The 72,089-nt window shown below is 36.6% G+C and overlaps 2 protein-coding genes across 2 annotated transcripts; both read left to right on the top strand.

Moving 5' to 3' along the window:
- The first annotated feature begins 38,678 nt into the window (after positions 1 to 38,678).
- LOC113313163 lies at positions 38,679 to 41,255 on the top strand. Its single transcript, XM_026561898.1, has 2 exons — positions 38,679 to 39,410; positions 40,247 to 41,255. The coding sequence occupies exons 1-2, from the start codon at positions 39,111 to 39,113 to the stop codon at positions 40,343 to 40,345; spliced, it is 399 nt and encodes a 132-aa protein (XP_026417683.1). The 5' UTR covers positions 38,679 to 39,110; the 3' UTR covers positions 40,346 to 41,255.
- Positions 41,256 to 61,549: 20,294 nt separating this feature from the next.
- LOC113311739 lies at positions 61,550 to 63,936 on the top strand. Its single transcript, XM_026560540.1, has 6 exons — positions 61,550 to 62,069; positions 62,203 to 62,351; positions 62,499 to 62,874; positions 63,169 to 63,190; positions 63,284 to 63,646; positions 63,738 to 63,936. Exons 1-6 carry the CDS (start codon positions 61,550 to 61,552, stop codon positions 63,934 to 63,936), a joined length of 1,629 nt encoding a protein of 542 aa, XP_026416325.1.
- The last annotated feature ends 8,153 nt before the right edge of the window (positions 63,937 to 72,089 follow it).

The raw sequence follows: 72,089 nt of genomic DNA, 5'->3' as shown, positions 1-72,089 counted from the left end.
GTTGTTTCGCAGCCTCTTATCCCTTTTACCTATAGGGCTTATGGTTACGAGACCGCACCCTAAGTGGGGTTTTCTTCTGGCCGAGTGCAGTATAAGCCAAGACTTGTCAAGAATGGTAAGCTGGGCTCCAGACGCCCCTGGCACTCTTGACTCAACCATGTACCTCGGCGCCTTGTCAGATTCTGCATTCCTTGGGAGAGTCCTTATTACCTTAGTCGCCTAACCTAAGTCATATGCTTAAGATGAGAATCCAAGGTGCCTCTCCCAGATGGGATTTATTGACCCCACATCTCCATGACTCAGGTTCCGGTGGCGGTGTAGACTTTCCCTGAGCCATGCAACATGTACCCCCTTATATGACGTACTTTAGGTCTTACATTTGCCTCTTGCGAAATTGTATTCGCGACCTAGGGTGTACACCATAAAGGTTCGCCCCTTTCTCTTTTGTCATTGTTCTCTGATTGTCTTTTGTAGAATTCATTATTTCTGCGAAATTCTCGCACATCATCATATCGTATTTGCATTTCGCAATCTCAGTTTTGTCATTCAATAAAATGTATTTTTGAGAATTTTATTTTTTGTGAGAGTGTCACAACAAATCAATCATTCATACATTTCTTATTTTTATTACCTTTGCCATTCTCTGCTTCTTTGTTATTTTCTGCGATTGCTTCCTTGGTAGTGGTATGTTCACCATTTTTTATTCTGAGCTAGCATTAGTTTTGCAACATTTCTTTTTCTTTTCGTTCGATTGCATCCACCATCAATCTCTCACTTCTTTGTGTCTCTTTGATTTTGAGTCGCCAACTTTCCTTCTTATTTGCTCTTCCTTCGCAGGATTCTACCTCAGTTTTGTAACACTTCTTTCCTTCAACCCAATCTCCTTTTATGATTCTTATACCGCTGGGGTGAGGGAATTTTATGCACTGGTGGAAAGTTGAAGCTACACCTAGAATCCCATGTAGCCAAGGTCGACCAATTAATGCATTGTAGGGTGATTCTACGTCAACGACACAGAACAGGATTTCATAAGATATTCCCTTCAATGGAATTCGCATAGTAACCTCCCCTTTAGGCTTGTTGGCAGCACCATTAAAACCATATATCTTATATATTGATGGTAATAATATCATCATCTCTTCCTCCCATAGTTTTATAAGTATGATAACATAAGATGTTCACAGAGCTTCCAGTATCGATTAGAATCCTATTAATTGCCCATGAATCTTCATATTCATCATCCTCATCTTCTTTAGGTTTTGGATTAATTTCTAATTTTACCACCAATGGTTGTCATGTACCTCTCCACCTTCGGGGACTTCTTCTGCGGTAAAAGAAATAGTCTGTTTCTGCCATTCCTCTAGTGGCGAGATTTTCACAATGTTCATAATTTCTCTTCCATCATTGTCTCTTGCGAACACTCTACTCAAAACATTGTCATGAAAATCTTCAATTGTCTTGTATGAATGTACGATAGAGTGACAGAATAGATTCTTTACTTTTGCACCAACTTCTATGAAGAATGTTTCCTTCTTTTTCACCGTGTTTACTCTGTGATGCTCTGGTGGTGGCAGTGGCAATGGTTGATATTGTGGGTGCCCTACCAAAAAGTGGTTTAGTTTTCCTTGATCTATCATTCTCAGAATAATTCTTTTTACATTTCTGCAATCATTTGTAGTATGTCCATGAAAATGATGATAAGAACAGAATTCATGACTTCTGTGGTTTGGACGTGGTTCCGTTCCCATGTTCCATGGTGTTGGTATATTCTCCATCAAAATTATAGCTTCCCATATTTTCTCCATACTTGCATTTAGAGGTGGCATCTTGATTTCTTCCCATACTACCTTGTGACCTCCTTGTCATCTATTATAGTTTTGTCTTTGACCTCCATAAGTTTCTTGCGGCCGATCGAGTCTTTGAATCTTTTTATTTCCACCACGATTGTAGAAATTTCTTTCTCTTTCATACTCCTCTTGATCTCGGCTTCCCATAGCCACCAGTTTCTGTTGATTGTTCCCCGTCACATTTTCTTGTTGTACTTGCGAAGTGCTCGCCACTGTGTTTATTAGTTTGGGTAATGAGCTTGCATTCGCTGTTTGTGAACTGGTGTTCGCAACCGGGTATGATTCCATTTCATTTTGCCTTTCCTTTAGAGCAATATATTCTTCCTGAAGTTCTCGTAATTCAGTCATTGTGATCGTATTCTTGACTCTGAAAATTTGGATATATAATAGATTGGTTGCAAACATAGCATTGATAAATGATAAGATATCTCTCATCCACACGGCCAGCCATTTCGCTACACATAGTCCTCCATCTTTTAGTTAGGTACTTCAAACTTTGGCCAATCCTTTGTTTTAATCCAAACACGTCTTCAATACCAGGTCGCGAAGAATTGTTACTTATATATGCTCCCAGGAATGTAGTCTGCAAATGATTGAAGGATGTTATTGTATTCTTTGGTAGACCTTCGAACCATTTTAAAGCCTCCCTTGTTAAGCTGGATGCAAAATACTTGCATAATAAGGCATCATGATTTTCCTATTGCAACATGCACCTCACGTAGGCTTTAATGTGTTGAATTGCAGAAGTTGTTCCATCAAAAATGCTGGTTAATGCGGGCAAATTGCATTTCGGAGGTATTCCTCCTAGTTGTACTTCCCTTGTAAATGGAGTTTGTGCATCTTCTTCTATAGCTTCATCTAATTGTCTTCTGCCTACTTCTCCTCTATTATTTAGCATTCCTGTCATTTCTTCTAATTCTTTTAAGATTTGTTTATTTACACCTGAATTTTGATCCATTGGTCTTTTTAATTTCGCCTCTCTTCTTCTGCGTTCATGTCTTTCTTCTCTCGCGAAATTTTGCATTTCTTCTTCATCATCCTCATCTCGTCCTCTTCTGCGATTCTCTTCCTCATATCTATCTTGAATTCGCATATGATGATTTCTCTCATTTTCCCCTCCATGATTTTGTTCATTTCTTATCAATTCCATTCGCTGTCTTTCATCCATCCTCTGTACTCTATCATACTCTTCATTGATATTACCGTTATTTCGGTTTTGTGTTCGTCTTCTTTCTCGATTGTCGTGATTGTTCTGGCGAATTGTTTTCTGAAGTTCTTGTTCTTCCATTTCGGCTCTCAATCTTTCACGTTAGCAAATTAAACGTGCTTGTTCAGCATAATGTCTTTCAATTTCTTCTTCAATCGTATGTGATTTCTTTGAGCTTCTCTCTCATGTAAAATTCTCTTTCCTTCCTCTCGATTCCCTTCGCCATCTTGATTACTTCGTCCCTGACGTTGTCCATTCTCTTGATTTCTTTCATTTTGCCTATCATCAAAAGTTTCATTTTGTGGAACGTAACGATCATCAGTCGTTTCTATATCTTCGCGATGTTCTTCATTAGGATTTGATATTTCTTCTCGAATATTATTTCCAACATTAATTGTAAGTGAGTTTCGCCTCATCTCTCTTCTAGTCGATCTTGAATATGATTTTGTAGCACTTCTCGATCTTCTACTCTGTAGTCTCATATTTTCCATCCTCAATTCGTGATTTTGCCTTGTTATATTTGCACGTTCTTCTGCTTCAGCTCTTCTTTCTTCATGTATTCTTCGTCTCAACGTTTCTAACGCTCCAATTTCCTCATCTCCATGAATTATTCCTTCATCTACTTCTTGATTTCTCTCTACCTGTCTATGGTTTCTGGTTTGTTGCTCTTCTCCTACTTCTTCTGTTGAATTTGATTGCCAAGTGTGTATACTCACCCTATCATAATATGTATTCTTTCCTTGTACTAGTGTTTGTTGAACTGGTGATTGAATTTGATTTTCTCCATTATTTCTCATTCTAGTAGATTCTCCCATTTCACTTCTTTCCCTTCCAACAAGTCTCTTGCTTCTTCTAACAGTAGTTGGCTATTCTGATGTATTTCTTCTTCTAGACATTTCTTCAATATTAATGAATTGCAAGAGATTATGTAAAATTCTTAACCAATTACTCCAAATCTTCACAAATCTTAATATTAATCTTCAATTTTTTCTAGAATAATCTTCAATCTTCAATCCCCCCCTGTTTCTAGCGCCATTATGTAGTTTCAGGAAATCCTACACTACATCCCTCATAAGATTTAATTAACATTCAACTCATTTTTGGATTAACAATCTTAATTTTATTGATGAATCTTTGAACAATCTTACAAGAAAAGATAAAGGACTCAAGAATAATCACTGCTCTAGATTTTCTCTCTCCTATTTACTTGCTTCTCACTCAGAAAAGATCTCTCTCCTTTCCTTTACAATTGAACGGCTATTTATAGGGAATTACATAGTGGATGACATCTAATCTGTCCTTTATTTTTGGATATGGCTTGCGACATTCTCGCAACTTTACAAATGTTAATCTCGCAAACTCCCTAATTTTCGCAGGACCATCACATTTTTCTCATGATTTAGCTGACGTCGTTTATTATTTCGTTTCTGAAGTTTTTCTGTAACACTGCTGTGTTGTGTTGTTAATAATTTCGCTGAGGCATTATTGTTGCAAGATTCTGATCCTACAATTCCAACAAACCCATAACTTGTTTTTATTCGTATTTGATTTATGCAATGAGATGCATTGGAAAATCTTCTTCATTTTGGTAGTTACAGAGTAGTGTTCGGCTTAAATGTATCATCCGGACTTAATTTTTTTTCTTGAAGAAGAACAGTTCGGCTGAAAAAATTGTTTTACTTTGAATTTCGAATTAGCCGAACCTACATGTTCGGCTGATATTTTTTTTTGCCTTTATTAGCCGAACCTAAATACAGAAAGTTGTTAATCCATTTTGCTATGTTCGGGTCATTCTGATAAATATAGTGTTCACCGAACTTTATTCTGTGTATGGTGTGACATTTTGAAAACTTGTTCATCTATGGGTTACTTATCACCTTATTTAATCGAATAATTTTTTTTTTAAAGGTGTTTCATTTGTTTTAGCACCCATCCTGGAAAATTCAAAAAGAAACTTAAAAGGAGAACAATGGAAGTAACTCCTTCTAATTCTAAAACTCCCAAACCTCGAGGTGGTGGCACCAAGAACTTGCATGCAGGGAAAAGGGGAACTGACACGAGTGGCTCTTTGCTCGTAGAACAGGAGGATGAAAATGGAGAAGATAAGGGTGTAGTAGGAAGTGATGATGAAGATGGTGGTGGAGGGGGAAGATGGGATGATGAAGACGGTGGTGATCGCGAGCCTCTAACTTAATTGTTCATCTCAAAATTGATGCATGTGTTTTAGGTCTTTGGATGTCTTTTTTATGTTGTGGAAGATAACATGAATGATAGAATGTGGTGTAAGATATGATAAAGATTGAAATATCTCTTCTTAGGGATTTTCTTTTATAAATCTCTCAAAGTTGGGCTTTAGAATCCTACCGAAATCGTCTTTCCTTGATATAAAAGTCAATTTTGCATCCAAACATGTCCCGGAACAGTGTCAGGTTCGGCTAATACCTTTCCAACCTTTCTCGGCCGAACCTGACATGTGAATTTTACCCTAGGTGGTTGTCAGGTTCGGCTGGCTCGATTAGATTACTTTCAAGACGAACTTATCTCTGTAAACACTTTGAAAATATTGATTTGTAGGCTCCAGGTTCGGCGAACTCGTGATGATCAGTTATCAGCCGAACTTATCTCTGTACACTCAAGTTTTTAGATTTTGTTTTGGCCATAACTTCTTCGTCTGATGTCGGAATGGCCTCATTGTTTTTGCGTTGTTTTCTTCTTTTCATTCTCTTGAAGATGGAGACAATATCTCCTTGATTTGAATGAGTTTAATTTGGACCTTGGTATTCTCCATTAGTTGGCTTCACTTTCTTTTGGTTAATTCATCCAAACAAAGGCTTCATAATAGAAAAAAAAATGTAATAAAAAGTAATATGCAAGAATAATAGCTAAACAAAGGAATGAATTGACACTATAAACATGTAAATTGTGCACCTATCAAAAATACAAAAACATGTTCGGCTGATTAAAAAAGCACATTGATTAGCCGAACTTCTAACTTGTAAGTTGGCGCAAAATATATAAAACAGAAGTTCGGCTAACAAATATTGTGTTTCGAATGAGCCGAACTGTTCATCTACCAGTTAGGTTCGGCGAGTAACTAATAGCCGAATTGTTCATCATAAGTAGGTTCAGCTGGTAATTGTAAGACGAACCTAACACTTGATAACCGAGCTTCTTGTAAAAATTCAATCTTTTGAATAATTTAACCTGCAAATGGATATTAAACATCATCTTCCACATTTATCAACAATCACAAAGATCTCAAAAAGAAAAAATAAGAGTTGTTTTTCTCCACTTTATCTTCTTCTTCTTCTTCATCATCATCTTCTTCTTCTATAATAGCCAAATCATTCTTTCTAAAAATTACTCTCCTAAATTAACACTAACACCAAGTCATCATTAATAACTAATCATTCAAAATAACAATAATTAAACACTAATCAGTTAAGGGTATTTTTATCTTTATGAAAAATGGCTGGATAGGGGCACTCTCGAAACAGTATTTCCAACCCTGTTTTTGTCCTATTCAATATGCCCCAAAATTTTTGAGTATGCCCCAAATTAGGGTTCGTATATTTAGGTCCACTTGTCTTATGCTCAATGTTCACATTAGCTAAATGGGTTTGTCCTTTTGCATGGCTAGGTGAAAAAAATAGGTTTGTCAATTACCGTTGAGAATGCTTAGAGTACGACTAAGGGAGATTTTGGTTTTACTCCATTTTTTTTTTCCTTTGTATCTCCGTCCCTATATATAGCTTCTCAATCTTCCGAACTTGTATTTATATTTAGAGTTCAAGAGATGACTTGAAAATTTTGAAGTTCAAATTTACTACTACTTGGAGGTTAGGTCAACTAAGAGTGTCCAAAATGGACGACTAAACCCAAATATTTGGTCCAAATACATGACGCAGTGGAAGAGAGTAAAGATCAAAAACCAGATCAAAGATCAAATTCCAGACTATATTTGGTCTGGGACCAAGACCAAAACCAAATTTGGTCGAGCGGAGATTAAAAATCCGTCTGGAATGGGGCGTTGGTATAATAACCGTTTGGAGCGGGACGTAAGTATAAAGTGCGTCTGATGGTTTCAAAAATGGGGACGAACTTTATATTTGAGCCTGATGGTGGGGCGGATATTATATGTGATCCTGAATAAAATGGGGCGGACATTATATATGAGCCTGATGGTGGGTCGGATATTATATGTGCGTCTGGATCAGGCGGGGGTATAATGTACGCTCGACTAAATTTTACTCGTACACCGTAGCGTAGCAATACGGACTAAACTGAAAATTTGATCCTTTTTTTGATATTTGGTCTTTGGTTTTGATCGTACCACTGCAGTTGCTCTTAAAGGAACGAATCCACAGTTCATGTAATATATAATTTGCGGCCGTACTAATATATACGCTCTCTTGAGTCTTGAGATGTTAAAGAGAAAATTGAAAACTGAGCGGAGCACTCATTGTTATGAATTTCTATTCTTATTTTATAATGATTTTTTTTATCAAACATGGATGTTGAAATGTGGACGGATGGAAAACATATAGAACGGTTTTTGGGACCATGGTTTTTTTTGGGACCATGATCTTATTAGGCCACTTTCCCTATAGTTATAAGGGGTTTCCTAAAATGTGGAAATGACTAACCTATCCTTGACCTAACTTAATTTAAAACTAACCTAATAATCACACATATATATATATATATATATGTATATATATATACATATATAAATAACCACCACCTCCTCTCACCGCCGCCGCTACCACTACCGACCATCACCTACCATTTCCGACCACCACCATCAACAACCACCACCACCTCTCTCTCTATATATATATATACATATATATCATCAAAATATATATATATATATCGTTTTTGGTTGAAAAAAATGAGAAGTAATCACCAAAATGAGTTGAAAATGGAAGTTGTAGAGAGAAGTTCGGTTAGGAATTATGTGAAAAACTTTGTCGAACTAACCGAACTCAACTTTAATGGAGGTTTTTCTTTTTCCAGAGAAAAGTTCGGTTTCGTCGCAAAAAGTTCGATTTCGTCGCAAAAAATGTCCCAACCGAACTTCGAGTTCGGTTACGTCGCAAAAATGTCCCAACCGAACTTTGAGTTCGGTTACGTCGCAAAAAAGTCAATTACGTCGCAAAAAAAAAGTTCGGTTTCATCGCAAAAATGTCCCGACCGAACTTTGAGTTCGGTTAAGTCGCAAAAAGTTCGGTTACGTCGCAAAAAAGTTCGGTTTTGTCGCGAAAAAATGTCTCAACCGAACTTTGGTTTCGGTTACGTCGCAAAAAATGTCCCAACTGAACTGCATTTGCAGAAACAAAAACTCCATTAAAGCGTTGGTTCGGTTTCCTGTGATTTTGGATTTATTAACCGAACTACATTTGCAGAAAGTTCGGTTACATGTTCTTCATATAATATAACCGAACTTTATTGACTTGGTTGAAATTTTTTGTTACAATTTTGATTTTGACGATATTTTAGGCCATTTATAACAACATTCACTAAGTTACAAGCATATTTCGGTACCGAGAGAATGTTTTTCTCCATATTTACCCATCTCAAAATAATTTATTTCTCCATCATCTTCTTCTTCTATTTCTTTGGTCACTCAGTAATTCTATTTCTTTTAAATACAATCATCTATTAATTTAACCTTAATCAATGATTAATCACATTAACTAATCATTATACAAAAATAATCATGAGGATAATTTTGGTATTAATATAAATATTTAAATAAGAGGTGACCTAGATTTACTTTTAATGTCTTACCCAGAATAAAACAATGGTCCCCAAAAAAAAGGCTGGTCCCCAAAAAACCGTTCAACATATATAGGTATCAAACAAGCCTAGAACCTAATTGCTAATTTTATCTACATCCCATTAGCAATCCTACCTACATTCTATTTCTGTTACCCTCTGATTTACTGGACATCACTCAAAACCCTCAGACATGAACATTTTGGCCTGGAATTGCCAGGACATCAATAACCCAACCACAATACAACACCTAAAAGATATAACCTCTTTACACAAGCCCAATATATTATTCCTCTCAGAAACTTTAGCTAATGAAAGACACATGTCAAGCCTTGCGCAATCCCTTCAATTCCAAAACCTAACCTCAGACCCCAAAGTTGGTAGAAGAGGAGGACTATGTCTCATGTGGAACAACCTAAACATCAATGTGCTAACTCAATCCCAGAGTTTCATCCACGCCCTTGTCACTCCACCAGCTCCAGCACAACCTTGGCTCTGCACGGGCGTATACGGTTCTCCACATCCAGCGACAAGAACTGATTTTTGGCAAGATTTCCCAACAATTTTCCCCAACATCTCCAACTCAACCTTATGGGTGTTGATATGAGATTTTAATGAAGTAACAAACCAATCAGAGAAGAAAGGGGGAAGACAAGTCAACTATAGCGAGACTCAGCCATTCCTCACTATAATAGATCAAATGGGATTCATCGACCTAGGATTTCGCGGAGATCCATACACTTGGACAAACAATCAGCAGGGACAAGACAATATATTAGAAAGATTAGATAGAGCTCTTGCAACCTCATATTGGCGCATCGCAAATCCTCATGTCGCCGTCACTCATCTTCCGAGGATAACATCCGATCATGCACCCATCATTTTGCGCACCAAAGCAATTGAATGGCAGGGACAAAAAAATTACAAATTTGAACATCTATGGTTAACACACCCTCAACTCAAGCAAATTGTAGATTCCGCCTGGACTCAACAAAGTGACGATGAACCTACTCTGGACCTTCAGCTAAAGCTAATCACCACTGACCAAACCCTTATGGATTGGAACAAGAGTACATTTGGGCATCTTCCAACTCTAATTCGCAAGTCAACGACGCAAATCCAAAGGGCTCAACATCAATGTTCCATTCATAATGGCGATGAATTAGCATATTGGCTAAATCTAGAAAAAGAGCTTCGGAACCAGCACCTAATCTTACTTCAATGTCAGGCCACACATTGGCAACAAAGATCCAGAATACAATGGCTCCAATCGGGAGATAATCATACGACCTTCCTCCACACCAAAACAACCATACATCGAAGTCGCAACAACATTCAACAATTACAAGATCAGCAAAATAACTGGATTTCCGATAAAGATCAAGTAATTCAGATCATCCTGGATCATTTCACAAATAAACACACAACTTCGAACACAATAATATATGAAGAACTATTTGAGGAAATTGCACCAAGATTAACATCCACACAATATGATTCTCTCACGGCAGAAGTCACAGTGCAAGAAATCAAGCAAGCTCTGTTCTCCATCAATTCAGAAAGTGGCCCTGGGTCGGATGGTTACTCAAGTAAGTTTTTCAAAGATTTCTAGGATACCATGATGTAATTTTGTAGTGGTAAGTAAAGTGTTCGTTTCTCGGACTCGTTGAAATTCGATTTTAGACTTAATATAATATGTACAAGGAAAGCTGTCACAGTATCGAGAGGTACTGAGATTCACGATTCCACCAAATTCCATTCATGTGACTCAATTAATAACTCCAATCAATTATAGCTCAAATACTAAAAACATGGACTCTTATTCTTTTCCAAAAATAGATTTTTAAAACTTTAGATGTAAATCACAAGCATGGTGTATCAAAAGCTCTTACGTCTAAGCGTACACCATTAAACGAAATCACAACTAATTAGTGAAAATCATGAATCAATTAAAATAAGTGCAAAAAGTCATAAATAATTATTAAAATTACCACATGCGTGAAATAGGGTTTCCTCCGTCATCCCAGTGTTGGGGTTTAGCTCCTCATATTCATCATGATCTCAAAATACATGTATAAAGCTCAAAAGTTGATTAAAAGGGAGTAAAACAATTGAACAGAAAAATCGGAACAGAAATAATTGTTGCAAAGGCGTTGTTCACTTTTACAAGAAGAACGATATATATGAAGTGTTGTTGAGACTGCAGCTGCGACCCCCAAAACTTTGTCGTAAACACTGTTGAAGAACGACTGTCTTCGGACGTCCGTTCTTCGTGTTCTTCAGCAGCAGCAGCAGCAGCAGAAACAGAGTTTGATCGAACTCTGATTTCTTCTTCTCTGGCCCTCCTCAGGTTCCCAAACTCTCGAAAACTCTTCTATATGACCCAACCAATCTATTTATATCAAAAAGGCCGATTAAATCTCTCCAAAATCTTCCAAAATCTCTTCCTTTCTCTTCACGGCAAAGTTGCGGCAATTTCTTGTTTTAGAATTTATACGCGTTTCTGAGCTTTCCTTTTGATCCTAAACTCTTCCTTAGATAGATACAAATCTTTGGGAAGGTTTATAGCACTTTAATCTCTCTAAAATTCCCCAGAAATGGCCACACACGCGACTTTCCATATTTTGTTGTTGTGATAAAAATCCGTCGATTTATCCCAGTATAATCGATTTCAACACCCGTATTACATTCCTAGACCCACAAGGAGTCTATCCTATGAAATTCAGAGGTTTAATCGGCCTCAAACTCCTCCAAATAACAATTGCCAAAACTGCCAGGAGAGTTTATATTTTCCCGCCCAAATTCAGAATTTGAACGTGAAGGGGAAAGGTTACCCCTTATCCAGTGGTCGCCCCTTATCCGCTTCTGGAGTCCGTATAACACTTGTCCCTTGGGTGCGTTTAGTAGTTTTTCTGGGATGTTTTCAACACTTTTCTCGGGGTTCCTCCGGGGTATTTCTGGGATGTCACTGGTACGTCTGCTACGGAGGTTCAAATGCCATGTTTTGAGCCAATTTCGCTGCAAAAGCTTATTTCTCCAAAAACACCTACAAAGAGATAAAATACCAAAATAAATACAAGAATTAGAACTATCAATATATAGAATCAAGACAAATTAGACACAAAAATGTGTCTATCAAATACCCCCAAACTTATTATTTGCTAGTCCTCGAGCATAACTAAAATAGAAAACAAAATCCTAACTCACTGTCGCAGGCATCGTCGATTGCATTTAGCGTATGCAATAAGCCTTTAAACCCCTAGGTGTCCCTAATGGCCGAGTTATAGTCTCGAGAGGGCTTACAAGAGATATACCCACAAAACATTTACTCCAGACCGTAGCTATATACGCAGAACCTTGGAAGGCACTAAAGAATCTCCTTGGTTGGCATACTTATTGACTACAGGAGGAAGTACCCTGATGCGAAATTCCAATTGTTGTACACGAGTTTGCACTCAAGCATACTAAAATTCATATATAAGTCACATAGCTCTACTCAGATAGTTGCACTATGGACATCATATTCGGAGTCAAACTAATCACATGGATGGATCAAGAAGATGGATATAGAGAAAAACATAGATGGTTTTGATGCTTACTAGGTGAACGGTGTTTCTCATATCTGTCTGAAGGCCTCCGCCAAAATGAACCTATCCTAATGGACTGAGATACTAGTCTGACTAATATCAACACACTGGCATATACAAGGGAACCAATGGTCGATAATCCTAACTCTATGTCAACTCAACTGGCATATACAAGGGTACCAGTGGTCGACTTTATTGAATTTATTCCGGTTGGTCTGGTGGTCTGGTCTCAATTTTTTTTTTTTCTTCTTCAACTTTTTTTTTTCTTTTTCTCTTTTTTTTTTTTTTGTATCTCAATCACTCTAATTCACCCTAGCATTGGTAACAACTTGATTCGTGAGCCCCACCTAATCACTTAGAGAAACATAGTTTAAAAACAAAACAAAATAAAAATAGAAGTGAAAAGGACTCAACGAGATATGGTGAAACTATCATGTTATTTCTAACACCTGAGCTTTGTGCTTTTATGAATAGACTCTTTAGATGTTGCCATCTAATCAGATTGGTTCCTCAACTTCTACAATCAACATGCTTCCATCCACTTAGATTAGTTAGTGCCACCCTTAATAAACATAAATTTCTAGGCTCTGGAGTTTATTTATACTGCAACTAAAAAGTTTCTCCCATACCCCCAAACTTAAATCTAACATTGTCCTCAATGTTATAAAGATAAAATTAAAAGCATGAACAAGGAGAAACTGTTACCATTTGAAGCAAAATACTCCTCTAATCATGAATTTTAAATTAAAATAAGTGCAAAAAGTCATAAAGAATTATTAAAATTACCACATGCGTGAAATAGGGTTTCCTCCGTCATCCCAGTGTTGGGGTTTAGCTCCTCATATTCATCATGATCTCAAAATACATGTATAAAGCTCAAAAGTTGATTAAAAGGGAGTAAAACAATTGAACAGAAAAATCGCAACAGAAATAACTGTTGCAAAGGCGTTGTTCACTGTTACAAGAAGAACGATATATATGAAGTGCTGCTGAGACTGCAGCTGCGACCCCCAAAACTTTGTCATAAACACTGTTGAAGAACGACTGTCTTCGGACGTCCGTTCTTCGTGTTCTTCAGCAGCAGCAGTAGCAGAAACAGAGTTTGATCGAACTCTGATTTCCTCTTCTCTGGCCCTCCTCGGGTTCCCAAACTCTCGACACCCCTTCTATATGACCCAACCAATCTATTTATATAAAAAAGGCCGATTAAATCTCTCCAAAATCTTCCAAAATCTCTTCATTTCTCTTCACGTCAAAGTTGCGGCAATTTCTTGTTTTAGAATTTATACGCGTTTCTGAGCTTTCCTTTTGATCCTAAACTCTTCCTTAGATAGATACAAATCTTTGGGAAGGTTTATAGCACTTTAATCTCTCTAAAATTCCCCAAAAAAGGTCACACACGCGACTTTCCATATTTTGTTGTTGTGATAAAAATCCGTCGATTTATCCCAGTTTAATCGATTTCAACACCTGTATTAGATTCCTAGACCCATAAGGAGTCTATCCTATGAAATTCAGAGGTTTAATCGACCTCAAACTCCTCCAAATAACGATTGCCAAAACTGCCAGGAGAGTTTATATTTTCCCGCCCAAATTCAGAATTTGAACGTGAAGGGGAAAGGTTACCCCTTATCCAGTGGTCACCCCTTATCCGCTTCTGGAGTCCGTATAACACTTGTCCCTTGGGTGAGTTTAGTAGTTTTTCTGGGATGTTTTCAACACTTTTCTCGGGGTTCCTCCGGGGTATTTCTGGGATGTCACTGGTACGTCTACTACGGAGGTTCAAATGCCACGTTTTGAGCCAATTTCGCTGCAAAAGCTTATTTCTCCAAAAACACCTACAAAGAGATAAAATACCAAAATAAATACAAGAATGAGAACTATCAATATATATAATCGAGACAATATAGACACAAAAATGTGTCTATCATACCACTCACACACAAATAATAGCTATCGTTCGAAGTTTTTTTAATTCTTTAAATATCCGCCCTCTCATGAACCATACAAATATTACATTAATTCCAAAAGTGGACCACGCGACAAAACCATCTCAATTCATACCTATCAGCCTCTGCAATTTCTGTTACAAAATCATATCAAAAATCCTGGTCAACCGCATTCGACCCCTTCTCCCATTTCTAATAAGCCCGTATAAAAGCGCCTTCGTCCCTCAACGCTCAATTTATGATAACATCGCAATTGCAGGAGAACTATTCCACTACATCAAAACCTCAGCCATCACCAAAGAACCCAAAACTACTCTTAAACTAGATATCCAAAAGGCTTATGATAGCCTAGATTGGGGTTTCATTAAAAAAGCCTTTACCAAATTAGGATTCCCGGCAATTTTTGTGGACTATATCATGTTATGTATCAACTCAGTCACCTACTCCATCAACATCAATGCACCCCCCATGGTTTCATTACACCAACGAGAGGCATAAGACAAGGTGATCCCATATCTTCATACATTTTCATTGTATGTGCTGAAATTCTATCAACAAATCTTACCAAATTGGAAGCCAAACAGATGATTCGAGGTCTCAGAATATCACAGAAAAAACCGCTCATATTACATCTTATGTATGCAGATGATCTTGTAATCACCTACAGAGCTTCCAAAGAGAGTAACATCCACCTCCAAAAGATACTTCAATCTTACGGATCATCGGCAGGACAAGTAATCAACACATCCAAATCAACAATCATCCACCATCCGAGATTACTTCCAGAAGATATAAATACTCTACACCAATTTTACAACATGCCAACCTCTTCAACCCCTCCTATATATCTCGGAGTCCAATTCAAACACGGGAGAACATCCCGCCATATTTTCAAACCTTTGCTTTAAAGGATGGATCGTAAGGCTAAAGGATGGATGGTAAAATGCCTTACACCTGCCGGAAGGTTAGTTCTCATTAAAACCTCCTTAACCCCAACATCCAACCACCTTATGTAAACACAATTGTTCCCCGCTCATTTCCACAAACAAATCGACCAGATTACTAGGAATTTTTTCTGGGGGCACGATTCCTCTGTTAGAAAACTGCACCCTTTAGGATGGAGCAAACTCCACACACCGATAGCAAAAGGAGGTCTCGACATCAGGAAGAGTAGCCACCACAATAAAGCTTTGCTCATCAAAAGACTATGGAATATTCACGATCAACCACATTCCATCTGTACCGGTATATACAAAGAGAAGTACCTCCAACATCAACAAATTTTTCAAGGTACGCTCACCTTGCCTTCTACTGCCAGCCCACAATGGAAACAAATGGCATCCCTTTTACCTTTTGTAAAACAACAGTTATTTCATCGGATAGGAAATAGTTTAGACACTCCCATCCAAGCTAATTGGATACCTCACTTTCCTAACCTTGATCCATCCCATTGTTATCCTATCCAAACTGTGGCTGATTTAATTGACCATATTAATCACAATTGGACACATGATCAACTACACAACTACCACCTGAGGCAATACAATATATTATCAATATCCACCTTCCCTGGACAACAACCCAGATAAAATAATCTGGCCACATTCGAAATCCGGTAAATACACCACTGCTTATGGATACAACAGTTTAGCCCAACAAGATAACATACAACCATAACCCCCTAACAACTACCAAATTTCTATGGACCTTACCATGTCCTCCAAAAATTCAGCTTTTCTTGTGGAAAGCTATCAACGAAGGATTACCAACCTTCTCTTTATTAAACCACATCAACCTCACTAATTCAAACATGTGCCCCAGATGCAACTCCAACCCGGAAATGGTGACACACATGCTTATTCAATGTCACGTGGCAATTGCAGCATGGACCAACCTCTTAAACCGCATACCAACAAACCATCTTCAACATAACAACCATCCTATCACATTAAATCCTCAAACAACCATGTTGCATCTACTACAAGCTTATACTGATAAAACCACCATCACAAGTTTCTGTTTTCTTTTCTGGGCACTATGGACAACCAGAAATAATCTGGTCTTCAACCAAACCCAATCTCACCATGAAAACATCCTGAGGACAGCTGTAGCACAACAACAAGAATTTGAATGGGCAAGAAAAATCTCCCCACTGGTACTACCTGGAGATCCAACTCCGAGGATTGCAACAACCAGCACAAAAACAACTAAAAATATTCAAGTTGGATGGTGTATTCCAGATTCAGGTTGGATAAAAATAAACACAGATGGGGCTGCTAGAGGCCATCCAGGTATGGATGGAGCGGGATTCATTTGCAGGGGCTCAAATGCACAAACCATTATGGCTCTTGCACAACCTCTAGGTTTAACTACTGCACTAACGGCTGAGACATGGGCAACTGTAATAACAACCACAACAGCAATGGAAAGACAATGGCCAAGAGTGATAATTGAACAGACTAGGAAACTCTCATGCACTTTATCAGAACATCAACAGAAGCTCCTTGGTATATATCACAAATGATTGCAGAAATCAAACAAAGGATGTGCCACATACCTTGTTGCCACATTCAACACAATTATAGAGAAGACAACCAAGCAGCGGATGATATAACAAACTTTGCAGCAGATAGAAGCGAAGAAGGAAACTACTCGACAACGATATGGGATCAAACAAACCCGCCTTTTCTTAATCAAATTCTGTTAAGTGACTCTAAGGGAATTACTTTCCCCTATGTAATCTCTAGTTAGTTCTTTTTAATATATTCATGCTTCAAAAAAAGAAAAGAAATAAAAGCGTTGCTGGTCCTCCCGAAGCATAAATTAACTAAAGGAGGTAGAAGCAAAAATATTTTTTAATTAAAAAATGAGAGTATTGCGAGATGTATAAAATCACCGCTTATCCCTTTAAAAGAATGCACAATCGAGGGATATGCTAATAACACAAAATCTGAATTAAATAGTAATTCGCAGTACCCCATATCCATATATTTAATGTAGTTCCTAATTTACCCCTCACTGATCATATTTAGTAGTTAATTATTTTTATTATAGTTAATAGATTAGTTTGATAATGGTTATTATAAATCATTATAATTGAATTTGTTGATGCAACAACATTAAATCAATATATTTATAATCATGAAGGTTCAGATGAAGAACAAACCCAGCAAAATAAACAAGTTGAACATACAACTGCTCTGAATACTCATTTACTGTATTGAAATTTGATTATTTATTTATTTTTAATTGTTACGCCTGAAAAGCTTAGTGTCGGCATAGTAAAAGTATGAACACCATGTCGGCAGGGACCTGATCGGCATGGTATTCATATATACTTTCACCATGTCGACACACAATATCCTCCAAATTGGAAATTGTAGTGGGTATTTTATATATAAAAGAGTGCTCCTTAAGTACATTGGTGGCACATAATGTTCATTATCGAGCATGACAGTAGTGGTGACGGTAAGGTACATTGCTTAACTTTCTATGCCGGCACATGATGCAAATTTGAGATTTTTCTCTTCGACATTAATAGACTTCTATCGAGCATACCGGAAATTAATTTCGGCATGGTATTCATATTAAAAACAGTACCGACATAGTAAAACGACATGGTGTTCATGCTAAAACTGTGTCGGTACGCAAAACCGGCATTGTATTCATGATACCGGTATTAACTGAAATTGAAAATTTTCGGTTATAATTTTTGATTCTAACCCAAACGAGTTCTTTTAAAAAAATCGATGATTAAGTTTCTTTCAAGGACACATGTTTATATAAGCAATAAATCGTCGAAGAAATTTTTGAAGCAACGATGAAACATTTCGAAATCCATAATGAAGAAAAAAAATTCAAAAAGAGGAGCCGGCAAAGAAGGAGAAGAGAAGTTGAAAGGGAATGGGAATATGAGAAAAATAGATTTAGGTTTTAAGATTTTCTTTTATTTATTTGTTTTTAAAGGGTAGTTTAGTACTTTTGTCCCTAAAAAATACCTCTTAGCATGACTCTAAGGATGGGGATAGTATTTCATATCCCCTAATTGTGTTCTTTTAAAAATCAATCTTTGAAGATTAACGGTTGAAATTAAAATCTATGGACAGAGAGGCTTTTTGTCTTAGAATGCGCTGATTTTTGTATGAATGTAGAGCTTTAGAAGAAGAACATATCATTAAAAAATTATCACCGTAATGCCAACCAAATGTCACTCTAACTATGTCACTATACGAAAAACACCACACTCCTTGGATCCTCTTCACAGTACTATCGGCCTCAACGAATTCGAAAAACTTTGTAAAAGATCAATTTTACACCGAACAAAAACCCCATGACACTCAATATTAAATAGTGTAAGAATCCTATATGTTTGGAAAACGATGTAACGAACTTGAAAATAGTGTAAGAATCCTGAACTGATTTTGACGAACCCGAAGAGTATTGTAAAGATCTATGTATCTAATAAAAGATGTCTTAGTAAAGTATCCATCAATATATTACCTCCCTCAGCTAGAAATTGACTTTACGTGAAAAATTGGTTGATTTAATTGGATAGAGGGAGGATCCCTATACACTTTTATTTACACAACATTTAACATTTTGGGAGACATTTTTGTTATTAGAAATCAAACTGTGGCGCATTTGAAATTAATATTTTGGATATATATATATATATATGTTCTTCTTACAAAACTCTACATACCCATAAAAAAATGAAAGCATTCTGAAACGTATAATTCCACCGTGTGTTTTTTTAAATCCAAGCAAAGCACTTAATGTTAAGGACGTCTTTATAAAATTCGTTTGGAGTCAAGCGTGTTTTATAACAACGTCCACACCTTGGACGGTTTTAATATTAACGTCTCATGGAAACGGGTTTATAATTAACGTTTCTGCTGAAACGGTTTTAATATTATCGTGTCAATTTCAGACGGGGCTATAAATAGTGTACGGATATAACATCTTGTCCAGCACTGCGCCTGGAATGAAAAATTTCAAAAAAATAAAAATAAAAAAATGAACCCACAATTTGGGGATACACTCAAAAATTGGGAGATACTCATGGTTATATGGGATTGGATTTTGGTTAAGGGATATTTTTTTGAGATGGATGTTTATACCCTAATAAAAACTAAAAATAAAATAAAAACTTAAATCATTTGGTATCTTCCATCATTTTTTGAGTAATTCTCATTCATTTTCATAGTGTTTTGATCGAATCTTATAGGTTTTAAGTCAAATTTACTCGGTCACTGTCGGCACTGGTAGAAGTTCGAAGGCAGTACCGATTGTTATAGTCGTACTGATTTGTTAATTAACAATTGCGATTGTTTTTGTAATAGCAATTGTTAGTAATAGCAATTGTTTTTGTAATAGCAATTGCAATTATTTTCATTCCGCTGATGAAAATAATTAGTAATAGCAATAACTAATGTAGAAGTAAAAATTACACGGTCCACTTATCATTTTGCTGGTCTTTGGTGCTACCCATTCTGTCATTTTATACGAAGAGATTGTTTGTATCCCCAACGTAATCAAACTATCTAGAATCCCAAAACCTTTCAGACTAGACCCAGGAGCTAACCCTATATATGGAGCAACTATTAAACCACAATTATTAGAATTTTATTATCAAAACTAGCTACAAAATTCCTAGGTGAACAAACTAGTGATAAGAAAAAACCGGTCATATTATTTTTAACAAATAAAAACCGTTTCAAACAAAACTGGGACAAAAACCCCAATTCAAATAAAATTTTTAAAATTCAGTTTTTATTTGATTTCTAAATTCCAAAATTAACCTTCCGCATATAAAAACACTTTCAAAGGAAAGTTTGGCGGAAACAAGAAAGTAAAAACGATTTTTTTTCTCTCTGAACCCAACAAATCAGATTCAGAAAAAGTGTGATTCTTCTTTCCTAGTTTTCTTCGTTCTTTTCGTTTCAATTCAAAGATTCGTCATCGTCTTCTCCCAATTTCAATTCAAAAATTGAGAGAGCAATTTTAGGTTTGTTTGATTGAAGAATCGGAAGAGAAGCTACAAGTTTTGAGATCTGTTTATTCGTGATACGTATAAGAATTCAATTCAATTGTTCGAAGAAGAGAGAATCCAATTCGTTATTCGAGATCTGGTTGCAATTCAGTTTAGCTGAAATCATATTTCCGCTTTTCAAGTTGAAATTGAATCTCGAATTGAAGAATCCAGCTGAACAATCAATCAACTTCGTGTTGATCATCTTCGTCTTCATATTAATCTTCGTCTTCAAGGAATCAATCAACTTTTCAGGTATTCAATTCTCTTTTTTGTGTTGATTTTTGATTTTGTTTTTGTGAATTTGCTAGTCACTCTTGTCGAATAAACTGAATTGATGTTAGCATATGATTTTTTATGTTTGTGTTGATGTTCTTATGAAGGATTCCATCTCTTTGGAACTGTTTTTCAATTTATTTTTTTTGTTGATATTCACATCTGGTGAAACTGTTTTTGGTTTCATCATTTTGTTCTGTAGATTATGGATTTTGTTCTCGCACTTGTATGTCACAAAGAAGATTGTTTAACTTTTCGTTATTGGTCTCTAAGAGCCTTTTGCTAATTTGAAGACTAGTATATGCTCAAGTTGGTGTGAATTCTCTCCTCCTTTTATGGAAATTTTTCACATGGTTGATGATCAGCAAAAGGTCATTCATTCTGATTTTGATCTTCAATGTTTGGATCTATTTAGTCTGTATAATAAAGAAGGGATTATGGAGTTACACGTAAGTCACAAAGCTGAGAGTTCTGGTTCAATAAGTTCAGGAATTATAGCTTTTGATGACCAACCACAGAGTTCTGGAATTATACCTTTTGAGAAGCCACGGATTGATTATGCTGTTCCAGATAAAATTAAGGAATCGTTGAAGTCTGCTCACTGGTTACATCTTTTTCAAAGAGTTGAACAGTTGTTTCCGGGAGGTGTTGAACAAGTTCGTTGTGATTTACAAAAGTATCACGCAGCAGCTGGTTATGAATACACGGTATATAGGAATGAGAAGTTGAGGATTGGTGCACGTTGTGCTAATAAGAACAAAGAGGAGAAATGTGACTGGAATTTATATGTTGTGTCTGTTGATGGTGTTGTAGGAAGTCCTTTTATTATCAAGGAACTAAATAATCATCATACTTGTGTTGGTGGATTTGTTAACATGGCACGAATATCGAAGAAACTAGTTAGTAGCTTGATTATTGATGAAATTAAACAGGGTCCTAATAAGAAAACTAAGTATATTATGGAATCTTTTACGAGAGACTTCGGCTTTGACATTAGTCGTTATTATGCATACGCAGGGAAGAAGCATGCACTGAATACTTCATGGGGAGAGAACGAGAAATCTTTTATGTTCTTGAACTGGTATAAAAACAAGTTGATTGAAACCAATCCTGGTTCTCACGTGGTTTTGGAAGTTGAAGAAGGGACCCATAAATTTCAGAGGATGTTTATATGTTTTGAAGCTTGTAGTCGTGGATTCAATTTCTGTCGTCCGGTATTATTCGTTGATGCGGATCACTTGAAAAGCAAGTACCTTGGTCATATGATGGCATCAACAGGTCTAACTAGAAATGATGGTAAGGTTTTTATCATTTTTTTATGTTGGTTTCATCATTTTTTTATGTTGGTTTCATCATTTTTTATGTTTGGTTTTCATCGCATCTTATGCTTGTGTTATGCTTTCTGTTCATGTTACAGAAATCTTCCCTCTTGCTTATGGTGTGGTTTCATCGGAGAATGAAGCGAACTGGAAATGGTTTTTGGATAATTTGAAGAAAGTCCTTTCTCCTTTGCGACCAAAGCTTACTTTTGTGAGTGATCGAGGTATTGGATTGGTAACACAAATTCCTATTGTTTTTCCTGAGGCTTTTCATGGTTGGTGCTACTGGCATATGGAATGCAATATCAATACATGCTTACCAAAGAGTTGCAAAGTTTATAACAAATATGTATTGGGACTGTTTAAGAAATGTGCGTATGCTTCTACTCATAAAGAATTTCAGAGAATTGGGATAAGTTGAGGAAGGTTCAAAATCAGAAGTTACAAGACTATCTAAGTAGAGCTCCTCTTGATAAATGGGCAAGTTTTTTCTTCAAGGGTCGACGATATGGTAGGTTGTGTTCAAATATTGCTGAGAGTTTCAATGGGGTCGTTGAAGAGAGAGAGAAGCCTATAGCCATCATGGTTGATGAGATCAGGGTGAAGCTAATGGACCAAATGTGTAAACGTCGCGAGGACTCTGCTAACTTAATGAAATGGCGTCAAACTCTATGTCCAGAATATGAAGCTCTGCTCCACGACAACAAGATGCATGGATGTAACTACCAGTCACCAAGTCGTCGGAATATGTGTTTGAAGTTCATGCTTCATTAACAAGACTGTCGATTTGAAAAGAAGAACATGTTCTTGCAACCGTTGGCGTATTGACGGTTTCCCGTGTGCCCATGCTGTCCGTTGCATCATGGTGAATGGAGAAGATCCTTACAATTATGTTGAGCACTACTTTACAGTAAAGTTCTACCGAGAATCGTATAAACATGCAATCAATCCTGTTCCCACAGTCGAAAAGCCCGTGACAGTGTCGCCGAAATCGATGGTTTTTGGTCCGAATAATGGACCACAACCAGGACGTCCATCGAAGAAGAAGAGGATTCCTAATACAGGTTCAGTTCCCAATAAGAAGATGAGAACCTGTGGTTCCTGCAAGGTTTTAACCACCCATAATAAACGGACATGCCCTTCTCGTCAGATTTCATGAGAACTTGTAGTCATTTCGACTACAAGTCATCGAATTTTACTCTTAGTTTCGTTTGCTAGACTACAATATGTGTTTCATCTACTATTTCAGATTTTTGTTTTAGAAGTTAATGTGCTGCAGGTGTTTTCATTTTATAATTTGTCTAAGAATAATAAGTTTGATTAAGTTTAAGTTTTTCAGAATGTTTACAGGTCTTTATAGTTTGGTGTAACCGAATTAGGTTTCATCATATTTTTGTGGAACCATTGTTTTACTGTCACTTTTTCTTCTATATTTTTTGACAACACAGTAGATGATGTTTTGTCTACTGTTTATTGGTGCCGCAAATATATGACACATCATTTATGGATAGTGTTTTATAAAAATGAGACATCATATTTCTGTACACATAAGCTTTTAAGGAAATACAACTGAAATAGCACGAAATCGTTTTTTATATAAACTCTAACCATTTCACAAGTACTTTAAACTTCAACTAAAACTTGAATCTGCAAGAAGAACTGTATGTCAAGGAGTATCATCATTACAATAACCATTTCAAAAGTAATTTAAATTTCAACTAAAATTGAATTTTCAATAGGACGGGCACGACATGCGAGTATTATTCTATATTGTCAAGGAGTATCTTCAACGCCAACTTTGGTCTCATATTATGCACCTTTTCTCATATATCATCTGTAGACATGTTTCCTTTCAAGAGGCTCTTCATGTAATAGCAAACATGCAATCGTTCCTGAAAAAACCAAAACAATGTCTCAATTGTTACAAAGTGACTAGCTGAGAGTGTTCTGATATTAGTAGCTATATGTAAAGCATTCGGTTACAAGTGATGTAATGATTTCAAGCATATGCATATGTGAACTATAAACTTCCAAACATAACTTACCCCATTTGTTCACAACATGTAGGGTTGTGCAAAGAGTATGTCGTTGGCTGACTTGCCTGCTGATCACAGGGGAGCTTTGCGTCGTGTTGTGAAAATGTTGATACTATACGTTGTTTCATGCTTTCAGCACTTTTTCTGCATTCCTCTCCCGTGGAAGCCAAGGAGTTGTAATGATAAAATTTCCCGGCTTCAAAATCAAAAGAAAGCAATGTCCAATGGTTTACATCTCCAAGTGATGTCAGCAATGGAACGAACAAAAACCGCACGTTATAATCCATTTTGTCGATGAAGCCTTTTATTACAGCACCACATTTCTTTCCTAACGAGTGACATGTCTGAAACAAAATACCAGATAACAGCTCTTTAATTAGTTACAGACATGCAAGTTTGATGAAACCAAACTTGGTTCCATCAAAATTAACCATATAAACAACATCATTTTTTGTTTTCCACAACTATTTTTTATGCCAAAAAATTTACATTAAAGAATTTCAAAGTAAACTTACATAGGCAAATGTGCTTAGAAACACAGCTCTCTGGTACTTTGGAGAACCATCTTGTTTCAACTCATTTTTTTTATGTTGTTTTGCAGCTTCAAAATGTAGAACTCTATGATGTCTCCTGCGACGTCACTATTTCTCATCAAATTATCCATCATCTTCCCCGATATATGTAATTGAAGATTTAAATGCTCCCACGTCGTTGACCTGCTAATTTTATTTTTTAAAAAGCTAGTCAATGATGGATAAAAAAAGGAGAAACAATGCATAACTTGGAACAAAATTTTGATGAAACCAGTCTTGGTTTCATCAGTTATTTCCCATCTAACTTTCATTGTTCTTTCTGAAAAAAGTGGTCACGAGGGGTTTCTCATTTCTGTTGAGTACTTTCAAGATCTTCAAGTTATCAACTGGTTTCAACTTCAACCCCTGTACTTCCTGCACCTCCTTGTTCTCTTTGCACTTACGAGTTGTAACCTTTCTTATTTTTTTCACATTGGTGTTGTAATCCTGCATTATGATAGGTGGAACCAAATTCCTTCTGTCTTCCCTCATTCTTGTAACCATGTTACTCATCCTTTGTGCAGCACTGAGTTCTCCCTATCCTTTTTCTTGACTGTCACACTGCGACAGTCCTAAATCAAATCCAGGTTGTTCATTTTCTAACTCAAGTAAATCCTTCGCCATCTTTACAACTGGGTAGTCGTATACGCTTCCAACATTTGGCTTTGACGACGAACAACCTTTCTTATTGTATTCAGATTCTATTTTCCTGATAACATCTTCATCAATTACAAATTGAGTTTCGTTTTCTTCTTGTTCAATAATTTGCTTCGACGAAGAAGCTTTCTTCATTTCAGACTCCACTCGCTCTGCCACCTTGATATCCTCAACGGTATTTGGAGTCAACTCAGTACCCTCTCCTTCTTGTTCATCATTGGTGACTGGCATCGACGAAGAAGCTTTGCTCATTTCAGATTCCACCCGCTCTGCCACCTTGATATCCTCAACGGTATTTGGAGTCAACTCAGTACCCTCTCTTTCTTGTTCATCATTGGTGACTGGCATCGATGAAGAAGCTTTGCTCATTTCAGATTCAACCTGCTCTGCCACCTTGATGTCCTCGATAGTATTCAGAGTCAACTCAGTACCATCTCCTTCTTGTTCTTCCTCGGTGAATGGCTTAGATGAAGTAGCTTTCTCCATTTCAGATTCAACCCGCTCGGCCACCTTGATATCCTCGATAGTATTTGGAGTCAACTCAGTACCATCTCCTTCTTGTTCATCATCGGTGACTGTCTTCGACGAAGAAGATAAGACCTGCTCTTGGTCAGATTCTTGTTGATCTATCATGTTAACATCCCTTGTTATCACCTGCAATATTAAGATACCTAAGTCATTTTATTTTTCATCTTCCTGTGTCAAAACCTAATGCTGTAAAAATATAAAACTTCTGAAAGAATAAAAAGAACTGGCCAATTCATCAAACAAACATTAACTTGAAATGATGAAACCAAATCTGGTTTCATCAAAAGAATGATGGAGCCAAATCTGGTTTCATCAAAAAAATGATGAAATGTATAATAAAAATTGTAATCATATGCGAGTAATTCAATTGTTACTAAGAAAAATCAAATTTATCTTTGTACCAGTTGTTGTTCCCTGTCTTCGGCATCATATTTTGCCAGCAGTGATTCTTCTTCTTCAGAAAGAACATATGTAGCATTGGTCCTAAGATTTTCAATCAATGCTCGCGCAAATTGGTATTTGGCTTTGAAGGAGTTAGCTTCACTTCTAGCACCAACATTTTCTTCATCTTGCACTTTAACCGGCACTTCATTTTCTTCATATGGCACAACAATTTCCACTTCATCTACGGGGTCAGCCAAGCGCATTTCTGATTCGTCATACTGAAGCAAGAATGATCCCTTTCGGTGACCAATATTCTCCTGCAGTACACAAGAAAAATTGGTTTCAGCTAAAAAATTTGATGAATCCAAAACTAGTTTCATCAAAAAAGTAAATCTGAACAAGAAAATATTTACCAAAATTCGTTTAAAATAAAACAGACGACATACCAAGCATAGCATTTTTAATGGTAACAAGTAATGGTAACAACTCATAGTAATAATCTAATAAAACCCTCGAAGATTTCGAATATTGTCTAACAAAAATATCAAATAAAACCCTCGAAATTATCTAAGAAACAAAAATTCAGCTAGAATTTTCGATGAAACCAAAATTGGTTCCATTAGAAAAGTAAATCTTCTAAGTAAATATTTATCTTAGACCAAAGTTCTGTTTTTTCTTCAAGATTCTCGAAGTTAGACAATACTTGTTGGCAGATGTTGCTAAGGTTCCATCTAGCAAACCTCGGATACTTGTCTAGCCCATGCTTCCGTTGTGCGATATTTGTCATCTCTGCCAACCAATACTGCAAAAAAAAAAAAAAAAACAATATTCAAATTAATCATCAAAAACAAGTCGCTTATTATTCAACAACCAATATTGAAAAAAAATACTTAACTTATGAAAAAAGAAAAAATCTTAACTTACCAGAGGGTATATTACGCAACCAACAACATTTTCTACGTCTGTTCTGTTTGTCATTATCGAATCAAGTCATAGTCATGGAAGACTTCCGGCCAACACACCTTGTTCATATCAAACACCATATACAAGTACTTTGCTGCGAGAGTCTGCCCACATTTGTTAGGGACAAATACTGAAACCAACAGAAACATTACGAAAAACTTGACAAAGTCATCCGCTCTGGTTTCATCATTTGCGGCTTCCAGCATACGCTTTTCAATATCGGTTTTTTTCGTCTTTTTATTTCCACCAAAATAATTAGCCACAAAGACGTTAACCTTTTTAACCAGATCTTCATCAATGTCGTCTGCTTCTATATAATTCACCATTTGGAAACCAAAAGTCACAGCAAAATGTTCGGGAATTGTCCGCAAAGTCATTTTCCTTGATCTTGCTAATTTGAAACAATACGGGAGCTTACCATCAAGTATGTTTTCAATTGTACTTAAGAACATTATTACTTCTTTTGTCTTTTTGATGAGCTCATCTTTGTTCATTACGCCATCATAGAACGGCTCAAAGAAACGCCAGAAAGGACATGATTTAAGAGCTTTCAAATGTAGTTGCTTGTTTTTTATCAACGCCTTAATTTTCACTGCTAGCTCGCACAAATGATGCAATGAGCACCTGTATGGTTCCTTATCTCTTTTTTTACCTATTGTGAAACCAAAATTAAACCATAAGACATACACTTGTAATGATGAAACCATAAGCACGAACAAAGTGATGAAACCATAAGCATAATTGAAACTTGTATGAAACCATAAGATTACGTAACATAGCGCCAATATCCACAGTTTGAATTCAAATCAACAACCAATAACAACTCTAGAAGTAAGCCAATAACTAAAAATGATGAAACCAATTTTGGGTTTCATCAAGAAACAGAAAATGAAATCTGGTTTAATCGCAAATCTGTTACATCATTCTTGCAAACCTAAACCTAACAAATGAAAAGTGATGAAACCAAAAATGGTTTCATCAAAAAGACCACATTATTATGATGTGACAGATTAACAATTGGTTGTAAAATGATGAAACCCAGAATGGTTTCATAAAAAAAAACAGATTATACTTTGGTTTCATCAAATAAACAACAAATGAAATATGGTTTCATCAAATAGAAAAAAAAATATCTGGTTGCATCAAATATACAAACAATTGAAATTTGTTTTCATTTGGTTACATCAAACAAACTGAAACCTAAACCTAAACCAAAGAAACGATGTAACCAAATGAAAATAGAACCTAACCTAAGAAATGAAACCTAAAAGCAAACAGAAAACCAACCCAGAAATCAAATGAAACCTAATAATCTTTTGAATTCAAACTCGGAATCAACTTGAAAGCAAATTCGATTTCTTACCTTTACGAGATGGTTTCGCTATTTTCTTTAGCTTTTCATCTTTATTTTTCGCCTGTTGATTTTGTTTCTTCGCCATTTGGGGTTGAAAAATTAGGTCAGATTTTGTAGCAGTGGTTGAAGTACGCAACCATAGAATAAGAGAAGAAGGTAAAATCGAGAAGATGATGACGAATACAGATTGATTTTGAACAGTTTTGGCTTAGGGATGAGCAGATCTGAGATTTCTGGGTTGGTTTTTGAAGGAGTTACAGAGGAGCGGAGGTTTTAAGAAATTATGTTCGTTACTCAGGTTGTAAAATAATAAATTAGTGGGTCATTTTTTTCTCAGTTTCTTTTGGGTTAAATTAGGAGAGGGTTGTTTAGACAGTTTATGATATTGGGGTTTTTGTATCACTTTTGTTTGGATGGATTTTTTGTGGATGGATTATAACCCCTTTGGGGTTATAACCCGCGGACCGTTTTATTATAGTATACTGTTCCTATTCATCCGGGATTCCAAGAAACTTCCGTTCATGGAGGCTTAGCCTGTAACCATGAAATCGTTACAACTAGTTCACAAATTGGGGATATTTAGGATAATTTAAGAATTACTAAAAAAAAAACATTATAAGGGGTTTTCAAATTACTTCATAATGTTATTATTTTTTTTTTTTTTAGTACCCCAATTGTGGGTTCAAGAAAAAATGGCTTAGCTATTTGGTAATTTAGCGATTCCTGACTGCAGTTGCTCTTAACAAAGTAAAGAGCACCAAAATCGAAAGGCCACAAAAATCTTAAATTTGCTAGTACCTTTTTTAAGAAGAAATAGAAATTTATAGCGTATACCAACTTTTGATTCTCTCCAAACCATTCCCTCACATATAAAGTTTGTCTGATAGGTCTCATGATATGGGATTCATTGCTTTCCCAGAACCAGAAAGATTTATCATTTTTCTTTGTCAAATTTAGGGTTTATGGGGATGTTTTTTGGATGATTTGTCTGGAATGAGCATAATTATTAAACTAAATTTTTTGTCTGTCGTTGTTAAAGCATTCATAATCAGTGACTTCATGCAATTAGTATGCACTGGTTTTTCCATATTTTCAGCAATGCCTTGAAAATTTTGAACAACCTTTAATCGACTATGGCACTAAAACAAATGGTCGAAAAAATTAGTGGTATGCACCATGGTTGAAAGTAAATTACTGGATAGTTTGTGCTATAGAAAATAGTGATACACAAAGTGAATGAACCCAAGAATTGCAGTTAGCATGAAGGGAGCATTATCTAAATGCCCTTCACATCAAACCCTTCCGAATCCAAAAATTTCATCTGATACGAGGGAACCAAAATCCTAATAAGATTAATTATATTAACAAATTAATTCAACTAATCGGAAAAGATGTATATGGCATTTGATTCAGGTCGAGTTCACCTTTTCCGTTCGTTTTCCGTAAATGATTTATGTTATTTTCGTTACAGCATAAAACATCCTTTTTACAAAAATCGGTTATAGACTATATGGGAAAAGTTTTCTTTCTACCTATGGTTACAGTTTCCTTGATGCCTCCTTGTGTATGATTTCACCTTTAAAAAAGAAAATAGTCACAATGGTAAAATCGGATGCAAATTGTTCATGATTCACCTCTTTTCTGTCGTTTTGGTTGCTCAACAAGTTTTACCTGACTATTTCTACTAATATATAAATCGGTCTTCTGGTGCAATACAAGGCGCATAGTTAATTAAGTTCCACGTAAATAAATAAACATCCATAAATTGAGCACCAAATCAATAACTAATACCTATACGTTAACTTGAGATGATGGAGACAACTAAAAATTCAATGAAGCACTTAGTCGGGAGGAATTTTGATATTTATTGTAAAATGTCTTTTTACCAGAAAGGAGGTTATAAATTAGGGACTGATAGAAAAAGTTGGAGTTATACAAAGAATATGTGAAACACGGTGTAAACGCGAGCCAGAGTGATTGGGATATTTCTTGAGACTAACGCTTTCAATGGTGTTCAAATCGCTATGTCTGTGTTTGTAAATTTAATCACAGTAATGTTACACTGATTAATTATGGTTAAGTTGACAAATTATTAAATTTATGGTGGGACCTTCTCTAACTTACCATCATTTTCGCATAGGCTAGAGTAGGGGTGCACATACCCTATCCATATCCGCCAATCCTATCCTACCCGCCAGTTTTTTAACCGTATCCTACCCTATCCACTATTTGGCGGGTAGGATGGCGGGTAAAGATTTTTTTAACCGCCAGTAAACGGGTAGGGTGGCGGGTGTATGCGATATCCTACCCACCCTACCTAGGGGTGCACATACCCTACTCATACCCGCCAATCCTACCCTACCCGCCAGTTTTTTAACCGTATCCTACCCTATCCATTATTTGGCGGGTAAAGATTTTCTTAACCGCCAGTAAACGGATAGGGTGGCGGGTATAGGTCATATCCTACCCATCCTACCCGTTGTGCAGGCCTATGCTAGAGTAACCTACCGGCAGAAATTATATCTCTGCTCATATATCTCTGCTCAGATACCCAAGGCAATGAGAGATGTGCAACTAGGGAAACAAAATTGAAAATTATAAGATACGGGTTTGCTCTGAAAACCTGAATGCAAACACAAGGAGTATTTGGGAAAAGTCCCATTGTATGATAGTTTATGAAAATAAGACAATGGCCGCCATGCAATGAATATCCTTGTGCATGAAGAAATGGGTACTTTTTTCCAGTCGGATTCTAGTCTAATAATGAAAGTAATTCCTATATTTCCCCTTTTAACAATGAGCGAAAAGATATTCTCGATGAATTTTGTGACAAACCATGAAAAATTAGTTCCAAGTGTCTATCGAAATTCTCACTAGTGTCACGGTCACCAAATGAAGTCTGAAGCCTCCACATCTTCAAAAGGTGAGCGAACGCAAGTATCAGCACTCTGCTCAGACATGATTGTGGTTGAACAGTCTAATTTGTCCAAGAAAAAAACAAGATTTAACCAAGCCTGAACGGACCTAACATTGATATATAGTCCTCCATGACCAGATCACCACTAGGGTAAGAGCCTTGCGCTCTACCAACTGAGCTAGACGGGCATGTGCGTCTACGGGTAGTCAATTGTTCGTACATTAATACACTTCTGTTTGTCTTCTGTGTGTATAATTGTATCAATTCGCAGTAACCTTCTTAATTTGGTTTCCATGCAAAAAAAAAAACATGGTAATATTTGTCGAGTGACATTTTGTTCTAATACCTTAAACTTAAGTTGTAATTGACTTTCAATCTCACTTCCCATCTTTCTCTTTCTCCATTTTCCCATCGCAAACCTGGAGGCATGTACGAAATCTTGAGATTCATGGTGTGATTTTTTTTTTTTTTTTGGTCAAAGAAATGCCCACTAGTCTAGGCAGTGAGGAGAGTACAATATGCATGACTCACATGGCAAGTTCGGATGATTGTCACATAAATAAAATTAAAATATGTATCACAGCCACTAAACGAGCAATTGAAATTATCATGATGGCAAAGTCAGTATGCATGCACACCTTCCCGTATACATATACCCGCCGCAGGACTGTTGATGTGTATCTATGACAATGAGTGAAATATTCGGAGGAGAAAATGGAGAAAATGGGTACGACTGAATCAAGATTGATATTAGAAAATTTCAAGAAACTCAAATCCCTGACTAAAAAGAAATTATAAGACATTGAAAGAAACTACAAAAACCTGATTTTCCATATTTTTTATTTCCTATTTGAGACGATGGTCTGGGTTAACCCATTTATTTTTTCGGGATTGTTTACCTCAAAACAGATAGTAAATAGTTGGTAAAACCTATTTTGGGGTTTTCTTAAAAGAAGCACATACCTAATTTTGGTATGTGGAAAAACAAATCCAAGTGGTTACTTTTTTAGATGGGTTTTTTGTTGAATAGGCTATTCTTCTTTCAATTTCAAAAATCACATTCTCTTGATTTTTTGTATTTGAATGAAATTTAGGATTTATAGAATATGTTGTTTTTTGGTTTTCAGCAAGAATCTTTAAGTTTTGTGTATCTAGAGATATGGATGGGATAAAGAATTTGTGATTTTACAGTAAAATTTTGATTGTTACGATGAGTTATTCGGAAAAAAAAAATCATGTTAAAGAATTAATTGCTGGTGGTGTTGTTGGTATTTCTGGAACGCAATAAGACCCTCTTACAAGTATTTAATTAAATTAAGATTTTTGTGTAACTGTTGATTTGAAAAAATTCGATTGTGATCTTTCTATTGATTTTTGAGGGATTTTATTTTATAAATTGTAACATAAGGTTTTCATTCAATCAGTGTGTATCAGTCCATGAAGAATTTATTGAAGCATGAGAGTATTTTCGTATTCTATAAATAAATCATAATGGGATATATTTCTTTATGAATTCTTTTGTGATTTCTTTAGATTTGTTTTTCTGCCTAAAAGTGAAGTTTTTTTATTTATTTATTTCCAATGTTCAATTGCGTATTTTCTTCAACTGTTATGTTTTGGATTCCATATTTACTCTCTCACCAGTCCTTTTTCTCATAGGTCTTAAACATGTTTGCCTGCTATGATATCAATTGAAAAAGCGGGGGTCTAACAACCACACCCAATATTTCGCTTAGCAATCTGTATGGACTAACTCCAATATACTTTCAAGAACTACACAGTCAGACTCAATCTTAAGAAAAGTATATCAAAGAGTTATATCTCAATTTCTCAATTCAATATGCAATCAAACAAATAGGAATTTGCGGGCCCGATTGAATATAAGAAATAACTTGGACGGTATCAAAAACCAATATCCAAGTGTCAATCAATTTAATCAACAACCAAATGTTGGATTCACAATTGATTGAACTTACGCACAACCTGTGATTTTTCAGTTATATAAACAAATATAATGCGGAAAATAAATAACACAGACACCACAAGTTTTGTTAACGAGGAAACTGCAAATGCAGAAAAACCCCGGGACCTAGTCCAGATTTGAACGCCACATTGTATTAAGCCGCTACAGGCACTAGCCTACTCCAAGTTAACTTCGGACTAGAATGTAGTTGAGCCCTAACCAATCTCACAGTGATCAAGGTACAGTTGCGCTCCTTACGTCTCTGAATCTCAGCAGGACTCTACGCACTTGATTCCTTAGATGATCTCACCCACAACTAAGAGTTTCTACGAACCAAAGTCGAAGACTTTATAAATTAATCTGTCTCACACAAAAAAAGTCTATTGAATAGATAAATCTGTCTCCCACAGATAAACCTATGAGTTTTTGTTCCGTCTTTTGATAAATCAAGGTGAACAGGAACCAATTCATATACCGGACTTATATTCCCGAAGAACAACCTAGAAATATCAATCACCTCATAATAATCTTAACCGTATGGTAGCGAAACAAGATATTGTGGAATCACAAACGATGAGACGAAGATGTTTGTAACTAATTTTTATCTTTCCTATCGGAGATTAAATCCCGAGCCAATCTTAGAGAAGATAGTACTCAATCACGATAGGGAACAAAAAGATCAGAACACGCAACTACAAATAAAATAGTTGGGTCTGGCTTCACAATCCCAATGAAGTCTTCAAGTCGTTAACCTACAGGGTTTCGTGAAAAACCTAAGGTTAAAGGAGAATCGACACTAGTCGCAGCTAGTATCACATAGGAGATGCGGGGATTAGGTTTCCTAGTTGCTAGAGTTCTCCTTTATATATTCCTCAAATCAGGGTTTGCAATCAATGTTACCTTGGTAACAAAGCATTCAATATTCACCGTTAGATGAAAACCTGATTACACTCAATCCAATATCTTTCAACGTTAGATAGAACTTAGATTTTTACACACAAATGAAAAATGACTTTATTTAGATATGGGTAACCGTACCTAAACGTGTACACCTTTGTTGGCTCAACAATAGTTAACCGAGGTTACCCATATGAACACTTTCATACTAACCATATTGACCTTAACCATAACTAGTTCAAATGACTTAAATGAAACTAGTTCTAGAGTTGTTCAATTGTTTATATTCTCATAGAAGTATACAAGACACAATTGAAACAAAATTGATTTTAATTCACTCGAATCAAGTCATGAACATTATATCCACGGTTTGCAAAAGATTGCATTCCTTATTATATAAATGTATTAGTTCATGAACAAACCGATTTTAGAACATTATCCACTTAGGTATGCAAATGGGTACGCATAACTTAGTGTCCGGACTAACTTTGGGTTCGCCAGTACGCGAACTGGTACGCCAGTAGTTCTCCGTCTTCAATTTATGAACGCGTGAAGTCTAATGCTCAACTACACTTTCTATCTTAATCTGAGAGTTAGCGATAAGTATACTAGAAATGAAGAATTATAGTTTTGGAAACTAAACTTGAAAAACAAGCTTGAGATAGCAACGCTTGCGAGTTCGACCGAGAAGTTCTCTAACAAGTATTATAATAAGCTTAGGAGTGGATCACAAGATACAAGAAATTGCAACAATTCTTGTAAGAGCATTTCTCGGTCGAACTCACAAATGTTGCTATGTCAATCTTGTTGTCAAATTTAGTTGATCAAAACCGTATCTTGATTTCTAATCTACGTTTAGTCAAGTCTCCGATTAGGATAAAAGTGTGTAGTTGAGTACCATAAATCATTGCGTTCTACCTTGTGAAGGAGAAGATCAATCGAAGCTTTTGGAGAACTTTATCAACAAAAGGTAAGTGAAGACTGAACCACATATTACTCAACTTTTCACCTTTCTATCTATGAGACAATGTCGCATGACTATATAGTACATTACATGCATAACACAAATTTCGAGTCAAGTTTATCTTGTTAATCATTCTCGAAATATGTTGATTAAGCTTAAGAACATTTGTTCATACTTGATGAATTTGGTTAAGAAAAATTTATAAAATTATGACCTAAATTATGATTCAAGAGATAAGTACGCGAATAAACTCGTATATAAAGAGAGATCGGTTAGAGAACAAGAGGAAGGAAAGCTCAAAGTCTTCTTCTCAAGATTTAATCATTTGAAAATAGCCTGGAATAGTGATATGTATCATTGATATTATTCAGGAATTTTTCAAATTATTAGAGCATAGATCGGTGGAACCCACCAAGCATTGGTATGTCAAGTTTGGTTGTCATATTTTAGTGAATCAAAACTCCGCTTGATTATGTACTAGAGTCAACTTTGTATAGTATAGCTTGAAAGTATTAGGATATGAGATTACAAGTATTACCAAGACTTGAAGAAGTGAAGAAGTAAGAAGCTACAACGACAACATCATCCTTCCACTTGAGGTTAGTGATATTTGACTTGAACTGTTTCATTCCTTAACGTATCTTTCAAGTCGTGCATATTGAAAACAAAACTGCGAAGCATGAACACTCTAGATAGACATAGTATTAAGGAATACAATACGAGGTTTATTGCTTAACCATTAAACTTTATAGATAAGACATCGACATAATCGTTTAAATGCTATTGTGATTATGTATGGGTATGAGGTGAGGATTTCATCCTAGGAAACAATGTTTTACATGTGTTTTAAGGAAGTAAATTCATGAACTTGTTTTGTGAATCGAAAAGGAAATCGCCAGGCGTTATTGGTATTGTTATTCCTTGCATATCTTGTGAACAACCAATATGTGTGATTAGTATAACCGCTCATGACTTGTTTGTGTTCTTGGTAAAACTATTCACAAAGGCCTGACTTTTGTATTGGTAGGACTTTTATTAGTGAAACCGATCTTAAGTAATCACCTGAGATGGTATGATCGAGTTTGTGATTTTGTGTATGACCAACTCTAGGTAAAGGGGAACCGATCCTAGTAAGAGGTGCAACACATCACAAAGGGGAATCGATCCTTGTATGAGGTGCAACATGTTTTAGCAGAAAGGGGAACCGATCCTATGGACATGTGCAACACATTCAAGTTAGATACCATATATATGTGGGGAACCGATCCTAGTACCTAGTCAACTGAATTTTGGAGAGCTAGTGTGACTATGCACATTACTAACATGGCGGTAGAACCAAAACTTGTTTTGGTAGAACCGTTAAACCCATGAATGGTGATTGAGTGTTCTTGATCAATCGCATAGTTCTTGAAAGACAGATGAACCAATTCTTAACTTGTTTGGAAGTGTGGCAAATCGGTTTCAAGATTGTAAGTATGAAAGAGGACTTACAGAGTAAGGATGCCGACATACTTTGAACATGTGCAGTAACTCTTATCTTTAATTGTTCAAAGTTATTCCTTAATAGCTAAAGGAAGAGAATCCCAGGATCAAAACATAAATAAGTTAAGAATCTTTTATTTAAGGTTTTTAATTTTATTTTAGGAAAATGAGATTTAGTAATGTGCATTTACTAGTTGAAGATTTTCCAAAGAGATTTTTGGTCGTTATTTTGGACAGAGCGTTTCCAGGAATTATGGAAACCGAATGTGGAATATATTGCATATCTTGAGAATATTTTCAGTTTTGGAAATTCCTTGGTGTCTAAACTTCCTTGTCTATAAATACTTGAAGTTTGCATTTCTAGCAAACTAATCCTTCGTGACAGCAAACTTCTTCGGTTGTGTTGTTACTGGTGAAGCCGCCTATTCGCAGAGGAGAGTAACCTAATTAGGAGAAATCTCTTATGGCCTCTCAGTTTAAGGTCTTCTTTGGGAATGAGAAGCTCTATTAGTACCGTTGGTGGGAAACTAGATAATTGTGATTTATCTTGTGTTTTCGATTGATTTGATTGACTAACGGTGGTTGAACTTTGATTGCACCTAGTTTGTTTATGCTTGAGAATCTTCTCTTTTGATATAAGATTCACTCAAACTAGATCGAAGTTTCGACAGGGATCGTTAGACTGTTTGTAGATCTAAAGACGTCTTGTGATAATCCATTGTTAACAGACTCTATTCTTTGCGTGATTGATCACAAGAGATTCAAGTTGTTGTGTGCAGGCGTTTATTGAAGATCTAAGAAGATTTGAAGACAAAGAAGATATTGAAGATTTCTGATTTGGGGTTCATAATCTTTGGTGTGCACATACTTGTTTCGGTATAGAGGATCTAGCTATAATCGGTTTATCCTTGTGGTAGATTAGATTGATTAGTTGTGTATATCGGCCTCAATACAATTCTTTGTGATTAAAAGTATTGATTGCAAAATCTTAACAATTACCTTTGGTAGTTGATCATAAGATAGATCTAAGAAGATGACGAAGGAGTTTAATGAGATAAACAGAAGAGACTTTATTGAACTCACATCACTTGGTTGAAAAAAGTTTCTACCAAACAGATTTGTTGTTCCTTTACTGTTTGGAATACGAACCAAAGGAATTGTTCCAAGTACATGACTTATTCATAAGTTGGAGGCGTGGGAATACAGACGGAACTAGGTGAACTATAGGTTTAGTTTCTTGGTCTCAACTATACGAAGTTGGTTTGATTTTGTATAGCGGCTTAATCCTGAGAGTATTCAATTCTGGACAAGGTCCAGGGGTTTTTCTGCATTTGCGGTTTTCTCGTTAACAAAATCTTGATGTGTCATTTACTTTTATTTCCGCAATTATAATTGTTGTTTTTATTATAATTTAAAGTAAATTACACAAACGTTAATTTCTATTTTACTTGATAGTAATCCTATTGTGTTTGGTTAAGTCCGAACCTCTTATCAAGTAAATATACTTTGTTGTTGTATTGTCTCGATCTCGTATCCATAGACTATCACACGAAATGTGAACCGATTAGTTGTATTGTCTCGACTCAATCCATAGACAATCACTTTCAGAGAAAGAACTTATAGGTAGGAAAATTTTTAGCTTGAGGTATATTTGGGTACCCTCGCCTTTTCACAAATTGATTATTAGAGTGATATATGACTATTTTAAATCTGGATACATGACAATATGCATACCAGTTCACATACTGGCACAACTTTTATAGGTCCGGAGCCGCAGTACATGTACCCAGTACACGTACCGACATAGGTATAGTGTCATGTCCTATGTCTTATAGGGCACCCTCGTATAAGGGCACCCTGGGTGTAGTTAGTATTTTATTAGTATGTGTCTGGCACATGTGCCATTCTGATGCCCTTATATCTATCGAGTCTGTATTCCTCTTTCAAGCTATCGAATAGAATTTATGTTTTTGTGTTCTTCTTTATCCTTTGGGGTTTACCCTTCAATCTCACAGTGTATATCCCGTAGATTGAGTCTGATCACTCATTTGTAGCGTAGACCACTACAAGTGGTATCAGATCCGGTCTTTCCTTTGATTGATCATGGATAATGGTAATAGATTTAAGGCTTTAGCTGAGCAATTAGATATTATTCTTCAAGTTCAAGAAGTAATTGCAAGGGCTCTAAAAAATACACCATTTCATGTGCTTCTAGCCAGATGGAAGAAAATTTTAGCAGAAGAAGCAAAGAACCTGTTGTTGCTAGAGCGTGAGATATATTTGAGTAGATCTATTAACGAGAATTGGGAATCAAATTCGTCAAAAAAAAATTTACGAGAGCTTTGAATTAATTGGATCTGTGTTGAAGAAAGTGACGCTTATTGAGAAAGAAATTGATGAAAATATTGAAGGAGCTCCAATTGATTCAAATTCAAAAGGAAATGTCGTTCACAATTCTTCAGATAAAGATAATTACAGTTCTCAACCCAAATCTGACTTCTCAATTAATTGTTAATGGAGCTGGTGTTACATATGTTCAAGACTACAAGTCTCATGCGGTCAATCTAGTTTCTCCTTATTCTGATTTACAAGGGAAGGTAGAAACTCAATTTCTGGATTATCATGAAGGTAAACCTTTCCTTCCTGGTACTGATTTTGTGGTGGATTTTCCAAGTAAAAGAGCTGCAACTCATGAGGTAAATAATTTCAATATTATAAATCTGGATACTGAATTTCAGCTTATGTACATGTTGTATTAATTACTTCCTTTTGATTTTACTCGAGCCTTATTTGTTCGTGGTAACCAAATGAAATATGTTGTGAGTTTTACATTTAATATGAACTTTAAGGATGAACATCGGCAGTTTGAAGATTTGAAGTTTATTGTGAATAATAACGTAAATCAAATATTATCCTACTTCATATGTTTTAAGGGGTTGTATGTCTTAGCACTTATAACTCAGGTTACTTCTATCGGTGATGTTTCAACTAGTGCTAATGACACTCGAATGATTTTTGGAAGAGAGTTGGATGGGTCTAATTTAAGGGATAGATACACTAATGACCTTGTTTCAAAGTTAAATTCTGCTCATGAGTATTTTTTGAAACTGTGGAGTGCGAATTCAAGTGAATTTTCGTGTGCTATTTCACCTAGTTCTGATTATGGTAGTATGCTTTTTGATCGTGGAATAGTGTTTAAACTTATTAAAGGATTTACTTATTTCGTCAAGGAATTTTATAAATTTTGTTTCCACGTGAATACTTCTTATATGTTTGTGCTTAAGCTGTGTTTGATTTTATTGTACAAACATACTAAAAAGTTTGTTCAGGAGATAATTATTAAGAATGGGCATCAATTTAGAATGTTATTTTGGAATTCAAATGAGTTGTTGTTGGATAATACGGGTGATAATTGTGACAATAGTAAATGTTTGTTCAAATGTCTGAGAGAATCAGACTGGTGATACTTCTGCTAACATGGGTGGTTGGAATTGGTATATTACATAATTTGTTTGAGAAATTGTTTCTTCAGAAGAGGGTTCCCTGGACTAAATTCATGACTCACTTTGCGAAGTTATCACACAAAGATAGTATCTCCAGTCATGGTGGTGATCGTATGTTGCTGGATTGAGGAGTGAATTATTATGGGAAAGGTAATATGGTTGCAATTAGTGGTGTAGTTGGAAAAGCTAGAGAATTTGTGAAAATACCTCAAAGAGGAAATGGGTATTGTAACATATTCATTACTGGAATGGTTGAACTGTCTATAAGCAAGAAGGAACTTGAACTTTTGGATCAAATGTATCATAATACCAGATGGGTTTTTAGTTGTGATAATTCTCTAGTCTTACAGCTGAAGTGCGGGTTTCTTATTCGATTAGAAATTTTACAGATGGAACCATTGAGGATCTGTGTTGAATCAAACAAACAAAATGATATGTTACTAGTTCTTTCGAAGAGAAGTGAATGTGTAATCTGGTTTCTTTTATTACTATATTGTCCAACTATATTCAAGACATTTTTTTACATCTATTCCTGGATTGTCAAGGCCTGGATTACGGATGTAGGGTGTTTGACCGTGGAAAGGAGTTTCACTATAGGAGATACTCTTGCTTTGCTATGGTTTTTTTTTATCAAGATACACTTGGTTATGTGCTTGCTGAACAGAGTGCACTTATTCTAGCAAGCTGTTTGTTGAATTTTCGCGGCAAAGTGATATATCAAAGATTTTTGTGAGGAGTTTAAGAGGTAAAATTGGATTTCTTTCGCTAAATACTGCAGTGATAGCCTGTCATTGGTTCCATACAGGCGAGGTAAAAGTATTCAGCATTGTGTAAGGCTATTTAGATCATATAATGTACCAGCTGGTAATTTTCTCTTGCAAGAGTAGCTGGAAGTGTTAACTCCGGTAGATGGTTTTGTTAGACCTCATTACTATTCTCTTATGGTGGTTCTGTTTGTTGTTAGGAGTTATATTGTCAGCTCTTGAGGAAGAATTTATTCTCGCTCAGTCCTTGTCATAGTCGAGTGTTGAGTTGGCTTATTCGAGAGAGGCATCGTACAAGAGTGGAAATTTATGAATGGAGAGTGATAATCCAGAGCAGGTTCATAGAAGTTAATGGAGTTGTCTGGGGTGTACAAAAGGGGGTTGAATTAACAGGAATCGTGCTTATCATCGCAGGAGTCTTCTTGGCTATTAGTTGGACAACATCAATTGTTTTATCCCCAGTTATCCTATTCAGCTTGGTAATCGGAATTGATTCTTGGGTTAGAATTGAGAAATTCAGGATGGAGGTAATCATGTTCATTTCAGGTTCATATAGTGTTGGTGATGAAAGTTGGAAAGTGACATACTTTGCTCCATACTTTGCAACTTATGAAAGAGAGTTATATGATACAAGGATTGCTGGTAGTATGATATTCCTTCACAATCAGTTGTGGCAGGTGGTGATCTGTACCTTACAGAAATGCTCGACACACGCTGGCAATTCACCTTCTAATTCAACTAAATGTCACATCATTGAAGTCTGTATGCTCCAGCTTGGAGAGGTAAAGCTAAATTTTGTCACCACTTTACATGGCTTTCCTATATACACACCGGACATCAAAGGCTATATATTTCTTAGATGGATTTGGCAAGAGTTACTCATCATATTAGCTACTTTTTAAAACTCGTCCCAATTCATCACCTTGATTAATTAGCTGATAATTGCAAGAGGTCTCTTCCACGTCAAATGGGTTGCAACCTGGGCACTGTTAGAGTTACTGGTATTGGCTCATTCGATAAGTTCAGCAAGGAAGACTCGATTCCTTGGGTTTTCTCAGCTTACTACAAAAACATCAGTATACTCAAAGGTGCCCATACAGTCATTGGTAACACTAATTTCGGGTTGTTACTCATGGATGCCAGTGGTGTTTTTACTAATACCTACCCAGACGTGAGTTCAACTTATATGGGCCTTGATGTTGAAGATTATATGGGTCACATCTCTTGCAATGTCTATGAACAAGCTGCAACAACTATGTATCTCTTCAGTCCCGTTCATCCCATTTTCATATTTGCCATCCTTGAGGACAAGGATGATTTGAAGGGGTGAGATTTGTCATGTCCCATGTCTTATAGGGCACCCTGGGTGTAGTTAGTATTTTATTAGTATGCGTCTGGCACATGTGCCATTCTGATGCCCTTATATGTATCGAGTTTGTATTCCTCTTTCAAGCTATCGAATAGAATTTGTGTTGTTGTGTTCTTCTTTCTCTTTTTGGGTTTTACCCTTCAATCTCACGGTGTAGATCATGTAGATTGAGCCTGATTACTCATTTCTAGTGTAGATCACTACATATAGTTCGACAACGACTTTTGGTACGCATACCCGGTATGCACACCTTAAAAAGTCTGTTGTAGATCCTTCAATCTCACGGTGTAGATCCTGTAGATTGATCCTGATCACTCATTTGTAGTGTAGATCACTACATATAGTTCGACAACGACTTTTGGTACGCATACCCGTTATGCACATCTTAAAAAGTCTGTTGACTCGTGAACTAGGATGGTATGCATATCCTATATGGAAACCGGAAAAGATCTGTTGACTCCTGAACCAAGATGGTATGCATACCCAGTATGCAAACCGGAAAAGATTTGCTGACTTTTGAACCCGAAAAAAAATCTCACGAACAAGAATATATAGTACACGTACTTACCTTTTCAAATATGTTCAGATTATCATAATTATTTGTATGAGATAATCGGCATTTGAACAACTCTCTAAAAAAACTATCTAGACATATTTGATCACATTATAACCTATATACGGTTGTGAGTCAAGATTAAAATATTAAATTGTTATAGGAAAATGGTTAAGCTTACATTTCGTTGGTAGATTCGGAAACCTACAATAAAATACTGCAAGTACACAATGTCTAACTAGTAGAACAATGGCAAGTACAGGCCGTTCCCACGAGGAGCGTGAAATACTACTTCTAACTAATACCAAGACCAAATAATCAAATAGATAATGTTTAATGAGTTTTCAGAAATTCGAAACAAAATGAAACAATAAATAATTTTAACGAAAAACAGAATGATAGAAGGTTGTTAGGATTTTCGGTTTCCACCAATTAATTATGCAAACTCTACTAATCTTTAAAAATCTATTTCATGCATTTTCAAATATTGTTTCTACGCTCTAGTTTTCTTTGCTTCACGAGTAGTGATTCTAAAGCATTACCTATCTATCCTTGCATACCACGTCTAGGGATTTAACCGAAGCACGAAATATCAACTCAAAAGCATAAATAATCAAGAAAATCACATGAACAATTAAATACCAAGCAATAAGAACAAAAACTATTAATCAATCAAATCATTATTAGCATATAATTGTACAGTTTACGCAATCAAATTGGTTTCCACTTAAACCCTAATAATCAATTTAGCTAGACATGACTTTCTTAAAATAACCACAAATAAATCAAATAAAATTTCTAGCTAATCAGAAACGGAATCGAAAACAAAACTTCAAACCCTAGCCTTCACGGATCTGCAGCCGCAGCCCCCTTTTCGTCTCCCAAAACCGCCTCTCTCTGGTTGCGGCACTGTGGCCGTCTCCTTCCAATCCCAGTCCGGCCTCCTCTTTCAAAAGGAACCTCCCGGAAAAATAACATGAACATCTTGTCTTTATTTTCCTTTTTTAATGCTTAATTCCTATTGGTCTTGTAATGTCATCAGAGGGGGTGCAGATCCCATGTCCCCTTCTTGTATATACCCTCCTGTCCCTCCAATTATATGTTGACATGTGGCACCAATTTATTCTCCTTATTTAGACTTATTCTTTATGGTAAGATGAAATCTCCGAACTACGATCTTTCCTTTTATCTCACAAATTACTTTTTTTTTTCTACTGTCATGTCTGATTATTGTGAGACGTTGATTAATTATATATTTGTTTGATTGAAAAATTAAGTTGATTGATAAGCATTTGCAGTTGATTTAAAAAAAATCCGTATTTAATTTCTAGTCTTCTCATCCCAATTTATCACATAGTACAGGCTATAGGTGTTCATCACTTCTGATGTGATTCTACAGACGATAGTCATAGGTTTGACGAGTATGTGGCTCTTGTTTTGGTTTCAATTTGCAAAACAATAACGGAAAAGTAATTGATCGTAAAATAAATTTGAATAAGCACAATGGATTCCGTGATGCAATTGCTTTGGCCGCATTTGCATCTGTTTTAGCATAAAGTCTTCTAAGTTATTAGATAAAATCATAAAAATGGAGATGTAGTCTTTGTTTCCGAGATAAAAATGGTAACGATATATATGTTTTTATTTTCTTAGTTATAATTAACTGTAGTAAATGAGATAATTAAAAGATGGAAGAAAGGAGAGGCCACATGTCATAATTTAATTGGGGGACATGAGGGTATATACAAGAAAGGGACATGGGATCTGCACCCATCAGAGGACCTATAATTAAGTAAAGGAATAAATTTCTTACTCTTTTCATTCTAATGAAGAGCCACACTAATTGCTCCTTCCAAATCTCGGTCACTGCATAACGTCGAATTCAGTCAACAGAACTAGTCCGTATCCGTCTGTTGCCAGCACACTTTCAACTATTCCTTGACCGGCACCTGATCACTCCCTGTCCGTCTAAGAACCACGACGGTCGTTCACGCTGTAAACATCACCAAACTCGTACCATTATCACTCAAAGCAATCGAACCAAATAATTCAAACTGTTCCAAATCAAACCCAAATCCTTTCCATACTCCGGCCAACCAACAACATCAGTTTCTGCCATCTCCATTTCACGTTAAGCTCTATACACAGCTAGCACAATCGTTCTCCCTATCCAGCAGCACCAACTGCACCAGCTTCTTAGTTCAGACTGGATTTCAGTCGTTTGTTCTCAACTCCAACTCGACTGCTGCCTGCAACTTCAGTTCGATGCCAACAAACCCAATACTCAGCTGCCTTTCTTTACCTAAATTTCATCCACAGCAAACCCCATACAAACTCATGCAAGACAGAATACACCTTCTCCTTCATTCACCGATCATAACAGCTCATACTACCATCACTGGCAGCTGGGTGTTTAACAACACATGATTCAACGGAAGCTTAGTTCCTTCTTTAATCTTCGTTTGCGATCGAATCCATGCCATTAACGCTCCCTAAAAACTTCCATTTCGATCCACAGAAAACAAGTTCAGCCAACACCAGACATACAATCAATATCGAACACATCATTGAGCCACAAACTTCTCATTTTCTGACCCTTAAGACTTCGTCTTTCAGGCATTGTATCGACCAGCTAAAGTGCAGTTTCTGTGCGTAAAGGGGCTGTATCCTTACTGCTTTCTTCGCTCCTCCTCACAGCTTTCTTCGCCTGCCAAAAACCAGAACTCCAGGCTTCTACATCTCGTCATCATTGGTTGCAGGGGCCCAGCTAATTACTCATGCAACTCTTCACCGGCAGCAACCAGTTTCCATTCCTCGATCATCCTTTTCTAAACCATAATCATCTCAGCCAACATACAGACCTTGGTCTTCTCGTTGCTGCTGTAGAAGTTCATTCAATGGAGCACTCGCTGCCACAAACGAAAATAACCCCAGCTGGTTGTCCAATGACTCATCTCCATTCACATCATCGCTGCAGTTTATGTTTCCTGACCATCTATTCTCTGTTCATCGAACTTCACCGAAACCGATGCAACCAACGCCAACATCTCAATCCATTAATCCAGCTGCAACGTTTTGTTTATGCCTGCCACGACTGCACAGCTCAGGCCCTCATACGCGGACAAAATCCTTTAAGCACCTTCTTTTCCTAATTCGATCACAGCAAGAAACCCCAGCTTGTGTTCAATGCTTCACTGAACCAAAATCGCATTTAGAATTCAGCCCCAAGCCCATCAATTCAGTTGTCGCAGTTGCTTCATAAATCTCCAATTTGACCAGCATATACTCCACCAGACCATGTGACATTCAACTGGGTTAGGTGCACAGTACTTGGCACACTAATAGTAATGGTCTACACATCTAGCTCTTGGTGGACTCACGTGCATACATCAAAGAGAACCTTTGTTTCTTGTATTTTTTTTCTGCTCGTGATTTTTATAAGAGGTGCCAACAAACTTTAGTTCGTCTCTGACTCCTTTCTGTTGTCATGGTAATCAGACTGGTTGCTGATACATGGAAATATCAGGCCAACCTCATTTCATCATTGTGGTTGCTGATACATGGAAATATCAGTCCAACCACATTTGGCCATTTTCGTCGCAAAGACCATTAAGTCTCACATTTTGTTTTTTATTCGTCGGATGATCGAATTCACTTGTACTTTCTACACAAGCACTAAAATAGTATTAGTAACTAAAATATCGAGTCCCAGCTAATATAAATATGGGTATAAAATGTAGCACTTACGTGCTTAACTTTCATGAACAAGTCATTGTACACGGTTCGGTTACAATTCATCCTAACCAGAGTGTATATTCTGTTATATATGTTAATCTCAAGTAAATTTTTTCATCTAACGGTGAATATTGATTGCTTGATTCCAAAGCTACCTTGGCTTAAATCTAAAACAACTTTGATCTTGAAAGTCTATATAAGGAGAACCTCAAGCAACTGAGATCGTTGAATCCCTAACACTATTCTTGTGTGTCCTAGTTGTAAACTAGAGTCGTCCTCTCCTTGAAACCTTTTCAGATTTAGCGACTTAACAAAGTCGTAAATACCGGATTTTGAGGTTTTCTAGACTTTGTCTAATGCAATCGATTTCCTATGTCACCTTGATCGTTGATCAGAATGGAAATCACATATAGGCTTATTTGTGGGTGCCAGATTTGTTTAAAGTCTTCAATTGAGTTGAACAAAATATTAGGATGTAAAGGACGTCAGGTAAGGGAATCAATTGCGCAGATCCTTGCGGGATTGAAGAGGCGTAAGGAGCGCGACTTTAACTGAATCAATGTGACAGTAGATTCGATCTCAAATACATTCCAGTCTGAAGTTTCGATAGTAGGATATAATATGTAGCGGCTTAATACAGTTTGGTGTGCAAATCTAGACAAGGTCCCGGGGTTTTTCTCCATTTGCGGTTTTCTCGTTAATAAAATTTCTGGTGTCTGTGTTATTTATTTTTCCGCATTATATTGTTTATCTTTATCATTGAAATATCTGTAAATCAATCAAAGTAGATACGTCCATCGTAATTGTTGGATACGACTGGATTGATCTTTGGAATCGGCCAACAACTCTCACGGTATAACCAAGTTCACAAATTTATTTCCGAGTACATCTTGATTTTGAGAGTAAGGGATATAAACTCTTCATATGATTCGTGATTGAGATTCATTAAGTTGTAACTCTTAGAATTGTAGTTGAGTTTAGTCCATATAGGTTGCCTAAGAAAAAACTGGTGGTGTATTTTGGTACCCCGCATTTTCAATCCTCACCTGCAAGGTTGAACATCTCACTTTTAAGTACTTGGGAAAGCCTCTAGGTGCCACTGTGAAACAGAGTAGCATATGGACTCTAATTATAGAAAAACTACAGAAGAAAGTTGCAAATGGAAGAGAAGGTTCCTGCTTATAAACAGTGCACTAGTAAGTTTACCTATTTACTTCATGTCTCTCATGATAATGCCAGTAGCAGTGGAGAAGCAAATAATAAGAATTATGAGAGATTTTCTCTGGGGAGCAACCACTGAAAGAAAGAAAATTTATTGGGATGCTTGGAAAAATGTAAGCAAACCAAAAAAGATTGGAGATATTGGCATAAGAAGCTTGAAGGAGACAAACAAAGCCCTACCGTCTAAGTGGAGTTGGAGATTCACTGAGGAAACACAAGCACTTTGGAGAAAAATAATTCAACTAAAGACAAAGACTGTTGAGGGAAACATGCATCCATTTGAGTATAAACTGCCACACGGGAGAGACCTTTGGAAACGGAATACAAAAAATAAAAATAGATAACGCAAAACAACTCATAAGTCTTGATTAGTGATGGGCATGCAGTCAAGTTCTGGATGGACACATGGAAAGGTGGTGCACCATTATGCAAAGCATATCCAACTGCTTTTAAAGCTGCAAAAGATAAGAACCTCAAAATTGTGGATGGCATATAAGATGAGAGATGTAAGATATAGTTAAAGACAAATCCAATTCAAGAAGTATTTGATGAATTTACATAGCATATTGGCTTCTTGGTTCCTCCTGCAATCCTTGACGCAAACACAGACTCAATCATATTCCACACATGATATTAGTATACAACAAAAGATGGTTTTAAACTTTTGATACAACATGCTTAGACTCAACAATCCCCAACCTTTAGTTATGTTTGGGAAAAGAATGTGCCTCCAAAGGCACAAGTTTTCATGTGGCTTGCTTTCCAGATTGCAATACCATCGATTGATAACCTAAACATAAGAAGTTGTGATACTGAAGACACAACCTGCACTTTCTGCAACAACTATGCAGAATGTTAGAGATAAGAATGCAGCTGTGTAACTTAGTCAGTTGATTGAGTACACATTGAGAGTCATATGGCAATATTTACGGTCAGCTGAGTCATTGATATTTTGAATTTGTTTTCAGTCTTTGTATTCAGTTAGAGTCTGTGACTTATCTAGTTTTCATTATCAGTATAAATAAGATTTCAAGATCTCCACAATGCTTGTGGAAGATATTCACCAAATATACACTTCTAGCTTGGTATCAGGATCTAAGATCCAAGTTCACCTTCCGCAAATATCCCAAAAACAAAAAAAGAGAGTGAAGAACAGACACAACTGTCACAGAAACAGCTATGGCAGATACAACAAACGCTCTTAGACAAGTTCAAATACATCATCTTGTCACTTTGAAGCACACTGAAACAAACCACATACTATGGAAATCTCAGTTCAAACCCATCTTAAAGGGTCATGGTCTAACTGGATTCATTGATGGATCAAAAGAAATCCCAGAACGCACTCTCCCGGACAGTGATGAAATCAACCCTGCCTTCACTGCATATGAAGCACAAGATGCGTTAATCATTGGTTGGTTAAACTCAACCCTTACACCAGAAGTTCTCAGCGTTGTTGCAAATCTAGATACTTCGAAAGCAATATGGGATACACTGGAAGCTGAGTTTGCGCCTAAGACGTTTGCTCACCAGATGAATCTCAAGAAGAAACTGCATAACTTGTCCAAAGGTAACAAGTATTTGAAAGCTTATTTAAATGAAGCTAAACATTTGTTTGATGAACTTGCAGCAACTGGTTACACAGTTCCTGCTAATGAAATGAAGCAATCCATCTGTAATGGATTAAATCAGTCTTATGATCCAATAGTTACTGTGTTGGGTACTGCTGATAATATGGATATCCAGACTTTTAAGTCTCATCTTCTTACCTATGAGATGCGTCAGGAGAATCAACTTTCTCAGGAATCCCAACCCATGGCAAATCTTGTAACTGCAAGTACAGCATCTTCCAGCAGAAGTCAACCAAGGATGAACAACAATCAGCCAAGACGAAATTCACCTCCAAACAATAACAATCGTCGTCCACCTAACCAGCAACGTGGTTCTCCTCAATGGGATGTATACTGTCAGATATGCAAGAAAAGAAACCACACTGCAGATCGTTGTTGGTTTCGTTATGATAGGAGCAATGACAATCGCCAAAGGCCTGCAGAGGCTTATGTTGCCTTTCCTGACGCAACTAATACTCAGTGGGTCACAGATACGGGTGCGACAAATCATATGACTGCTGATGCTCAGAATTTGTGTATCCCACATGAATATGATGGACCTGATCAAGTGAGAGTTGGTAATGGCAATGCTCTACAAATAGCACACATTGGTAACACTGAGTTCAATTCTAAATATCGAAATTTTGCTTTAAATAATGTTTATCATGTGCCTCAGATCAAAAAGAATCTGCTATCTGTACATCAGTTTTGCAAGGATAACAATGTATATTTTGTGTTTCACACTAATTTGTTTGTTGTGAAGGACAAAATCACGAGGGCAACGCTGCTAACAGGAAGGAATGAGAATGGGCTATATGTGCTGGATAGTAATGGTGGCGTGCAATCACCTTCAACCTTTCTTTCTGCAAGCATTCCAATATGGCACCAGCGGCTCGGGCGCCCAGTGCTGAGCATAGTTTCTAGTATTGTCAAAAAAAATTCCCTTCCAGTTCAAAATAAAAGCTTTGGCTTCTGTCACTCTTGTCATATTAGCAAGAGTAGGCTCCTTCCTTTTACTCCTAGTACTACCACTTATGATACTCCTTTAAGTCTTATTGTGTCTGACATTTGGGTTTCACCAAAAACATATCGTAATGGATTTCATTATTTTCTAATATTCATGGATGCTTATTCTCATTATACATGGATTTATCCTTTGGTTCAAAGATCTGTTGTTTTCAATATCTTCTCTCAGTTTCAGAAACAAATAGAAAACCTTACAGTCCACAAAATAAAAATCTTTCAATCAGATAACGCTTTGGAATACAAGAAACTAACTACATATCTAAGCAACTCAGGCATACAACATCGTTTCTCCTGACCTCATACATCAGCTCAAAATGGATTAGCAGAAAGAAGAATCAAATATATCACAGAGAGTGGTCTAGCTCTATTATATCAAGCACATCTTCCAGAAGATTTTTGGCCAGAGGCTTTTACCACAGCCTGCTATCTCATTAACAGGACACCAAACAAGTCGTCTGATAGCAAAACACCACTTGAGTTGCTCTTTGGAAAACAACCAGACTACCAATTTCTTCGTGTTTTTGGTTGCTTAGCATATCCATGCTTAAGACCATATAATGCCAACAAACTAGAGCCTAGGTCTCTCCCCTGCATATTCCTAGGATATAGTTCAGCTCATAAGGGTTACATTTGTCTTCATCTACCAACCAACCGACAATATATATCACGGCATGTTCGCTTTGAAGAAAACATATTCCCATTATCTTCTTCCCTGGAGCGTACTCCCGAGGTAAGGTCTGACACTCATGCAACCAGTACTGATATTTTTGGGTCTTCTATATTCCCTCACAATCAATCAGTGACAGTGCAACCTCAGCATAATGTACATCCGACTATTGTCCAGCCGATCACAACAGCAGTACTAAGGGATGTGACCCCTCAGCAGACTCCTGCAACATCACCTGTGTTACCTTCACCACAGGTCTCCCAAATCCAGAATGGCAATGCGTCAGCTGAAGTTTTAGATACTCCTGTACATGCAATGATCACGAGAGCCAAAGACGGGATTTCAAAGCCAATACAGAAACTCTGTCTGACTGCGACCAAACACCCACTTCTTGATCAAGACTTCATGGAGCCTACATGTTACTCTAAGGCTTGTCAAATACCAGAATGGCGTGATGCAATGGACGTGCAGATAAATGCTTTAATTCAAATTGGAACATACACCTTAGTTGAGTGCAAAGAAGGGATGAATATTGTTGGATCTAAATGGGTTTTTCGAATTAAAATAAATCCAGATGGCACAATACAACGTTACAAGGCTCGTTTGGTAGCAAAGGGTTTTACCCAGCAACAAGGTATAGATTATGAAGAAACCTTTTCGCCTGTTATTAAGCCATGTACAATAAGGCTGGTTCTGACCCTTGCAGTTATGAGAGGATGGTCTCTTCGTCAGCTAGATGTGGAGAATGCATTTCTCCATGGGGTCTTAGAGGAGGAGGTCTACATGAAGCAACTTGCTGGATATATAGACCCTAACTATCCAAATCATGTTTGCAAGTTACACAAATCGCTATATGGCCTTAAACAAGCTCCTCGAGCTTGGTTCTCCCGCCTCAGCAATCATCTCTTAAGACTAGGATTCAAAGCCTCAATTGCAAATTCATCATTATTTGTTCAACATAGAGGTAACTCAGTAGTTTATGTACTGGTTTATGTAGACGACATCATTGTCACAGGTTCTGACTCAAACATGGTTGCTAACTTAATTCAAGATTTGGGTAATGAGTTTGCAATCAAAGATATGGGGATATTGTCTTACTTCTTGGGTGTTGAGGTTGTACAACAAGGACGGTCTCTAGTGCTCTCTCAAAGAAAATATATCTCAGATTTGTTAAGACGTACTAAACTGGATGGCATCAAGCCAGTTTGCACACCAATGGAGGCTAATGCAAAGCTACACAAGGTGGGTTCTACAAAGTTTGAGGATTCCACTCTGTATAGGAGTGTTGCATATCACTCGGCCAGATATATCTGTGGCAGTAAACAAAGCCTGTCAGTTTATGCATGATCCTTATGTTGAACACTAGGAGCTTGTTAAACGTATTCTGCGATATTTAAAGCATACATTAGACTATGGTGTCTTCATTAAACCTAGTCAAGATTATACTCTGTCTGCTTATTCTGATTCAGACTGGGCAGGTAGTCTAGATGATCGGCGATCCACAAGTGGTTACTGTATATTCTTTGGCGGTAATCTCATCTCGTGGAGTGAAAGAAAACAAAAAACGGTCTCCAAATCAAGCACAGAAGTTGAGTATCGGGGTGTGGCCATTGCAACCTCTGAGCTTATATGGATTCAATCATTACTGCAAGAGCTAGGAATTCAGTGTGCATCTCCAACTCTATGGTGTGACAATCTAGGGGAAACGTATCTCACTGCTAATCCCATATTCCATGCTCGCACAAAGCACATAGAAATAGACTATCACTTTGTGAGGGAAAGAGTTTCACGCAGACAACTGAATGTGAAGTTTATCAGCAGCAAAGATCAGCTGGCGGATATCTTTACCAAAGGCCTATCATCTCCAAGGTTCCAACTTCTCCGAGACAAGTTGAACGTCCGTCAACTCCGGTTCAACTTGAGGGAGGGTGTTAGAGATAAGAATGCAGCTGTGTAACTTAGTCAGTTGATTGAGTACACATTGAGAGTCATATGGCAATATTTACGGTCAGCTGAGTCATTGATATTTTGAATTTGTTTTCAGTCTTTGTATTCAGTTAGAGTCTGTGACTTATCTAGTTTTCATTATCAGTATAAATAAGATTTCAAGATCTCCACAATGCTTGTGGAAGATATTCACCAAATATACACTTCTAGCTCAGGAACTGTAAATCACCTTCTCCTGGAATGTCCATTCTCCAATGATATATGAAACTATTTCACCACCGGAATGAGTTAAGATTGGCTGCATAAATAGACTATGTCATAGCAATTCAAAGAATGAACAACAAAAAGAAGGAATAAATTGAACTCGAAGATTTGGGTATTCTCCATTTTGCTGTAGTATGGGCATTGTGGTCCGAGAGGAATAAGAAAGTGATGGGGAAGAAGAAAGGAAGGGGTAAAAATGAGGTGATCATCGAGACCAAAAGAATCATCTTCCAATGGGGATCTAAACCAAATTGGTTCAAATATGATAGCTTCAGGGATGTGATAACACAATGGGAAGTGGTTATGGATTTTAACTGATTCAGGAATACTCGTTTGGGCTTATGGGATAAAAGAAATTGAAATTAAAACCGATCTCCCTGTTGTAGCTACAATTTTTCTAAATCAATAAATCATATCCTTTCTTGAAAAAAAGAAAAGAATAAAAAACGTTTTAGTGCATGTTAGGTTCTTGATATGTACTAATTAAGTCTGGTACATTTAAGTACATTATAAAATATTGTATCAGTCTACTAGCCCTACTAGAGGTAAAGCAAAGTGTGCACTACCGAAGCCAAAGGGCTACCAAAAAAACTTACGGGATGTTAGTTCTGAGGTGAATTGGGGGAGTTGGGTTTTTTCCCTTTAGTCGTGGAGGAGTTTGAAGAAGTCTCTGAAAATCCCCGTTAGTCGTGGGAGAGTTTAGAAGAGTCAACTAAACTTCATAGAAAATCTCGCTAGTTGTGGCTCCATGTTAGTGGTAAAACTAGAATGCTAGGGAGTTGGATTTTTCTTGAGAGTTCTGGGGAGTTCTAGAGAGTTTACAGTGTATTTTTGACTCCCTCCAAATCTTTCAAAAAAGTAGAGATTTTGGGAGAGTCACTCAAACTCCCTACACTCAAAACACCAAACTCTCTCAAACTTCGTATACTCTCTTACACTCCCTCAAAATTCCGAAGATTCAAAATACATTAAACTCTCCCAATCCACTCGTGGACTAACTCCTGTTAATTTTTCCGGTAAAAAAAAAAAAGTTTAGGGATCTAGTTTCCATAAAACAAATCATTATAAACTGTTGTACTTTGTTCCGATAAAACATTTGTCATGTCTTGATTTAGTAGAAATTAAATAAACGCCTTTCACTTTCAGTATTCCACGAGTATATCTAATTTTATATTAAGTCAATCCGATTTCCAAATGAGTTCGAGTCAGCGCCTTCATGTGTGAAGAACGTACTATTTAAATCTTATTTTCCCAAGAAATGTCAGTTCAGTTTCATTATCCACATATTCGAAGAGACTGATATGACAATTCGTAAGAATGTTGCTGACGCCAGAGTTAAGTTGTGTCAGGCTCAAGATACGTTTGCCAAGTCCCCCACTTTAGATAATAAATCTCATGAATCTCGTTGTCTCCATGAATATTTGGAGTTATTACGGCTTCAAGAAAAATTTTGGGCTCAGAAATCTCGTATTAATTGGCTTTTGTGCGGCAATCAGAACACTAGGTTTTTTCATCTCGCTACTCTTGTCGGTGGCCGTCAGGGGCGGAGTCAGGATTCTAAGAGAGGGGATGCAAAAAAAAAAAATACACAACAAAAAAAAAGGCTAGAAAATTTTCATTGGAGAAGGGTTGCGAGCTGGAAGACTAGATATAATGAGTCAATTTTAGAACTCTCATATTATGTTGTTCTGTATGGTTATGAAATTTGATGAAGATCTTGGAGATAATGCCATTTTTAGGCTTATTGAAGATACCGTCGGTATGGAAGTTATGCCAAAAACATCAGATACACCTCAAGTTGAAAACCAAAGTTGTTCAACAGCATTGTGGAGAAATTCTTGTGCGGGGTGTCTTCTTCTTAACCCAATTCAAGAATCAATACAATTAGCTTAATTAATTACTTCTCATCTCTTAAAATTGAAACGAGAACCAAATTAAGATACAGAGAAAAACGTATCAGACTAATGATTAGTCTCTCCTACTGTGAACGATTATGGGAGAAAGAAAGTCGAAATGGACTTTTCTTTTAGGCTTAGGGGGTGCAAGTGTTGAGATTTTAGGGGTGCAAACTCTTTTTTTGGTTTTTTTTGTCTTGAAAATGCTAGACTTCTTATTGTTTTTGAAAATCAAGGGGGTGCAACTGCACACAGTTGCAACATGTTGCCTCCGCCCCTGGTGGCCATCGTAATAAGATTTATTGCCTTAAAAATGATTCTGGTTAATGGATTGATGATGATGAAGGTCTTGAGTTCCTTATCACAGATTATTTTCAAACTTTATTTACCTCTAGCAATCCACCAGATCTTGTGGATTTGGATCATTTGCTTCCTTGTGTTATTTCTTCTACTGATAATGAGATGCTTACTCGATGTGTGTCGGTAGATGAAATTCTCCAGAGCATTGACCAATTGGGTCCTTGGTATATAATGTAAAGTAATACTTATAATTGAAATTGTATTGTTAAATTATAACAAAACACCATGAAATAAAAGTAACCAACCTTCAAATGATGCTTCTTCTACCCTTGGAACAAGGAAGATACAAAGATTTGAGGTTCTTCTCTAATAATCTTCAAATTTCTACCCAATTCTAAGATTGGAAACTAGAAGATAATAGATGCTTCTCTTACAAATTGAAATTTCTACCCAATTACAAATTGGAAATATCAAAGTGTTGGAGGCTCTTCTCTAGGAAGGATTTTATGGTTCTTACACCACTTTTCTAAACAAAACCAAACTTGAAACTAGTAGAGCTAAGGTTTAAACAATAAGTAGTAAACAAAAAGGACAAAGATGAGAAATAAGGGAAGAAGAGGATAAAATAGTAATTGTGAAATAAAAGGGCATAAATGGTATGTTTGAAATACCATTATGCATCATCCTTTCCTCCTTAAGTGAAATTCACCCTCGAATTGTCCATCTCTTCATCCATAGCATTGTCACTCCAATATGAAACCAAGTGCTTAACATTAAAGACGTCATGAGTACGAATTGAGCTTGGTAAGTTGAGTCGATAAGCATTATCATTTATTTCTCCAATTGGAAATGGTTCAATCTTCCTTGCCTTGATCTTGTTGTACTCACCCACGGGAAAACGTTCCTTAGTAAGAACCGCATAAACAAGATCTCCTACTTCAAACTCAACAACGCGTCGTCTTTGATCAACCTTGTTCTTGTATTTCCTTGATGAAGCTTCTAAATGCTTTCGGGTGCTTTCATGGATAAGGTGAAGTTGAGAAACAAAGTATTCCGCCTTAGCATTTGGCCTTTTCAAATCCGGTATTAAGGACAAGTCAAGTGGTACTCTTGGATTGAACCCGTACACCACCATGAATGGTGAATAACCACTACTCCAGTTCACCGCATGGTTATAATCAAATTCCGCCTTGCATAAAACCTGATCCCATGTCTTCAAATTCTCCTCAACCAAACAACGAAGAAGATTACCTAGGGAACGGTTTACCACTTCGGTTTGCCCATCCGTTTGAGGGTGATAAGCGGTTCTAAAACTTAAATTGGTCTTGACCAGCTTCCATAAAGTACGCCAAAAATGCCCCACAAAACGACTATCTCTATCCGAGACGATGGAAGAAGGAATACCATGTAAACGATAAATCTCTTTAAAAAAGAGTTGAGCTACCATGACCGCATCCGTTGTCTTTTTACAAGCAATGAAATGAGACATTTTGGAAAAACGATCTACCACTACAAATATTGAATCCATACCTCTTTGAGTACGCGCTAATCCCAAGATGAAATACATGCTCAAATCTTCCCATGGACGAGAAGGAATACGAAGTGGCATGTATAATCCCGCATTAGTGGTCGTTCCTTTAGAAACTTGACATATATGACATCTTTTCACATATCGATGAATCTCCTTCCACATTCCCGGCCAAAAGTATGAGCTAGAAACCAAGTTCCAAGTACGAGTAGTCCCCATATGGCCCTCATCGTGAAGCTCCTTAATAATTTTCAATCTCAAGCTTGATTGCGGAATGCAAAGACAATTCTTACGGTAAAGGTACCCATCGAAAAGAACATAATCACCATTTTGGAGTGACCTTTCATCAACCATAATAGGACCAAAATAAGTATCATTCTTAAAGAGCTCCCAAATATCATCGAATCCCAAAATGCAAGGCCTCATTTGTGTAAGAAGAGAAGTACGTCGACTCAAGGCATCCGCTACCTTGTTTTGTACACCCGACTTGTGCTTGATGGAAAAAGTAAATTGTTGCAAATAAGAAGCCCATTTACCATGCCTAGTAGAAAGCTTGTCTTGAGAATCGATGTGCTTTAATGCCATGTGGTCCGAAAATAAAATAAACTCATTGTGAATAAGATAGTGCCTCCAATGCTTGAGTGCTTCAACAATAGCATAAAACTCAACATCGTAAGTGCTATATGCAAGTCTTTCCCCATTCAAATTTTCACTATAAAATGCCACTGGTTTCCCTTCTTTACTAAGAACCGCCCCAATGCATAGTTTAGAAGCATCACAATGAAGTTCAAATAGCTTATCAAAATTTGGTAATATTAAGATTTGAGATGTACTTAACTTTATTTTCATCAATTCAAAGGCTTCGTCCGCTTCTTGAGTCCATGAATACTTTTCACCCTTCATGCATTCGGTTATTGGAGCCATAATTCCGCTAAAGTTTGCAATGAACCGACGATAAAAAGAAGCTAACCCATGAAAACTTCGAATATCAAACAAAGTTTTTGGCTTGGGCCAATTCCTTATGAATTCCACTTTATCTTCATCTACCGAAATCCCATCCTTATTAACCACATAACCAAGAAACAAAACTTTATCGGTCATGAATGCACACTTCTTCAAGGTAGCATAAAATTGTTGTGTCAGCAAAATCATGAGAACCTCACGGAGGTGACGTATATGAGATTCCATATTGGGATTATAAACAAGTATGTCATCAAAGTAAACAACCACACACTTCCCAATCAACGGCCGAAGTGCTTGATTCATTACTCGCATAAATGTACTTGGAGCATTTGATATCCCAAATGGCATAACCATCCATTCATACAAACCGTCTCTAGTCTTGAAAGCGGTCTTCCATTCATCTCCCACCTTGATACGAATTTGATAATATCCATTTTTAAAATCAAGTTTGCTAAAAACACATGCTCAATTTAATTGATCAAGTAAGTCATCCAAACGAGGAATTGGAAAACGGTACTTCAATGTGATTCTATTGATTGCCCTACTATCCACACACATATGCCATGAACCATCTTTCTTTGGTACTAAAAAGGCCAGCACCGCACAAGGGCTAAGACTCGGTCTTATAAAACCTTTGTATATAAGCTCTTCAACTTGGCGACGTAATTCTTCATGTTCTTTGGGACTCATTTGATAGTGGGCTTTGTTGGGAAGACTTGAACCGGGTACTAGATCAATTTGGTGTTGCACATCTCGTAATGGTGGTAATACATCCGGTAAGTCGGTAGGAAAAACATCTTGAAATTCTTCTATAATTGGCTTGACTAGCGGTGGCACGGAATCATACGATGAAGATTCTTTAACATGAAGTATATAGAAAACCTCCGAATCATCCAACTCTTCTATGAACTTTTGATAAGTAAGTAGATTTTTACCATCACCATTTTGTGGTTTAGGAATAAGCTCACGATTGGGTACAAGGGTCAACTTCTTATTTCTCCACATGAATGAATAGTTGTTTGTTCTCCCATCATGATTCACAAACCGATCATATTGCCAAGGGCGCCCAAGAATTAAATGACATGCATCCATCAAAACAACATCACACCAAACTTTGTCTACATATTTGTTACCAATAGAAAAATTAATGAGACAACATTTAGTGACTTTTACCTCGTTTCCTTGGTTAAGCCATGATAAAGAATATGGAGAAGGATGGTCTTTTGTATCTAACTTCAACTTTCGAACCACTTATTCGGAAACGATATTTTCACAACTCCCCGAATCAATCACAAGCTTGCAAACTTTCCCACCAATTGTGCAAGTGGTTTGAAAAATGTTGTGGCGTAGCCATCGATTACCCTCATCGAGTTTTGGAGTAAAATAGTTGCGTAACACAACCAAACATGGTCCTTGGTCACCGGTGAGAAACTCTTCTTCCACTTCTTCGTCGGGTTCTTTATCAAATATTGGTGGCTCCATAAGATCCAAATATGCATCACCTTCATCATCACCTTGAACAAGGAAGTTCTTCCCCGGACGATCACTCTTCCTACAATCATATGCTTTGTGTCCTTCATCTCCACACTTGTTACATTTACCTTGAAAGACTTGTTGAGAAGTATTGGATTTTGATGGAACGCTAGTAGTTGGAGATCGATGAGTTGGAATAGGAGAAGTAGTATTTTTAACACCTCCTTGAGTGTGAGTACTCCAGTTGGTATGTGAAACTCTCCTTGCGTATTTCTTCTCCAAAGATAATTCCCTTTGATATGCTTCCGACACCGAATAAATATCAAATAAGTTTAAAGTGTATTGATATTGCATTCTCAAACCTCCTATATACCTTGCTACAAGTTGTTCTTCCGTTTCGTTAATATCGTTCATTGCAACCAATTGATAGAACTCTTTGGTGTAGTCATTAATCGACTTGGACCCTTGCTTAAGATTTTGAAGTTGTTGATAGATAAGTCTTGTATAATTATGGGGTAGAAATGCAAGCCTCATATGTTTCTTAAGCTTCTCCCAAGATTCAATTTTAGCTTGACCTCTTCTCAACCTCATTTGTTTAAGTTGTTTCCACCAAGCGTCGGCTCTTCCTCGAAGTCTTGTTGCAACCAACCCAACTTTCTTATTTTCGGGCACTTCCTTGAAATCCAAGATTTCTTCAACCGTTGCTAACCAATCAACAAATTCTTCCGGAGCTAAACCCCCATGGAATTCCGGAATATCAACTTTGGGTCCACCTTCCCATCGGTTTGAAGTAGTAACATTGTGGTATGTCGGTCTTTCTTCAAACATTTTGCGTCTCCCTTGTTGATGAACATGACTATCAAAAGAAGTGATTTCCTCATCCGTTACTTCTTCTGCATAATGATGATGTTGAGTTCTATATTGATCTTGATGGATATTTAAGTTATCAAATCTTAAAAAAAAATCTTCAAATTTTGTATCCATTCTTTGTTGCATTTCAACAAACACTTCATGCTTAAAAACCTCTAATTCTTCTTTCATAGAAATTTCACCTTGATTAACTCTTTTCCTTGGAGCCATAATGAAATCACAAGGAGAATGAACCCAATTTGACAATAGCACACAAAAAGTTTCAAACCCCAAAGCTAATAATTAAAATCTTCTCCACAATTTCCCCAAAAAAAGAAACCAAAACTCTTGATACCAACTAATGTAAAGTAATACTTATAATTGAAATTGTATTGTTAAATTATAACAAAACACCATGAAATAAAAGTAACCAACCTTCAAATGATGCTTCTTCTACCCTTGGAACAAGGAAGATACAAAGATTTGAGGTTCTTCTCTAATAATCTTCAAATTTCTACCCAATTCTAAGATTGGAAACTAGAAGATAATAGATGCTTCTCTTACAAATTGAAATTTCTACCCAATTACAAATTGGAAATATCAAAGTGTTGGAGGCTCTTCTCTAGGAAGGATTTTATGGTTCTTACACCACTTTTCTAAACAAAACCAAACTTGAAACTAGTAGAGCTAGGGTTTAAACAATAAGTAGTAAACAAAAAGGACAAAGATGAGAAATAAGGGAAGAAGAGGATAAAATAGTAATTGTGAAATAAAAGGGCATAAATGGTATGTTTGAAATACCATTATGCATCAGTATACAAGGGGTTTTTTATAAAACCTATTGGGATATTATTGGACCATCCATTATCAGTGTGATTCAAGATTTATCACTAAAGGTATCTTCAACCCTGATTTTAATCGTACCTTTATCACGCTAATTCCCAAAATGGAGAATCCTTCTCATATTAAGAATTTTCGTCTGATCAGTTCATGCATTTTAACTATAAATTATTTCGAAAATTTTAGCCAACAGACTTAAGCCTTATCGTCCGCGGTTTATCTCTATGAATCAGAATGCTTTTGTTCAAGGTCGTTCTATTTCTATTCCATCCTTATAACAAATGAGATTTTCCATTCCTTTCGTTATAAGTCTGGTTCCAAGGCTTGGATGGCGTTGAAAATTGATTTTGAAAAGGCTTATGATCGCCTTGAATGGAATTTTATTTTTGTGGTTTTTGAAGCTCTGGGATTTAATGTTGTTTGGATCAATTGGTTGAAGCTTTGTGTGGCTAGCGTTAATTACCAGGTTCTTACTAATGGTGCCCCCTCCCAACCATTTAGTCCTACTCGTGGTATTCGCCAAGGATATCCTTTATCTCCTTATATTTTTATTACTTTCCTGGAGGATTTGAGTCGTCTCATTCATAAGGGGATAGAACATAAGCTTATTTCAGGATTTAAAATCTGTCGTGGAGCTCCTCTGGTCTCTCACAGCTTTTATGCCGATGATAGCTTAATATTCTTGAAAGCTAAAATTCGTAATGTTAATGGCATTTGTAAGATTCTCGATAATTTTTCCTTGTGGTCTGGACAATTAGTTAGTTCTTCTAAATCAGTAGTGGTGTTTTCAAATAATCTCCCTAAGAGATTGGCTCGTCATCTTTGTCGGGGCTTTCATATGAAATTTGGTACTCAGCCTGGTCGTTATTTGGGCGTTAACATCCAATGGGGTCGTCTTAAATCCGAGAACTTTTACTGATTCCTTGGTTAAACTTACCAACAGACTTAGTGGTTGGAAGAAAAGTGCTTTGAATTTTGCAGGTCGTGATGTGCTTATTAAAGTTGTACTTGACCCTTCGTTGAACCACTTGATGTGCACTTTAAAGATTCCGAAGTTTATCCTCACTGAAGTGGACAGACTTCGAAAGAATTTTCTGTGGCAAGACAGGGGCGGCAAGCCTAAATTACATGTTATTGGTTGGACGAAGCATTGACTACCTCAATGGATTGGGGGTCTTGGTATCCGAGATTTGGAGTTTCATAACTTTGCTTTTTTACCCAAGACTGCTTGGCGGATTGCAAACTCTCCTGACTCTCTGGTAGCCTTACTATTTCAGGCTAAATATTTTCGACATACATCTTTTTGGGAGGCTTCTAAACCTTCTCGTGCTTCTTGGAGCTGGAGAAGTATACTGCAAGGTAAGGAGATTATTAAAGCTGGACTGAAATGGGATATAGGAAATGGGGAACAAGTGGATCTTTGGCGAGATGTATGGTGTTCGGATAAACCTATGCTACAACTGATTGATATTGTGGATACAACTTATCCTCCTATGAAAGTATCAGCTCTTATTGATCCTGATACTCATGCTTGGAATATTTCTTCTATCGAGCATGTTGTCCCAGCTCAGTTACTTGATCAAATTCGAGCTATCCCTTTGGCAGAGGTTAACACTTCTCCTGATTTTAGAGTTTGGCCTCATAGCAAGGATGGTTGGTGTATGTCAAAGCCTGTTACAATTGGTTAATTCGACATGAACATGTGTCTTCTTCTTTGGCATGTAAATGGCGGACTTTATGGCAAGTTAAGTGCCCCGTCCACATTAAGCATTTTTTGTGGTTACTAGCTCATGGTCGAACTTTAGTACGGGCCAATCTGCGACTTATGGGACTGGATATTTCTAGTATTTGTCCCCTTTGTCATCGTGAAGAGGAGACTATATCCCATCTTTTCCTCACTTGTGACAGAGTTGTTTCCATATGGCTGGCTCTTTCTTATGCTTATAGGATTAACTTTCAGTCTTCTAGCGTATCTCTTGACTGGATTGTGGAGACTATTCAGTTTCCTGCTGCAACTGATGATGTTTTTTGGGCTGTTATATTTCCATTTATCCTACGGCAGATATGGTGCTCTCGGAACAACCTTTTTTTTTCCTCAAAAATACTTTGATTGGAAAGCTGTTACTGTGAATGCTTATAATGCTGCAGCTGAATATGTTAAAGTGTTATCTCTTGCCCCCAAATCTGAGAACAAGTTCATTTGTCATATCCACTGGATTCCTCCTGATAATTGCTTTGTTAAACTTAATGTCGATGGGGCTTCAGGTGATGCAGGTAAAGCTGGTGTTGGAGGTGTTTTGCGTGCAGCTGATGGCCAATTTCTGGCAGCTTTCGCAAAACATATATATGACAAGTCAAACAATGTGGCTGAGTTGTGGGCTATCAGAGATGGTATGAAACTTGTTGTGCAGTTGGGAGTCCCTAAGTTGGTTATCGAGAGTGCTTCTCAATTTGCTGCATGTTAATGCATGTAAGCAGTATAGTGTGAGTAACTGGTTATGTATATGTCTTTTAAGGGATATTAGGGCACTATCATTACATTTTGATCAGGTTGTGTTTCAACATCACCATAAGGAAGGTAACTTTGCGGCTGATGTTTTGGCTAAAAAGGCAGCATATGATGCTTTGCCTGGTGTTTGGTTTGATGTTCCTCCTAGCTTTTTATACACTGTTTTATATGATGATATAATGGGGAGAGCCTTCCCAGGCTTGTAAGGCTCACTTAATTTGTTCTTGAATGTACTTTTCTTATCAAAAAAAAGATATGGCATTCGTAAACTCCAAGAAGTAATTAACGACCACAATATCAATGATCATATGAACCGTGCATTTGTACTGTCTTGTTGATCTAACTTCTAAGTAGTAGTAAACTTCAACTTCGAAAAATTCAGAGTCGTCTCTTTGATTCATGGTATATAAGTTTCGGAAGACTGGAAATATATAAGAAAGTTATATACAAAGAAGGAAATGAGTAACCCTTGAAACTAAAACCTCAATTCGTTTAAACACTCTTAAGGGCAGTTCTTATGGTCATTGACCTATTAATTTTTGTTTTTCTGCCAAAACCACGCAGATGTACAAACACAAAATTGGTTAAATAACCTATAAAATCTTATTTCCGAGTGAGATGGACTGTTAAAAAAAAGACACTATTCAAATATCCTAAAATCTAAAATCTAAAGGATACTGTTTTAATATCTTAAATGGGCAATGAACCAAAGATTTTGTCTCTTACTTTACCACCACAGACTAAAATATCCCCTCTTAGAGCAACTGCAGTGGACGACTAAACCCAAATATTTGATCCAGTGGACAGGCGTAGTGGGACGGACTATCGATCAAAATTTGATCAAAGACTAAAACCCATACCAAATTTGGTCGACGACCAAGACCAAACCCAAATATAGTCGGGCGTTGATATAATCTGATCCTACACAACGGGCGTTGATATAATGTCCGCCACTCATCGCGCGTTCGTAAAGTTAACGCCTGATGCAGGGGCGTTGGTAAAGAATTCGCCTGTAACGGACGTAGATAAAGCTTACGCCTGGTATGGGGCGTTTGTATAGATTACGCCTGGCATGGGGCGTTTATATAGATTATGCCTGATTTGGGACGTTTATATAGATTACGCCTGATTTGGGGCGTTTATATAAAATTCGCCTGATGCAGGGGCGTTCATATACTTAACGCCTGTTTATATAAATTTTGAATAAGATTTGCTTGGGGCGGGCTTTATACCTCCGCCCCATTTTTTTCTTTTTTTTTGGAATCTCACTGACCAGGCGTAATCTATATAAACGCCCCATGCCAGGCGTAATCTATATAAACGCCCCATGCCAGGCGTAATCTATATAAACGCCCCGTGCCAGGCGTAATCTATATAAACGCCCCATGCCATGCGTAAGCTTTATCAACGCTTGACGTTCAGGCGAACATTATACTAACGCCTGATCAAATTTACTCTTTTCCCACTACGCCACATGACGGACTAAACCCAAATTTGATCTTTTTTTTTAGTCTTTGGTCTTTGGTTATAATCGTACCATTGTGGACGCTCTTATGAACAGTTCAGTTTTCCCATATCCATTGTTGTCGTTGTCCGTATCCAACCCCACCAATCAGATCAGATTCAAATGCAAGTCCGATCAAATTAATATTGCGACTACAACTAGCGAGTAGCAGAACGTATTGCGATTGGGGACCAGAACTTTGAAGTTTGAATCTGGTATATATAATTATTGGTTCATGTTCTCTATAATCAGGACTACTTTCCTATAATACCCTTTAAGACTTTGATTATAAAAAGAAAAAGGTAGTCAAAGTCAAACAAATCACCAAATTCATTTCGCATTAATATCAAGCATTCACTCTTCTTTCCCTTCTATCTTCTCTTTCCTTTTGTATCTCCTTCATCTACGTTTTTGTTCTATTGCAAAACGCTCTCAAACTCAAAACTAGATATTCACATATTTAGTACTGTTTTGTCTCAGTAAAACTTTCATATAATTTCGTATCTTATTTTTATTAACACCCAATCTACTTTCAGTAGAAACTCATTACCACCCTCTGTTTTTTTTTCTTCTGATGCGAAAATTGATTTCCGCCCGAACAATTTTTTTTATCAAGATTGATAGCTTAGATTAACAAATAACAAAAATATAGGATTTGCGAACTTTTTTTAAATTGAATCTAGGAGGTATGGAAAACCTTAGATGATTCAGTAAATTATTTATTATCATGGAAACATTTTCATTTACATGGTGAAGAAAAGATCATCAAGATTAAATTTTGGTTTGTTTAGATTTTTAATCAGTTTCATCAGGTTAGATAAATTATGAATAAGCTCAGAAATTGACCTACAGAAGTAGAGACATGACCATCCTAATGGTGGGATTTGAAACAGTAGCTAAACATGAAGACCCTAATGATTGGATTTGAAACAGTATGAAATTCATCTGTTCCCACTGTTTACAGAAGGGAGCATTATAAAACGAAAAATAACGGAGAAAATGGAACAGGAAGAATCCGTTTCTAACCTGATAAGCCCCTAGTTAGTAATTCGGGATTCGGTAAACGTATGGAACGGCAAACGTAGGAGTATTATACGGTTTTGTAAAATCCAGATTCGGTCCAAAATTCGATCAACGGGACGTGATTCGTTAGTAATTCGGAATGGCATACGTACGTGTATAATTCGATTTATAAATGTGAGTTCGGCTCTGAAAATTCGGTATCTATATATAACAAATAATTTGTATTTATAAGGTCATAGACCAATTTTTATGCATGTGTGTGAGTTATTTAAAGAAAAAATAAACTTAATATGATGATATTAATAATATATACAACATTAGTTATCCAAGAGGACGTCGTATAGTGGTTTAAATGCTTGGTTAGTGAGTTTGAGATCTCCCTCACCTTCAAATCTCTTCAGTCATTTTTGTTTCATAAAAATTACAACACGTCTAATATTCGGTCGTGTATGCTCGGGAGGCAGTAAAGCCCAAAAAATGGGGTCTTTGAAAAGTAAAAGCCAAGAATTTATGGCGAATTAAGCGGACGTATCATTCGGGATACGTAAAATTCGTGAACGATTCGCGAATAATCCGGGAATGCCACATAATACGCGACTTGGGTTCGGAGTTGCAAACGTACGCGAATAAGACGGTAAAATTCGTGATACGGAAAAATTCGCGAAAACTAGTGAAAACTAACCATAATCACGTGTGGGCCCTGTGGAGTATTAACTAGTGAAAACTACAGGGAGACCCATTCTTACACATTTTCCTACTGTGAAACCCACCCTCACAAAATTTCACGGGCGCACCCAAAAGCAGCCAACAAATTATTTGCAGGCCCAGAGTTTTCAAAATTCGTTTATTTTCTTTTTTATTTCCCAGTTTAGCCTCACTTTCAGTTTCAGTATATCCTGTTTATTTTCGAGAGATTGATTATCGAGAGAGATTACCGAGAGAGATTCAATTTACTCAACAAAGCTTTAGCCTCACTTGTCCTTGATTACCGAGAGAGATTCAATTTACTCAGCAAAGCTTCAGGTTCGTTCGTTTTTATTCCAATCTTTGATTCTGATTTTTGTTTAATCTTGATTCGATTCTATGTTTTAGTTTCTGTAAGATTAGGATCTATTATTTTATGTTTCCGAAGCTTAATTTAGTTTTTCGAATCGTTTTTTAGATCTTTTAAGCTTGTTTTTGAATTTTTGTTTATTTTCTAGGTTTTGAATTTGTTAACATCAATGTAGATCTTTTCGATTAAATTTTTTTGTTTCGATTTCATGTTCCGATGTTGACATACCAATTTACTAGGTTTTGCTTCTGTTCTGTTGGATTTTTTATTTGATTTGTTTTTCCATTCTTATTTTTGATCTGTTATCTGTTATTGATTTTGATATCCTGTTGATTTCTCATCTGATTATGGTTAATGTAGATTGTTTGCTGTTGTTGATTTGATATTTTAATTTTGAGTAAGAATTTTTGTGAAGCAATATGCAGGATAGATGTGTTTGGTTTTTTCTCTTTTGTGTTTTGCAGGGTGAAAATGCCTGTTGGTAGTGCACTAGCTGTAATTCACTACTTCAGTGAATTCTTAGCACATCCTGTTGATGTCAACACAACTTTGGAGTCTTTGAAGACAGCCGTTTGCCAGAACTGGACTCATTTATTGCCGCATCATGTCAGATTTTCCTTTAATGATGGAAGCAAGTTTGTGCGAGTTGATTCTGATATTCTGCTTCAATGTTTTGTATCTCGTTGCCACTGTAAAGGTCAGAAGAGCTTTGATTTACTTGTCGAAGTTGGCTGTAATTCTTCCAGAAGTCGTAGTAGAGCTTCAAGTAGTCGTGTAATAGAACCTGAACCCGAACAAGCAATGGTGAATTTCGTTGAAGATGGTTCTGTGCCTGTTAACAAGGTTCTTAGGACTGAAGGTTGGGATAAATTACTTGGTGAAGTTGGTAAAGTGTTTTTTGGAGGTGTGGTAGAGGTACGTATCGTAGTGAAGAAATACGAGTTAAAAGCTGGGCGTGTTCTTGTATATAAGAAGAATGAACCTAGCAGGTTCTATGCAAAATGCTCAAAAGAAAATTGCCCTTGGGAGTATAAGGTTTGTGCTGTTGATGTTGAAAACAGGATGCTTAAGGTTAAGAAATATGAGAGCAGTCATACCTGTGGTGTTGGAACTGAAAGGCTTTTCCACAGGCTCAGCAGTAAATTTGTTTCTAGTCTGATCAAGGATGAAATCCGAAGTGATCCGAGTTTCAAAGCATCTGATTTGGCAAAGTTTTTCAAAACTAGCTACGGGATCAATGTGAAATACTACCAAGCTTACAACGGAAGAGAGAAAGTGTATGAGGATATATTTGGTGATGAAGCCATGTCGTATTCGCATCTTTCATGGTATGTAGATTCCATTCGCAGCACAAATCCTGGGAGTTGGATTGATTTTCAAGTTCAAACGGATGAACATGAAGCGAACGAGGATAGTTCAGCTGAATTAGAAGATGAGGCACCTTCAAATAAGTTTGTGCGTCTTTTTATTGCTTTCGAAGCATGCATCCATGGTTACCGTTACCTTCGCCCCATGGTTTATGTCGATGCTACCTTTCTTACAGGCACATATAGAGGATGCCTCATGGCTGCAATCGCTATCAATGCTGAAAATGGTAATTTTTCTGATAATGCATCCTTTTTATATATGTGCATAATGTCTCATGCATTATTTATTTTTGCTTCATAATGTCTTATGCATTATTGTTTTCACTTTTCTGGTTATGCATCATTTTTGTTTTATATGCATAAGACATTATACATTTTTTGTTTTAGGTGCATAATGTCTTATGCATTATGGTTTTCACTTATTGATTTTATGCATCCTTTTTTATGCACATGCATAATGTCTTATGCATCATTTAGTTTAGATGCATAAGACATTATGCATTATGTGTTTTCACTTTTCTGGTTATGCATCATTTCTGTTTTAGATGCATAATGTCTTATGCATTGTTCAGTTTAGATGCATAATGTCTTATGCATTATGGTTTTCACTTATTGATTTTATGCATCCTTTTTATGCACATGCATAATGTCTTATGCATCATTTAGTTTAGATGCATAAGACATTATGCATTATTTGTTTTCACTTTTCTGGTTATGCATCATTTCTGTTTTAGATGCATAATGTCTTATGCATTGTTTAGTTTAGATGCATGAGCCATTATGCATTTTTTTAGCTGCACATACTTCATGTAGACGCTGGCTTGATTTTATTTTTATTTTTCTGTGCAGGCTTCTTCCCACTAGCCATGGCCCTGGTACCTGGTGAAGATAATGATAACTGAGAATGGTTCATGAGGAATTTGAGTAATGTTCTTGATCATGATCAAAGGCCAATCACATTTTTATCTGATCGTGCAGAAGGATTAAAGAGAGCGATTCCATTTTACTTTACTGGAGCCTTCCATAGTTTCTGCTATTATCATCTTAAGATGAACTTACCTATTAATGCATCTGACGAAAGGTATGGTGCAGTTATTGATTCATTTCAAGCTGCTTCTTATGCTCTTAGTCGCGAAGGTTTCCAAAATGCCATCGCTACTATTAGGGGTCTTGGTTTTGGTTGGGTTTCCGACTATATTGAAGATATCCCTCCAGAGAAGTGGTCAAATGCATTTTTCCAGGGTTGTAGGTATGGTCGGACATCTTTTAGTCTTGCTGAATCCTTCAATAGTTGGATGAAGGTACACAAGAAGCTCCCTGCAAATGCTCTTCTGGATCAGATAAGGAAGGATGTGATGAGTATGATGTCAGAAAGGCGGAATACAGGTAATAGTTTCATAACAATTCTCACACCGAAGAATGAAAATAAGATGAAGGCTCTTATTGATGGGGGTTTAACCTGGCTGGTTATACAGTCTGATACTCATGTTTATGAAGTGGAAGGAGGGGACAGTTCTCATAGTGTTAACCTTGTGGCAAGGACATGTACCTGTCAGAGGTGGCGCGTCTATGGGTTTCCATGTGTGCATGCTTTCGCATCGATAACAATGTCTGGTTCTAATCCATATGATTTTGTTGAACCTTATTTCACTACTTCATACTTCAATAATGCCTACAGTCATGCAATTCATCCTATTCCGAACTATAACAGGCCTGAAGTTTATGAAGGTAATGATATTATCGATGTACCTGATGTTAGGAGGCCGCCAGGGAGACCACAAGCTAATAGGCATTTGAGCAGATATGAGAAGCCGCCCAGGAGAGCTATTCGCTGTGGTAATTTTTTGAGCTTGGTCATCATAACAAGCAAACATGTACGAATCCTACCTGTTAAGAAGCCTCCGAAGCCGCCGAAGCAGCCTAAGGGAAGTTAAAGAAGAGCAATTATCTTGTTTGTTTCTTCAGACTATTACTTTTATGTTTGAACCTTATTCATTTCTCTTATTCTTTCATTAGTTTTCTTTTTTTTCTGTATTAGTTTATGAACAAGTACTTTTTCTGTACTTAGTTTCTTTTTTGTATTGGTTTTATGAAAAATATTTTTTTTTCACTGTGTGTTTTTCTGCTTCTATCAGATAATGTTTTCATTTTTATTCTTAAATGCATAATGGATTATGCTTTAGTTTTTGATGATGCATAACTTGTTATGCATTAGTTTTTATGATGCATAACGTATTATGCTTTATTGTTTTGTAGATGCATAATCTCTTATGCATTGTTTTTCGACGATGCACGATCTGTTATGCATTTATTTTTAAAGATGGCGTCATAACGACTCATGCAAATGTGGTTCCTTCATGCATCTTCATCTGCATAACAAGTCATGCACATTTATTTTATTAGGAATAACATGTTATTCAGGTTTATTTTGTTTCATTAGTTTCTGTATTAGTTTTTATGAACAAGTACTTTTTCTGTACTTAGTTTCTTTTTTGTATTGGTTTTATGAAAAATACTTTTTTTTTCACTGTGTGTTTTTCTGCTTCTATCAGATAATGTTTTCATTTTTATTCTTAAATGCATAATGGATTATGCTTTAGTTTTTGATGATGCATAACTTGTTATGCATTAGTTTTTATGATGCATAACGTATTATGCGTTATTGTTTTGAAGATGCATAATCTCTTATGCATTGTTTTTCGACGATGCACGATCTGTTATGCATTTATTCTTTTAAAGATGGCGTCATAACGACTCATGCAAATGTGGTTCCTTCATGCATCATCTGCATAACAAGTCATGCGTCTGCATAACAAGTCATGCACATTTATTTTATTAGGAATAACATGTTATTCAGGTTTATTTTGTTGCATAACTTGTTATTTAGATGTTTATATGTAACCTGTTGTTCCTTCATTTTCCTTGTAAGATTTATATCATAGTACAGTTAAATGAAATAAGATTGCAGCAAATAGAAGCACTGAAACCAGCATTGATATATAATAAATATTTATAAACATCGACAAGATAACATAAGTTGTTCTGACAAGAACTACTAACTACTTTCCCATTAGTTTTCACTCCCAAGTTAAATTTCTCAACCTACCAACAACACACAGGTTGTTAAAACAAAGTTATGTTTGAGCCTTTCTATTATGCACAGCTTCACATTTGACGCTCATCTTCATCACATTGACGCGCAATATCATCCCAGATGTCTTCATTGGCATCTATCGCCCAACTGTTTCTAAGATCCGTCAGCATTTTCAATACCAGACTTACTCTTTTCTTGTTGGCTTTTTCTACTGCATCTTCCTTTCCCAACTTCAGCCATTTGTTCCTGACTTGAGACTTCATGCTCATCTTCATATAATAGCATACAATATGAGGCAGTCGGGGTGATGACCTTGT

The sequence above is a fragment of the Papaver somniferum genome, chromosome 9, assembly GCF_003573695.1.
Source record: "Papaver somniferum cultivar HN1 chromosome 9, ASM357369v1, whole genome shotgun sequence".
In the NCBI taxonomy this organism is placed as follows: Eukaryota; Viridiplantae; Streptophyta; class Magnoliopsida; order Ranunculales; family Papaveraceae; genus Papaver; species Papaver somniferum.
This window is presented reverse-complemented; position numbering and strand designations above follow the sequence as displayed.

What these genes read in the sequence shown, in the direction of transcription:
- LOC113313163 (XM_026561898.1), top strand. Translation starts at nt 39,111, where the DNA reads ATGAAAATATTGAAGGAGCTCCAATTGATTCAAATTCAAAAGGAAATG. An exon ending in AAAGAGCTGCAACTCATGAG is followed by an intron (nt 39,411 to 40,246) that starts GTAAATAATTTC and finishes TTGTTTCTTCAG; the next exon opens with AAGAGGGTTCCCTGGACTAA.
- LOC113311739 (XM_026560540.1), top strand. Translation starts at nt 61,550, where the DNA reads ATGGCGTTGAAAATTGATTTTGAAAAGGCTTATGATCGCCTTGAATGG. An exon ending in GCGGCAAGCCTAAATTACAT is followed by an intron (nt 62,352 to 62,498) that starts GTTATTGGTTGG and finishes TTACTATTTCAG; the next exon opens with GCTAAATATTTTCGACATAC. An exon ending in TTAACTTTCAGTCTTCTAGC is followed by an intron (nt 63,191 to 63,283) that starts GTATCTCTTGAC and finishes ATCCTACGGCAG; the next exon opens with ATATGGTGCTCTCGGAACAA.